A 71,551-nucleotide genomic window follows, 5' to 3' on the forward strand; every position below is an offset into this window, starting at 1 on the left:
AAACCTCATTTAATTCAAATGCAGTGCAGTTCTTGAACAGTCCCACTGGGGAAGCAGGTTCAGCAACAAATCACTGTCCTGGAGGAAATCCCGATGATCCAGTGCCTACTCTTGGCTTGCTTAGTTAGATTTTTAAGCTGGTTTTCTAAATTCATTCTGTGTTTACATCTGAAAGCCCCTGCAGCTGTCTCTGCCAAATTCCCTTTCTGTGAGGTGCAGTGCAATAGACTTGTTCCTGCACTTCAGTACCAAATTCCCATTGATCAGGTCACCAGGAAAGAGCTGGGTGCTTTGAGAGTCCTCAGGATGCCTGGACTGCTCAGCAGCACAGACTTGAGGAGGATCACAGAAGGATGATGCTTATAGTTTGAACAAGAAGTAAAGAGCAGATGCCAAAGAGGGTGGCATGGCCTCACCAACATCTGCATCCCATACACCCAAGGTCCCAAAAAAGGGTCAAGCTGACAGATGTCCTGGTTGGGAGGTGGGAGCAAACACAGCTGTGCTGCTCTCCTTTCCCACTGAAAAAGGCACAGAGGGAAGCACAGCATGTAGTAACACCTGCTGGCAGAGTCAGCCTCCCTCAGTCACCCTGAACCCCAGCTTTGGGGGTTTGGCTCACCTTACATCAGTGGTGATGTATTCCATGGCCAGCCAGGTGTTTCCTGCAGGTGAAGGGTGTGCCAGCTCTTACCTTTGATAGTTTTCCAGCACAAGGCAGATGTCCAGACCAACTTGTGGCATGAAGGGTAGTGGTGAGGTGACAGCAAATTTCCTCAGCCAATCCTTCTCCCTCTGTACCCCATCCCACTCCTCCAGCCCCACATGCCCCTGCTGTGGCTGCTGCTGGCTGCTGGGCTTTCCCCTGGCACTCTGCTCCTGGCTTTGGGAGTGGGTGCCAGGGCTGAAACAAAGCCAGAGTGAGGGCCAGGGAGGGCTGTGCCCAGTGCCAGCCCCATCTCTGCTGGCCATGGGCAGCTGTCTCACCATCCCAGCCACCTCTCACCGCCTCGGCTGCTCTCCCTGGCTGCCAGCAGTGTTTCTGACTGGATGCTGAAGTTGGCAGAGGTGGCATTCAGGAAGCAGCCAGCAGGTTAATCCTCCTAATAATTTGTTGCCTGAAGGAGAGACCAAGAACTGACATAGAAAGTGTTGATGCTGTGGGTTTCTATGGCATTTAAATTTCATCCTGGTCTTGATATTTGCATATCAATTACCCAGGAAAGAAGGGGAGGAGGAAGGGCAGAGGTTATGTGGGAGCTAAGAAAACACTGACAGCAATAGCCCAGCAAGCACAGGTCTTATTGCAAAAAAAATTATGCTGACTGCTTACCAACACTTTTCTTTCTTTAGCAAGTCCTCCCCATCTCTTTCTGTCTTTTACTTTGCTTTTTTCCCTACTGAATCCCCTGTAAATGGAGCGTGGGCAGATTAGCTGGTTCCCCTTCATTCCTGCTTGTCCAAAATGGACAGTAAAAAGAGAGGGAGAGAGAAAGGGGAAAAAAAGCCAAACTCAAAATGCCTGGAGCCATGGCTTGTGGATAAAAAACAGCTGCACATGAAAAACAATTGATGTGGTGTTTGAGCTATTATGGCTTGGAGAATGAAACACCAACTCACCCTTCCAGAAAGATGGCAAAACTTTAAAAAGTATTATTGAAAATAGGGTTTGAGGTTGGGTTTTTATAGCAATGCATGTAGAGAATTTAATGCACTTGCATCTAGCCTTGTGCACTGCCAGGCAACCCCCTGCAGCAGTGGACTTGGGACTGACCTTTCTTCCTAAAACAAATCCCTGTCAGAAGGCATTTTGGTGCTGCTAGTCAGAGAAGTGTAGCAGCTATTGGACCTCCTGGATACCTGAAACAGCCTTAACCCTCTCATCCCTCCCATGAATCCCGAGAGAGGACTGTAAGGGGAAGCAATACCTGCTTTCATGACCAGGTGATGAACACTTACTGGTGCTGATGAGAGCAGTTACTGGTGTGGGGACACCCATTCCCACACTAAAAGGACCAATGCCATACACAGAGTGACAAGGATTCAAATCTTTACCAGACTACATAGTAAGCAGATTTTTCTGTGATTAATGAAGGTGTGCAGAAGTCTACCCAAGATACTCATGGTCTCAGTTTTGCCCTTACACAAAATGTGAAATGAGTAACTCCAGGATTTCTTCTTCCTCTCTTTCTCAGGTTCCTGACTGACCCTTTGTGTTTTTTCCTTGTGGTGGGCAGAAATAGGGTGTTTCCAATCCACATTACAGACTTATGAAGAATAGCACTATCACTGTATAATACTTCTGTCCTTCCAATTACACTGAATTCCATAAATCCCATGAAAGTGCTCCTGTTCTCATATGCACACTGGTCCAGCATGCAAAATACTTGGCTCCAAAAAGTTAAGTAAGTCAGGCACTGGATAAAGGGCAAAGTAAGGGCACTTTGGCTCCCTCATTTTCTCCAGGTGTTTGTAGGGTGTTGTCATGTGTCATAACTCAGCTTCAACAGAAATTTCCGTGTCACAGAGCACTTGAACAGATTGCCCAGAGAGGCTTTGGAGATGCCTTTATTGGAGATACTCAAGAACTATCTGGACTCAATCCTGCGCAATCTGTTGCAGAATGACCCTGCTTGAGGGAGGGTGGACCAGATGACTCACTGTGGTCCCTTCCAATCTTACCCAGTCTGTGATTCTGTGACACTGTGAATATGGAGCTTTAATCTGTAGCATTGTTCTGGGTTTTCCTTTGTTTTATTTTCATACAGAAAACTTAGGAATCAAGTTGTTTCAAAATCTCATGACTCAGTGAAAGGTTTTTGTTGCTCATTGGATGATGGAAGATTTTCAGTCGTTTGCAAAAAAAAAAAAAATGGAGAAGTACAAGAGTTAATAAGGTGTTTTAATAGAAAGGATTAAAGATGTGGTACCAAAACAGAGAGGAGGGAGGTGACTTCAGACCCCATCCAAAACCCTCTTATCAGCTGTCAACTTCCATTGACTTCAGTGAGCCTGGAATCAAAACCATATTTTTTATTGAAACAAATTTCTATTCTCTTCTACAAAGCTCTTCTAACATGTTTAAACGTGTACATGGTACATCAACCTCCATTCATGGTTAGAGGAGCAGATCAGCTCCTGAAAATTCCAACAGCCCCAAGATCTGGATCAGCCAAGTTTTCTCTGGAATCAAAAGGACTGCAAATCCAGTAGATCCTTCATAGAAAGGGTAACATCACCATTTCCTACACAGGAAAGGACCAGAGTGAGAGTATCTCACAGAGTGAGATACATCTAGTCCTGCCCAGAGGACACTTGAAAGGTCCCTCAATAAAAAATTAATTAACAAACTAAAAAAAAAAGCATCTCTAGAGCTAAAGCACATAGGTAACTGTTCATCTGGAATTGCTGTCCTGCAGTTACCCTGCTTGGCAGAGGCTGCTCTGATCCAGCCTCTCCCTGCCAAACTGTGATGCTCTCTTTGGGTAGCACCTCCACTCCTTGCACAGCCCTGAGCAGGCCATGCCCAGTTCCAGTTGGTGGAGGAGCAGTGAATGAACTGGCAGGCTCAAGAGAGCACACGTCACACCACTTAAAATAGCCAGGCATGTCTGAAGGACTGCATCGACCCCAAGGGCCTCCTGTTAAACTGTAACAGGAGTTCTGCATACTTACACAGATGCCAACAGGGAAAATGCTGCTCTTTGAACAAGCCTCTAGTTAAAAATAAGTTTGATCTTTTGAATTTTTGAGATTTTTTTAATGACAAAAGTCTAAACCAGGTGGTTTTAACTGGGTGAGGTATTTCTCTCCCCCCTCCCCCCACCCCGTGGTCTGCTTCTAAATTTAGTTTCATATATTGACTTGAAATTGTTAGTCCCAGCTCATCCTTATCCTTGGCAGGGTGCTTGGGGAGGAGATTCACTGAGGATCATTTGTCCTCACACGATTCAAGGGCCGGGATTTCACACTGACAGAAAAGGCCAGAAGGCTTCTGCTTCCACTCCCTTGGGGACCTCTACCAAAGCAGCTCCTTCCTTCAGGGTACCTCCTCAGCATCTCTGAGAAGGCAGAGGACATGCCCCCAGGCCTGCCATCCCTGACACTTACTGTGACATATCTATTGAGGGAACATCATTACTCTTTAAGGACTTCTTAAGTATAATTGAGAAATGACTTAATGAATACACCAGACAGGTGATAATCACATTTTGAGCCTTTCCATCTACCTGTCTACCTACAGCCACACTGCAGGAATCATGGAATCACAGAATGGGTTGGAGGGGGCCAAATATCATCTAGCATCTACCCTCTGACATGGGCAGGGACACCTACCACAAGCCCAGGTTGTTCAAAGCCCCATCTAACCTGGCCTTGAACCCTTCCAGTGATGGGGCATCCACAGCTTCTCTGAGCCATTCTATTCCAGCACCTTGCCACCCTCACAGTGAAAGGTGATGATGAACCATCAAATGACAGCTGTAAACAACTCTTGCTCTTCTTTAACTACTAGTACAGTATGAACCCAAAATCCTGAAGAATTTTGGTGAGAGATGAACATTAGCCTCCTCACAAATATGTGATTTTTCTTCCTCTGGCAACTCAAGAAGCAGCACTGACAAAGAAAATAAAACTGTGCTGAAACTGTGCTCTTCTAACCTTCAAGCTCTCAAATGAGTGGATACGTAAGATGTCTTTTGGATGTCATCTCTGAGGTTATCTGGAAATTGTCCTTTATTCTCTCCAGTTTTCTATTCCATTCATCTGTTTCAGCAATATCCTGCCTCTGACAATGCTGTGAGTTTGTCTCCCTCTCCTATCCCTACAATTACCCACCCACTGTGTAACCTCTCTCCTCTTTTCCATTCACTGGGCATTGCTCTTCCCTCTTCCAATTGAAGCCTGAGCTAGTTGCACTCTCTCTCTCTAGCCAGTGATAGCACCATCCATCATCTCCTTCAAAATTTTTGTTCTACACTTTTTCAGTCTGGATCATCCCCTTCCCTCCTGCCTCAGGGATTTCTCCAGATCCATTCTCTGCTCCTGCCAGTCTTGTCTTCTGCCCTGTCAAGAAAATTACTCCTGCTGCTTATGACCTCAACCTGCTTGCTCTATGCTCCTGATGCCAAATAGGTTGACACAGTAGTGTGAGCTTTTGTTCAGGTCCACCCAGATTTATCACCCTACAGCAGACTTATCACCTGGCACCACTGACGTAGAAGGAACTATGAGTTATGAGTTGCAATGGAGATAAATTCCCCACCTGTGGCTTGCACTTTTCACTTCCCAGCCCTACAGAATGTGACTGCTGCAACCTGACTGTAACAACACAATCCCCTGTGTGATTCCTTGACAATGTATCACTTTTGAAAGATGCAAGGCATCCTTTTCCTCCTTGGTCACTGATATAAGAAGGCTCAGATGTGTGGTGGCAGCCCACACCATGACAGTCATGCTGCAGGAAAAGCTCCCGAGTAGCTCACAAGTAGCTATGGGGACTCAACAGGTGCCTGGGGACTAGAAGTCCCTGTCCCTGCTCTCATCTGGAGGGCAGAGAAGAAAACAGTGGCAAGACAAGCAAAATGCTTCACTGTGGCATGTAACTCGGCACTTAAAAATTAGAAAGACAGCAAAGATCAACCTTCCTGTACCTTTTAAGGTAAAGACATAGAAATAACACTGTCCAGTCCGATGATTGTAAATACCTTTCAGTGAGCATTTTGGTGATGATATAATCCTAGCGGCTCCAAATGTGCGACCCTTTTGAAATGCATTACAGGAAGCAGCGTGGTAGTCTTGAGACATTGTCGTGCTGCTTTTTAAAACAGAATTGTTCTAAAGTTGTCCAAGTTCAAAGAGCAGAGAATGTGGCTCAAAGTGCAACATTTTGCAGCTCTTGCAATGTGCTCGCCTCCCAGATTAGATTCAGGTAAAAAAAAGACTGCTAAGAAGTGCTCCACCCTTGCTCTCCTAATGGTCTTTTGCTGAGACCTAAAAGAAGGTGATGGTCTGGTGGTGAACAGTGGATGTAAGTGTGACTTTTCGTATTTGCAGAGCCCAAAACTGCTGTTGCGGGAGCTAAGCCATAGATTGCCAATTGCCAGGAAAGAAGGGAAAGCCCCTAATGTTTATGTGGCTTCATTGCTCAGAAGAGCCGATAAAACAAGTAACGTCTTCGAAGTTGAGCGACCCGGGGTTACTTGCGGTAAGTGAAGTCCCTTGTTTGAAACCGAGCCGGGCCGGAGGAGCGCTACCTTTTGCAGCTTCACTTCCACCCTCCGTGCCCCGACAGCGCGCCCGGGCTCGGAAGCCGAGCTTTGGGGAGTTGGCGAGGGGTATCCCCGTGTCCCGGGGGACGGCGGATCTCTGTCTCCGGGCACAGCCCGCCCGCCGCTGCAGTACCGCGCCTGGCCGCGCACCGGCAACAGCCCCCCGCGGCGGGCGGCCCCGGGCGGGCGGGCAGGGCGGCGGCGGGGCGGGGCGCGGGGCGGTGCGCGGGCGCTGCGCGGCGGGCGGCGGCGGCGCGGGGCGGCGGGGGCGCGGCGGGCGCGGTGCCGCGGGGGCGCTGATGCCGCGCGGGGCCGGTCGCGCCGCGGGGCGGCGGGGCGCGCAGGGCGGGCGGCCACGGGGCGCTCGGCCATGGGGCGCGGGATGCGGCTGGCGCTGCTGCTGCTGCTGCTGCTGCTGCTGGGCGCCGCCGCCGCCGCTGCAGGTGGGTCGCGACCGGCCGCGCTCCGCGCTCCGTGCTCCGCGGGCGTGCGAGGTGGATACGAGCCGCGGGTGCGCGCGTGTGGCGGAGCGTCCGCGCCGTGCGGGCGCACTCACGGGGAGCCGCACGGGCTGTGCGCTCTGTGCTCACACGCGTCGCTCCCTGTCCGCACGTGTCCGCGCACACGCGTGTACGTACGCGTGTGTGTGCGCACAGGCCGGGCGCGCTGTGTCCGCACATGCGGTGCGTGCCGGTTCGCGGGGTGCGCTTTGGGCCGGGATGCGCGTCCCCCCCGCGCCGCAGACAAAGAGGGGTCCGGCCGCTCCGCACCGCGCTGCGCTGCGCTGCGCGGGGCCGCCGCTGCCCGCGGAGCCTCGGGTGGGCACGGCCGGGGCTGCGGGGGATGCGCGGGAGCGGGGCCCGGCTGCGGATGGCAGCGGCGGGGCGCTTTGGGCGGCGGTGCCCCGAGCCGTCGGGGTGCGCAGGAGGGCGGGCTGGGTTTTCAAAGCCCCTTCCCGCAGCGTAAACACTTCGCGCTCAGAGCTGCCCGCAGCGGGGTCCCGCAGCTGATACACTCGGGCATAAACAGTTTGCGTAACGCTTCCTCGGCCGGGTGCAAGCCGAGTGCCAAATTTCTTTTTTTAAAAGAAGAAAAAAACTCTGATGGGAAACAAACATTTAATCAGGCACAAGATATAAACGAAACATCACAAGGCATGTGTTGCTAAAATGCTTGAGCAGGAAGCATATGATTTTCCATGGATGTTTTCCCAGGTGAGTCATGGTATTTGCTGCATGCTCTTACTCATTACTGAAGATCCCTGTCCGATGGCATGTACAGTAGATAGAAGGGGATGATTTAGTTGGGCAGATGCATTAAGTGCAATAAGGAAAAGCTTTTTCCAGTGCTGTTGCAGAGCAGTTGTGAACTTGTGACTGCCACAATAGAAATCTCTATGCTCTCAGTTTGTCCTTTTACTGAATTCCTGTGCCAGCCAGTGTTACACTAGAAAGCTGTCACTTTTCATAACATGAAGTGCTCTGCATCGGTCATGCAACTCTTTTCCAATTCAAGTGAAAACAAACACCCTTTCAAAGGGGGTTTCCTCTCCCCCCTGTCTGCCCCTGGGACCCACGTCTATGTGCCAGCAGCATTTCTCAAATCCTGCTGAAGCCAAGGTCCCTGCCCCAGATCTGATCCCGGGTGAGGAAGGGACCCTCAATGCCTGGCCCGAAGACAACTGCAGTCAGTGACCGTGCATGACCAGGGCTGGAGCATACCCGAGCTGGGAGCAGTTAAATACTCTCAGCTCCCGGGGTCTGATTTTGTAGCCAAGCCTTCCCAGCTGGGCTCAGGCAGAGCCTTGTCGCTGCCCTGGGGTCATCTACCACAGCCCTACCACCAACTGCAGTCACAGGGAAACCTCCCATCGACCGGGTCCTCCTCCACTGCATTCCTGGAGGCAGCACTCTGGTGTGCAAAAAACAAAAGGACTTGAACACAAACAGCAATCTCAACCTGTCTGATGGTGCTGACTGAGCCCTGCTCTTCCCATCACATCCCAAATCTGCTTTTCAATCCCTCAACTGAGGGAACCGCAGTAAATGTTCATCTATTTGTGCAGCGGCCAACTGCACTGTGTTAACACGTAGCCAAAGAATCCAGGAAAGCAGCCAAAGACATAAATTAGGCCAACTACTGGCTAGCCTAACTGATAACATGATAATAGCACTTAACTTACCTACCCCTCAGGAGAGCTACGTAGGTTAGTTAATGTTTATACAATGCTTTGAAAAGGATGTTCAGGAGTTGTAAGTGATATTGCATTGACCTTACAGTTCTATTTGTTTACTTTTCTAGAGCAAACGTATTCTGCACAGTTACTATAGGTCATGTCCAACACATGACCAGCACACTGTAGGAAGCTAACTTGACTGAGCATTTCTTGTTCACTAAAAATTTCCCAAGACTGCTTACCCAGTGAAATCCAGAGACTGGATTCAGAAGTACCCTGTACTGGGTGCATAGCAAGCAGTGCTTCTGAGGAAACACTATAGAAAATCCACATAGAGCTTTGGTGGTAAAAATGGGGTGTTTTACTCCAGGCTGCTTGAGGAGCGGGAGAAGTGGAGGATGCTGTCAGGCTTGGAAAGCACTGCTAGTGCATAATATAGCTTAATTGCAGCTATGACACTGTAGGCAAAAGCTGAATAAGCCCCAGATAAAGGATTTATTGGATGCTAAACTGAAATGACCCTCAGACATAACAAAAATGCTAAGAAGACATTAATTGGTGCACAAAGCTGACTGTGTATGACTGGCATGGTGATAAAGAAGACATTATGCACCTCAGATGCTTTGACCTGCACCCATCCAAGTCAACAGAGATTTTTTTATGTTAAACAATTCACCAAATACCGATTTGAGCTAGTCTTACATTTATTAACAAAAAGGTAGAGAGCCCCTAATCAAGCATTCCTGCACCAAGAGTTACATTGATTACATGTGAGAGTTACATGATTTCACAGTAATGCCCAGGGTGATTTTATTTTTCTTTGGCTCTATAACTGGATTTTAAAATTGACAGGACTTCCAGAAAAGCTTGAACAAAAACCACAGAGCCTCAGCTGTGCGGCAGCTTGCCAGCATAATTTCAACCAAAACTTTTTTTTCTTCTTCTTCTTCCCTTTGCACACACCAGCGACAGCCTTTCCAAACTGAAGCGGTGCTACAATTAAACACTTGATGTCAGCAGCAGTTTCTGATAGTGGGAAGATTTGGGGTAGGGATGGAGTGGTGGGAAAGGAGGTGAAGGCTGTAGGTCGTTGCTGGCAGGTGATGTTCCTGTGGGCTCTCGCACCCCTGACACCTGATGTGCTGCACGGCGGGTTGGGTTGCAGCAGTGCTGTCCCCTGTGGCGGCCTCCTGGCAGCATGCTGTCCTGGCGGCAGCTCGCCTTTCTTTGCTTTTCTCCACCTCCTCAGAGCCACCTGTATCCCTTTGGAGGCCTCGGGGCATGGATGGCATGGCCCTGAAGCCTCAGTTCTGCTCTGGTCCCCCGGGGCGGGAGGGCAGGGTGTACTCATCTCTTTCCCGCTCTGTATCTCTTAGCAGTCAGGGATTTTCCCGAATGCAGGGAAACCCCGAAAGGTTTGCGGGTGTGTTTTTTTGCTTCTGTAGACACACTGAGCTCCACAGAAGGGAGCAGTGCCGCACTGTCCCACAGCCCCTCCGGAGCTCGGTGGGTACCCGCCGCGCACGGTTTTTGGGGGAGCAGCATCCCTCCCGCCGCGGGATGCCGGGGTGAGATGCCGCCAGCCCACGGTTTTTGGGAGGGAGCATCCCTCCCGCCGCGGGATGCTGGGGTGAGATGCCGCCAGCGCACGGTTTTTGGGGGAGCAGCATCCCTCCCGCCGCGGGATGCCGGGGTGAGGTGCCGCCAGCGCACGGTTTTTGGGGGAGCAGCATCCTTCCCGCCGCGGGATGCCGGGGTGAGATGCCGCCAGCGCACGGTTTTTGGGGGAGCAGCATCCCTCCCGCCGCGGGATGCCGGGGTGAGGCGCCCCCATCCCAGCAGCCGCCCTGAGCCCCGCTCTGTGCCCGCAGGTGTGCGCGGCGTGGCGGCAGCCAGCAGTCCCTGCGAGAAGGCCTGCAACCCCCGCATGGGCAACCTGGCGCACGGGCGGGCGCTGCGCACCGACACGGCGTGCGGCCGGCGCGGCGCCGAGCGCTTCTGCAGCTACAGCGAGGACGCGCAGCGGCGCTGCCGGAGCCCCCGGTGCGGGCGCTGCAGCGGGGCCCATCCCGGGCTGTCGCACCCCCCCGCCGCCATGGCCGACTCCCCGTTCCGCCTGCCCCGCACCTGGTGGCAGGCGGCGCAGGATGCTCTCCAGGAGACCATTCGCCTGGACCTGGAGACCGCCTTCTACTTCACGCACTTGATCATGGTCTTCAAGTCGCCCCGGCCGGCTGCCATGGTGCTGGAGCGCTCCCAGGACTTTGGCGAGACGTGGAAGCCTTACAAATACTTTGCTGCTAACTGCTCGGCCACCTTCGGGCTGGAGGATGATGTGAGGCAGAGAGGAGCCATTTGCACTTCCAGGTATTCGAGCCCCTTCCCCTGCACTGGAGGAGAGGTAAGTTTGCCTGGGTCGGGATGAGAAAGCCCCTGCTCCAGCCCCCTTTCTCTCTGCAATCTCTGCGCCCGTGTTTGCTCTTCCTATTTCAGCGCACCAGCATTTCTTGCCATCGCACGCGTTTCCCAAGGCGAATTAACGTAATTCATTCTTAAGTGATGCAGGCACCTCCCTGCCGCTTGCTTTGCTGCGTTCCTAGTCCTTCTCTTCCAAAAAATTGCTTCCCTTTCAACTACTGAAACTCGCTACACAACTGCAACCTGGGCACGTGCTGCTAATTCCTTTGGAATGCCAAGGGAACGTCACTCTAGGCAGCTTTCTCCAGATCTCGCAGTCGTGTTTTAAGGTGATGCAAATCAGTCTGACCAAAATGCAACGATCTCAGAATTAACAGTCACCAGATTGACTTTTAATAGTGACTGCCTTCACTGAAAAGTAGGTGTGTACTGCACACTGAAGTACGGTTCCCATAAACCAGGTTAGCCAACTAATTTTAAAATTTATACCTTGCCTTCTTTTTTCCTGTGCACGCTTATGTGAAAAGAACTTGAAAAAAATCGTATTTGCTAAGAAGATAAATACGCGTGAAAGTCTGACAATGTTCAGTATAACAGGTGATGCATTTGGAGGCGCTACCAGTAATACTCTTCCCAAAGTGCAATTCCGTCCCCCAGCGCTGGGGAGCTTCCCCTGGGGGCCACGGCCGCGGGGCCGCCCTCCTGTGTCCCCCCACTCGTGGGGACACATCCCCGGGACCAGCTCTGGGCTTTAAAAGCTGCTCCCTCTAGTGGCCTAATTTAATGAACTTGCCTGAAAGCTTAATGAAATTTAAATTTCCCTCTGGCCTAACACAGAGAAAGGATTTAATCTGGTGAGTGAATCAGGAGATCACTTACATCGTTGTAGTTTCCATTGAGAACTGGTTTTGAGGGGTTTTTTTTATCCTTGGAGACCAGCATTCACGTTGAGAAAAATCACATATTCAGACCCCTTTGCAATTATTTGTGGTCACCTCTAGCCATGCTCTGGCTAGGAAGCCACTCTGCAGAAATACAGAGAGCTGTTTCTTCACAAAATTGCATCTGTTATCTGTGTCAGCCAATGTCTTGCTCTAGGAGAAGCTGTTCCATGCTCTCATCAGCTGAGAAACAAGGATTTCCAGACTGTCATACAGATCCAGGGTGACTATTTCACTACACTTTAAATCAGATGGCTGGTGATAAAAAGTGCTATCTTTCTTTTCCTGCCACCCTTTGCTTGTGCCCCCAAAAAGCTGCCTAAACTTCCTCTCAGAGCACAATATACAAAGAGGTTTATGAGAAAGGTGGGAAAAGACTTTTCAACATGGCCTTTTCTGGACAAGGGGCAACAGTTTTATACTGAAATTGATTTAGATTAGACATAAGACATTTTCTGATTATGAGGTCATAAGGCACTGAAACAGGTTGCCCAGAGAAGCTGTGGATGGCTCATCCCTGGAAGGGTTCAAGGCCAGATTGGATGAGACTTTGAGCAACCTGATCTACTGAAATGTGTCCCTACCCATGGCAGGGATGTTGGACTCGATTATCTTTGAAGATATTTTCCCAGACAAATAAATCTGTGGTTCTTGATCAGGGCTAACTACAAAGTAAGACCTACAAGAGGAAGGATGTTTGTACCCACTGGGAATTTCTCAGGCCCTCAGTACTTGTGCCAGCCTCTGTGTCCCACCACCTGAATCATAAAGTTATGCCAGCCTGTTATGGAGGGCAGGGAGAATTCCACAGCTCTTAGGCCAGCCAGTGGGATTTTTCTTATGTATATGACTTCCATGCTCTTTTTTTTTAGCTTTCCAGGGATTTTTATTTAGGGATGAGAAGTGCAGGGTATCCTACCAGGCAGTATTTGCCTCTCTGGTATTGGGTCCCCTGTTGCTAGCATTCTGGTGCAGTTTTCATTGTGGTCACTGCACACAGGATGGGGCTGTGACTGGAGAGAACCTGCACAAATCCCGACCTCGGGCAAGCTCCTCTCTGGGCTGGTGCAATGTGGGGACAGTAGAATCCAGGTCTTGTGTGTAAAAAGCAATGCCTGTCTCAAGAAAAAAAGTAATTTGGTGGTGTTTGATGCATCTGCAGTAGCATGCTGCAAAGAGAGGTTATGTACCAAGCTTGCTCCTGTGGGACCTCTTCTTTTGGCATCACTTTAATCTGTGTTATTGCAGAGAAGCTGTAAAAGTCAAGAGCATTTATTTGTTCCAAGTTTTAAACAAATATTGCATCCAAGGGGCTGGAGCTTAGAAGATCCTACTCACGTGGTACACTTCAGTTTCCTCCACTTAAACACCACTTTTTACCTGCAGAGTAATAGCAGCAGCTCTCCAGATGGCAAGCCTGTGTGCTTAGCAAATATCACATTTAATTTATTAGTGTGCTGCATTCCAGCAATTACTAGTAGCTGCCAATAGCAACATGTATCTGACCTAAAGAAGCACCAGAGTTTTGTGTTCTGTTTGGAGTTATGTTGTGCTTTACTCCCACATTGGTAGCACCAAATTTCAGACAGATGGAAACAGTAATTTCACTTGAAACAGTGGCTGCAAATATGCAGTCATCCAAAATGTACACCTCTGAAGGGTATTACTTGTTTTCTTTAAAGCACAACTACAAATTCTCTGAGTGCCACTGGATTTCTTTTTCAACTTAGCTTTGTTTTAGATTTTTTAGATTTTAAATTTAGATTTAGATTTTAGATTTTTTTTTAACTGTGACCCATGATCCAAACCATGTGTCACACTGTCTGTATGCTGCTTTCTCACACTTCAGACATTTCCATGCCACATGTGCATTTCTGGGCACAGCATTAAGGGCTTGCAGGATTTTGCAGGATGCTGGGGTCTCTCTGCATGCTGCTGGCAGCTCAGTCCCTGCTGTCTATCCCCTTGGATGACCAGTTTGTCTCAGGTGAGGCCTCAGGTAGTGGTGACTCACCCCAAATATCACTGGAGTTTGGCACAGACCTTGTTGGGCTGGTGGTTTTTGGTTTTGCCCTCTTTATAAAGAACAGGCAGTGATCTACTTGCATTTCTGCTGAATGTTACAGTGCCTGCAAGCCCAAATTCAAGGCAGCAGTGTGCAGAACCCACGGATCTCAGGGGCTTAGGGCCTTTTTGCAATATATCACCTGTCTTAATTTGGGTCAAAGGTGTCTCCTGTTCAGAGTTTATTAAAAAGGATGATCAGATTTCTTGCATTCTGCCCTCATCATGAGTCATTCCTCAGATGCCTACTTCAACTCTCATGACAAGAATCCTCCCTCATTAGAATTTGCCATGATGTTGATCTGGAGGAGATTTATGACAGCATAGAAAACAAGCTGCCAAGCCTCTAGGTTCATTTCAAAGACTCAGAAATGCTGAAATGTGCAAAGGCATCTGGGATGATGCCATCTCTGGGAATGCCTTTCATGCTTCTGCAGCAGTGTGGCTCTGGGCTTGCCTTTGCAGTGGTGGGACTGGGGTGCTGGAGAGCACTGGGAGAGCCATGCTTTTGGAAGGTGTCACCTCAGCTGGGTGCCACCTCAGCAGTGGGAACCAGACAAGGTAATTATGTCACACACCGTGTGTGGCACTTGGATGATCTATTGATGGGTAGGATCACCTCATCAGGGACTTGGCAGGTCCCTGCTCTTCTTTGCTACCTGTCCCTAATGCTGCAAGTCCATCAGACATGGTTATAATGTGGATGTGGCCCCAGCCTGAGGCAGAGGATGGAGATGGAGGACCAACAGCCCAGTGGTGGGATTAGGAAGGAAAGGACAAATCTGGGCAGAACTGCCAAGCCAAGAGGTTGAAGGCTGTAGTGATGTCAGGAACACTGCACTACAATGCTCTGGGTTTGGTCTAAATGGTTTTCTTGGTGGAGGTAAGCCTGAGTTCACAGGCCAAGGGCTCTGCCCATACCAGGGCAGCCTGGCTGCAGTCTGACCTCCTGCTAAGAAGAACCACTGTTTCAACAAGCAGCAAAGTAGTCTGTGATTTCTCTGCAGGTATATGGAAGCCAAACAAACCAACTGAGGCTCTCCTCAGTAGGGAACAGGAAAGGAGGCAGGTGGTGGGTGCCCACCTCCTGCCCTGGCATCCCAACCTTGGTACAGCCAGCCTGAGTTTCCAGCAAGCTTCAAGCATCTGCCTGTTTGAGGAGTTGGGTTTGCACCATTGTGAAGGGGACATATTAATGAAATTCACATTCACATATCAGGGAATCATTTCAGATCTGCTGTGTGCAGAGAGGTCATTATAGACTTGCCCCACAGTTAATATAGTGAATGAATTGTTTCACAACAGCAGTTTGTTTAGCATAGGCAGAAACCTTTAAATGTTAGCCTTGTATCACCAGTGTTTTAAGAGAAAGGCTATGGCCAAGTTTCAGCCTGAATCATACAAAAATGCTCCAAATGCTGAGTATTTTGGTTGTTTTTCAGGGTGTAACCCCTCAGGCACATTATTGCAAGGGAAATCAGAACTGGATTCACCAACCAAACATAATCTGATCTAAGTAAACAAGATGCAGAAATAAACTCTTTCAGCTTCATGCTCAGACAGGAATACTAATTTTACTAGTTTGCATAAAAAGGCTGTCTTCCCTTCCATAGTTCAGGTCTTATTAATATTTCCTTTTCAACACACTAATCTTAAAATTATCCTTGGCTAGGGATCACTGTTGAGGGCTCATCCACAAGGGGCCCTTAGCAGATGTTAATTCTTTAACTGTGAGTGAGAGTGACTGTCCACTCTGCAATGCAATTATCTCATTCACTTTACATTCCCATCTGTGGTCAATTCAGATTAGCTCGCCTGAGTGTCCCCATTTAGACAAGTTCCAGGATAAAAGGGCTTACTGAAGCAGAGTCTCCTTGACAAGATTTTAGTAAATTAGTAACTTATTTTAATGTTCATCTATTCAGAATACTGCTAATAAATCACTTGGAGAGCTCAGCTATTGTTGCTGTTTGCTATTTATAGAAGAGGCATATTTGCAGTTTGACTATATTCCAGCAACAAATTCTAACATGCTTTTAACTTTTGAAACATCACATTACCACTGTTTTGCTGTGGGATGCGTGTCTTACTGAGCATTTTATTGATCTCATGCTTTCCATAGCGGAAAAACCTTCATACTGCATGGAGCCTGCCTCTCTTCCTTGAGGATTTGGACACCAGTCCTACTGGTTTTACCTGAAATTAGCTGCATAGAGCAGAAGTAAATTGTGTATTTCTACTCAGAAGTCTGACCATGACAGACAGTGGGTGGTTGTAGCACTCGCTGCTGGAACAAATAGGAGTTTAAGATGGTCAGTAACTTTTATTTTTAAGTTCTGATTTTGAGTTGTAGAAACTTCTGCCAGCTTGGGTTTTTTTTTTTACCTTTTAGGCCTGCATAAGCTTGGTTTTCAAGCTTATCACTGTTGTCCTTAACTAAAGCTACATTTTAATTGTGCTGAGGTCCTTCAAGGATCTTGTGGGCAATGGGAGATTTGAGTTCAGTCACTTGCAGGACTCCACAAAGAACCTGGGCAAATATGCAAGAATAACCTCCAAACAGCCTGGGATGCCAATCCATTAGAGGGCTGCAAACATATTTTTTAATTGTTCTCTGCCACTGACGTCTGCACAGAGAGAAAACAAAGGCCCAGACTGGTGAGAAGGAAGGAGGGATCCTGGCAGCATTCAGCAGTGCTCAGGACATGTGAGGACATACCTAGGGAAGTATGTTTTCAAGTCCCATCTCTACACTTTGTAGGAAAAAGACCTTTTTAACAGTATCTTCTTGATCATCCTATAATTGGAAAAGCACAAATTGTTTGGCTCTGTTCAGAAATGCCAGAAATGCAAAGGAAATTCTGTTCAGCTGGGGTGGTTGGGGTGATGGCCAAATCCTGTCCAGCTCTTTGCATTATATCACTAAATCTAGCATGACGTGGGGACCTTTGTTTCATAAGCACAGGAATAATGATTTCTAGGGGAATAGTTAATGAGATGAAGTAAATGAGGCTAGGCTGGAGTCAATAAAATTATACAGGAGCCTGGAAATCCCAGGCTGTGGCAGCAGCAGCACACCAGCAGGACACCATCTCACACCACCTTGCTGATGGCTGTGGTGAAGTGCATCCCTTGGTTTGGTCCTCAAGCTTTCCTTCCGGCAGGGAAGCTCATCTTCCCTTCTCTTCATCTGTGGGAGGTTTCCAAGCCAAGTACAAATTTCCAGCACTGGAGGAGAGAGATTTTCCCTTTAAATAATGGGGCAGCAAAAAGTGGATCAGGGGACAGGGGGAAATTTTAGCTTAGTTTTCACCTGTGCTGGGAGGATAAGAGACTATATGGACACATGTGGAGATGATCCTTTGGTCTCTGACAAAATTTACCATGATAGATACTTTAGAGTTCAGTCACAACAGGGCTGAGCAACACAACTGTTGTTTTTAGGGCACCAGCACCTGCCTTTTAGGTTTCCTCTGTGAGGTGTACCAGGCATGATACTGCCAGATCTGTGGGCCAGGCTATGACAAATCCCTCCCCCTCTCCCATGGGCCATCCTAGAGCAGTGACATGTCCCCTTATGGGGCTTCCTGGATGCTCAGCATCTCTGAAGGACAAGAGCAGGTGAAGAGCAAGATGCTTCTCCAGCCTGCCTCATGATCCTCTGCATGATTTCTCCCATTACAACTAGCCCATAGGATTGCCTCCTTTTCTTCCTGGTTTCCCCAGTGCTTTTGGCACTTGGGGGTTGGCCCTCTGCTTGGCCAGCTCTTGAAATGCAGCCACCTCTGGGATGGAGCATAGCCAGTGTTTAACAGTGCATATCAGCAGTCCCCTGTTTGGAACAGCAAGTTTCTAACAACTGCTTCTGGATCGACCTTCAGTGGTGGCTAAAACAAATTATTCTTTGGAGGGAGCTTGACCAGTCTGTGAAAGGGGGGATATTGTAGGCTGCCAACAGCAGGGGGGAATGGGTCCCAGGGCTCCAGGAGACCCTTTCCAAACTTCTTATGTACCCACATGAAACAAGAGGAGTTTGGGTAGGCAGAATTTAATTCTCTAAATTGGCATCTGGCCTTGCTAGCAGGACTATGGCTTTCCTTGAGAAAAGTGCCACGGGATTTTAACAGTGCCTCCAGAGCCTCTCTCCAGGCACTGCACCCCACTGCTCCATTTCACAGCTCATTTTTGGCATGAAGAGGAGGCTAGCTCACTTATTCAGCTCCCAGTTCTCTGGCTGGAAAGTAGGACTGCCATGTTTTCTCTTTGGGATTCCTGGATACAACTTGGTAACATGGGAAGCATGTAACCTAAAGCAATGTATTGACATGTCTCAGAAGTTTTGGGTCAAAGCTCATTTAAGAGTAATTGCCATGCAACAGTGGGTGTCAGTGTGAGATACCCAGTCTAACAACATTCATAATCCTACACAAATGGTGAAATTCTCAAATTCTCTATGGGTAATATTTACAGGAAGAGAAGAAGTTAATGTCCAGACCCAGTTTACTAGATGCATATACTATGAGACTTTTACCACCGGTCTCTCTGCAGCATCCTTCATTCCAGTAATCAAAATCTATAGCTATGAGTTCAAAGAGGAGTGCTGTTTCTTGTGACCTTTTTGACAGTGTGCAGTTACATATAATTCTGACAGGTGTTCTTTATCCTAGAATTAAGTGTAGCTTATAGTAGCTGGGTAGTTTAAGCAGACAGTCCTATAGACACAAAGCCTTTTCATTATAAACAAGAGCAGTTGAAAACTATTCATGGAATTGTGTTACTCTTAGGCTGAAAGAAATCCCCTTGATCCTTAGTACCATTGCAGTTACTGAAACACTAACCTGATGCCTTTCAGGCTTTTGCAGTGGTGTGTTGTGCTCAGAAGCTGTTAAAGAGGTTATTCTGCAGCTCTGGGGAGTGAGCCAGCTTTTCTTACAGCCCTGCCAATGAAGAGGCAAGTCCAGTCCTTTGTCTGGCTCTTGGGATGTAGCTCCAGGTTTTTTTTTGGTCTTCCATATGCACAACAGGTAGTGCTGGCAAGCCAAGACTAAGAACATAAATTTTTTATGGGGATAGGGAAAGGAGGGGGATTGCTGGAGGGAAGAGTGTTTAAATACCATCTTGCTTGCTGATGGGTCAAAGGCCTTCATATCATCAGCTGAGATGTGCTGGTTCATTTTCCTGGCTGGGCTAGCACAGCCTTGGAAACGGTGATTCTAAAGATGAGAAAAAGGCAATGATTGTTTTCCTTGATAGTTCACAGCCAATGATATCATGCATCTGGAGGGTTTTGTGAGCCAAGAAACTGAGTGTTTCTATCTGTTTGACGAGTGAAAGTATTGGTTAAGCAAAATGGAGCCATTGTGGAATAAATTATCAATTATAGGAGAAGCACTATGAACCAGAAATGAAGAAATCCAAGAGGTTTGAGCTGTAGTGAGATTTTTCTGATACAGACATTGCTTTTGTGATCATTGACTGCATGAAGACAGGAATGACCCAACAGTGTTTCATTTTCATCTAATGAAATTGTGTAGTTGAATGTTGAAGAAATACTGAGAAGATGACTCTCAGGTGGCTTATTATTGCCAGAGATTTCAAGGATACTGGAGAAATCCCAAGGGCCTTCCCTAGCTCTCCTTGTGCCTTTTCCAGCCCCTCACTGGTCATGAGAGCTGGAGCTCTTCCTGTACAGCTTCTCACTTTGGAGAATGGCAGAAGAAAGCTTTGAGTTTCTTGAAAGATATAAGTTACCTTTGTATAAATTAATTTGCGAGGGCTGGTTGTTTGAAATAGTTGGATTTTCCTCCTGAAGTCTTTTTAAGATTGCATAACTTTTGGATGGTGAGGCAGGGATTATTTGCCTTGATTTATGTGCTGTAAAAGACTGCAGAAGGGCTGGAGGCATGGGCCAAATGCTGTTTTATGTCAAATTATGTAAAGGAGCCTTGTTAAGGCTGCTGCAGGAGTGCCATTTCTCCAGCATCCCAAGGAGCTCAGGGCCTGGTGGTGGTGGTACACAGTGGGTTTCTGTCATGGTTGCTTGGTGATGTTGATCAAGTGCCAAATACTGTGGCCTGCAAGATTCCAATGCTGACTGTGATCTTAGTGTCTCTGATGATCTCCTCTCTGCAGTGGCAAGGCAGGTTTTCCAATTTCTGTTGCTGTTGATGCTCAAGTGTGCACCATGGGGGTGGTCAGACCTCTCCACAAGAAAAAGAGGCTCTTCTTCCCTGCAGCCCACTTGGTCTGACAGGCAGAAAAACAAAGAAGTGTTTTAGAGGAGCTGGTGGGTGATACCTGCCCAGCTTAGGCTGATGAGCTTTCCACACCATGTGATTTATTTCCAGCATCTGCCAACAGCAGATCTGTCTTTTTTTAGCCTAGAGCCATTGCAATGAACTTAGCACAGAGATGCACATTGGTTTCTCTCCTAAAATCTTGTTGCTTGGTGTGGTAATATATGAATAATTCTGTTTTGCCAGTAGAAGGTACCAGCATTGTGGCTCTATCAGTCTTCTTCACAGAGGGTAGTAGTCCAACAGGACTACTGATTTTGATTTGTTTTTGTGAAGCAATGAGATTGTTTTGTTAAAACTTTCAGGAGCTTAACACCTTTAAGGTGTATCTCCAAAAGGTGGTTGAAGTTAAACAGTGGTTTCAGAGGTTTTTTATAGTGGACTGATGGGCAGGGACATGGATACACATGCAGTGCAATGGCGCGGGGCCCATTTCTGTAGGGAACTAACTTTGCAAGCAAAATATTCCTCTGCAGACACAGATGTCCCCTTCAGGAAGAGCCAAGGAGAGCCTGGCAGATTTTGATTACACTGATGCAGAAAATCCCAGAAACTAAAATACTGACCAGGAGGGTAAATGCTAGCTTAGAGTTGCACCCTCGATACTGGAAGTGAGAGACAAAAGAAGCTGCCTACAGAGCGTGTCTCTCTCAGAAGGCACGAGGGCAGGGAATCTACTGCCTGCTGCCAGCACTAGGTCTGGTGTGCCTGAGCTGCTCCTGCTGAGGGAGCCCTGCTAAACCAGGGAGCTCCTGTGTCTGAGGCTTCCCACTGTAAAAATAACAAGATCCCCAAAGGTGTCAGGGCAAGTAGGACTGTCCCTGTTCTCCAAAGGTAACAAATTGTGTTCATTGCTACAGCTTGAGCCTTGCTGCATAGCTCAGCAGACCTTGAAAGTCAAGCCATCTTCATATGAACAGTAAGACAGTGTCACCTCTGTCTTCCCTGCACGTGTTATGGTGTGAGAAGTTTAATTACTCTTTCCTGGGAAGGCATAGAGGGACAAGCACAGAGCTGTCTTAGCTCCAAGGCTCCTCTGCAGTGCCGAAGGTGACAAAGCAGGGGTGTGGGAAAGAGGTTTGAGAGCCCTCTCTTTGAAGGGGGAGCACCTGACTGGCATTGCATTTCTGCAATTTAAATTTAAATTTCTGCAATTTTAAATTGACATCCAGCTCCATCAATCAGGCTTTTGTGGTGATGATGAGCTTATTGCTCCTAGTACATTCCTTGGGTGGAAGTTGAAAGCAGACAGTGTGGCAGGTTGGCAGTTGGCACACATATTGCATCATTATTAATATTTTCAGTTACACATTTCTACAAACCACTCTTATTGCGCTCTGGGAGCTTTCATAATGTTTACCAAGAGAATTGACTACTTATAACTTTTACCTATTGAGCAGGAACGCTTAATTGCCATAAAAAAATTTCCCTCCTAAGCTTCTCTGAACAAGACCAGCCAAGGCTGAAAGCCACCTTTGGGTAGTGCCTGCAGGAGAGTTCCTGGGCTGTGGATGGGATGGGCTGGCTGTGGAGGGAGGCTCAGGGGACAGGGTGCAGGCAGGCAGTGGCTGGGGATGGCAGAGCTGTGCCATGCAGCAGGTGCAGCATGGACCATCTCAGCTTGTGCCATCGTTTGGAGTGACAGCCAAGGCCTGTGAGCACGAGCAGATGTGAGCAATGCTGGGCACACAGCTGGGAATCCCAGGGCCAGGGTGTCAGAGACAAGGGCTTACTTTCACCTCAGCTCCAGCACCAGGCAAGTAGTGCCTAACCTCAGCTGCTTGTTGTGCTTAAGGGAAATTTTTCAGGAGGCAAAGGGCTGAGGTCCTGGACATGCTGGCAGAGCTCCACCACTGCATTTACTGCCTGCCTTTTCAGAGCCTTGTCCAGGCACTAAATAAATCAGATCACTTCCAGTGACGTGGAGATTCCACAGGGCCCCAGAATACAGGCACATTAAGCACATTTCTTTAGTGCCTACATACCAAGAGTCACAGCAGACTCCTAATGCAAACTTTAACTTTTCTGTTAAACACTTACTTAGACATCATACAACCTTTTGTGAAGTGGTGCACTTCCCTCATTGCTTTTGCTGTCTATCTGGATAAGACAACGAACTTTGTATTCTTTTTCTTAATACTATGTTTTCATTGTTCCTGTAAAATGCATTGAAAGGGCTAAATCTACCAACAAAAATCAATAAATCAGTACTGAATTTATCTAATGCCCCTGAGCTAATTACATGAATCACTAATAAGGATATGTCATTATTGTAGAATACTTACAGATACATTTTCATGCATCCAGGTCAGACAATACAGGGTAGAGTTCATCAGTCTCTTTTGGAAAGAAATCACATGTCACATTATGCAACATTATTACCACCATGGTTTTCATTTAGAACTAAGTAAAAACGTGGTTATGTTTTTAATATTTGTTTATTGCTTTTTTTCCTGCCATATTCCTGCTTGTTGGCTTGTTCCCATGTGTATATGCTTCTTGAGTCTTCTATCCATTTGTTCTCTCTAATTTAGTGATGTTGCCTTTTCATGAACCATCTGCTGTTGCCTTCCTGGCTGAGGCCGGGCTCTGAGTTGTTGGAGTGTGGCACCTCTGGCCAGGTGCAGAGACCCAGAGCACAGGCACAGCAGCTGCAAGACCCTGTGCAAAACCTCTCTAATTGTGCCTGCTTCTGAAAGTCTGTGAGGAAACTTTTTGTGGATCACCTATGCCTCTACAGTGTCACAGGCATTTGTATCCCAAAGGGATACTACAAATATAAAGATGTCCTCTCATTGCCTCTCCCATGTAAACATATTAGGGTACTTCTTGCAAAGGGACTTCATGTATTTATATATCAAGGTCATTGTAGTGCAAGTGGTTACTTGAGTGCACCACATCCATGGCTGCTGCTTTATTTATATACAGGGCTACATTACTGCATCTGCAGAATGGTGAGGAGCTCAGGCTTCTTCTGCCACTAGAACTTGTGAAATAACAGAGCAAGAGTTGCTCATGACAGCCCATAAGGAAATCGAAACCCTGTGGAAATTTATTAGAGGCTGTCTGTGTAATGAAGTGACCAAACTGCAGACAGCTGCAGTGCTCTGGCTCAAGAGCAGAGTATTTTTACTCCATGGCTCATGCAGGGTACTGTGGGATGGCTTATCCACTCCTGCTCCCTTGGAGTGGAATGGGCTTCCCCTGGGAGTGGAGTGGGCTCCCTCCTGCCACCAACATGCATCATACTAGAGGATGAGGTGAACCCACCCCTCTTGAGGCATAGCAGTGACATTCCTCACTCAGAGACTGCAGACTACAGCTCCTGTTTGGCTGTGTAGAGAGACCACCACCACGCCAAAAAGAATCTCTGTGCAACTTTTCAATCACTCCTCAATTGATGTTGCTTCATGCAAAGGTTGCTTTTATAGCACACGGGATCCAACAGCATCATTCCACATATTGCAGAAGGAATATTACCCCAAGGACTAGGTATTTTGTCTCTTAGCTGTTCTATTTGCCTCCTGGTTTGTGACATGAGTTGTTGCTAGATACTTAATTTTAAATGGAAGCTGAGATAAAGATTCAGTTCCTGGGACTGTATTTTACAAGAATCCCAAATATCATAAGATTTTTTGTGAGCTAGCAACACTGGGAATGAAAACATCTTTCTGGTAGGATATAATATGAATATAAAGCACATAAAGGCTGGGATGCTTCAATGTATTACTTCTGACTTGTTTTAAAAAATATAATATTTTAATTAGTGCATACATTTCAGAGCTGCTGATGTAAAGATCAGGGCTTCCCACACTTTGCTATCATCCATGGGGCTGACTATTGAAGAAGTCACATTTTCTGCCTAATGCTGGGTCTTGATGTTTTGTTAGAAGGCCTCATACACAGAGATGGACTTGAGTGGGAAAGACACAAGTCTGGTCACCCTGGGGTGCTTATAGGTGAGGCTTGGTGCCTGCAGAGTGGCTGGGGACCCACTGGCTGAATAGTGGCACCAGGAAGACAATGGGCTTGTAAAATCACATCATCAGATGCACACACTTGTTGACAAAGTGTTCTTTTCCAATTTTTCCTGTGCCCTGACCCTACACTGCTAAAACTAAACAATATTTTGGTTGAGGAGACCTCTGACTGCAGTAGCTGGGAGTTGCTAGCAGAAACAGAGGTGTGAAAGTCCAGTCAGATCTGCTGTGCAAACCATGGTTCATTAGTACAGAGGATGCTGAAGCCCTGTGCCCGTCCTATTGGTGGGACAATTGCATGGAAAAGCCCAAAAAGAGGTAAAAGCAGGAAATCTGGCACTGCCTATGTGTGTGTGTGGCTGGGCTGCTGGAAAGCACAGGGGTGCAAACCCATGACAGCTGTGTAAGACCAGTGACGTGCAGAATCCTGAGACCGGCTGGGACAAATGAGTGATGTTAACAACTAAACAGGGAAATCTTGCTGGGATACACATCCTTATCCTTATTATGCAGGCTTGAAGGCTTGTAGAATCCCAGCTGAATCTGCTGTGTCAGAGCAGAAAATTGCTATTTGTATGATGCTCTACATGTTATAATGACCAGTTAGTATTCTGTTAAAGCAGGGCTGCTGGGGTCTGGGATGGAGGGATGGAGATGTTTACTGTCCTGGCAGCACTGAGACCAGGCTCACTCTGTTACATGGCTGCAGGGCACAGTGTAGCTCCCCAGGCCAGGGCTGCTGGGCACAGCCAAGCAACACAGGACAGCCAGGGGGGAGCAGCTGAGAGCCTGCAGCCCCTGGGAATTACAGACAGAGCTCATGTTTAGCATCACTGTTTTCATGCAGCCATAAAAAGAAATGTTTGTAGCATTTTAGGGTCTGAGCAGGAATACTGGCTCCATTGAAATCAGCAGCATAACTCCCCCTGAATTCCACACAGACAAGATTTAACTCTGTCAGTGCAGAGGCACTGGGGGTTATTGATTTCCTTGCTGAGATTGTCTTTACCAGAACCACAAACATCAGTCACATGCAGTAAACAGGGATAGATAAACAAAGAAAGCTGAAAACATGAAAGTCTTTAGCTCCATCTAGCATAAATTGTTCCCATTATATAGTTTCTTCCCTGCTGTCATCTGAATTAGGACAGAGAATTCTCAGATACAATTTATTTAATATCAAGAAATTCAAAATGCTGGTTTTTGACCCAGTATTTTCTATTAGATCCACTAAAAGAAAATCAATGTTTCCAGTTTGAATTTTTCCCAAGAAATTTTCTTTCCATATCTGGAAGTGTCTCATGTTTACAAAACCACTAGCAAGCAAAATGTGATCAGAATGGCATTGATCTGAATTTAGGTAAATAACAAGCCTTAGGTAGAGGTGCAGGACTTGATAGCTGGGGTTCGCTTGGGTTTCTATTGATATCTGGTTGATATTTTTATTTTAGGAAAGAAGAAAAAACTCTGTATACCCCTGAAAGAGAGGGGAGGAAAGACCTCTTTTGAAGTGTATTATTCTTTATTAATACCCCTCATTGGACTCAACACTTCTGCACAAGGAGCATGCTCACCATCATTGTCCTCAGACCACCTCTGCCATTAACCTTCTCCCCTATTGGTGTCTTTCTGGCAGAAGATGCCCAGATACCTTTGGGAGGGAGTGTTTGCAGGAGGGCAGGGCAGAACTGCAGCCATGATGTGTTTGCTAGCATGCAGTGCCCAGCTCCAGCACACTGGTGACAACTGCTCTTGGCAGGCTGGCGGGGCAGGCAAAAGCATGCTGCCACCATTCAGCTCCAAAACAAGGGCTGAATCTCCTTCCAGGCTGACACAAAGCTTCCTCTGGCTGGATCCTGGCAGCTCTGGAGAAAAGCCAGGGCCCAGCCAGGAGCAGTGCCAGCAGTGGTGGGGCTGATGGAGGCAGCAGCTGGTAGGCAAAGCCTGTGGGCAGGCCAGCTGGCAGCACTGTGGTCATTATTTCCAGGATCTGTGGATCCTGGTCGAATAAAAGAGAAGCCTTCATCAGCTGAAGCATATCAGCCGCTTTCTTTGGAAGGAGTGGATTTATGGGTAGGAGGCTGTGATCTCTGATAGTGGCAGCAACAAGGTAGTGCCCTGCCTCTCACCAGACAGGAAACAATGGTTACCTTCTTGCTGCCATCAAGAGGCTGGCTGGCATTTCAGGTGGCATGAATGGTTTCAGTGGGACAGCAGTGTAGTTTGAGGAGATTTTAAGTCACTGCTGGGAATGGTGAATTGAGTCATTAGGCTGCATCACACCCTAAAGCACTCAAATGATTTGATCAAATGTTGTTTATAATTATTGTAGTTCATCGAGCCATTGGGAATTGCCCAGTTAAAAACTACTAAATTATTCAGAAAGTGTCACTGCAAGTTGAATATACCAGTAACTAATATGTGTCATAGATGTGTTGTTTTATGTCACTGGTAGTCATATAAAGTATATATTGTTTCTGATTTCTGATTGTAGGCAGATAGACCAAAAACTTTAAAATAAGCCTTTTCAAGAATATTGGTTATTTTTATCTAGTGCTCTCAATATTCAGCTTGAGCCAATATTTGCCTATTCAATCAGACTGAAGTTAAAATAAAGAATGAATGATAAGTATTTGTTTAAACTTTGGAAGCCCCCCTCTTTGCTTTCTTTCTTATCTCAGTTTTCTTGATTATCAGCTTGCTGTCACTAATTGCCACACCTAATCACTTTGCCACTAGGAAACAGCCTGGAACTGATAGGAACCAAATATTTGGAAGTACGAACTATATTTGTTAAAAAATACACCCATTCTGGGAGAGGGAATGTTGATGAAGAGTCCACCAAATGCGCATCATGTGCCACACCACATAGCAGTGGCACCCACCTCTGATTTGTGTCAAAATGTCACTTGACACCCATCAGGTCCTTATGGTGTCTTGTCAAGTTCTTGTGGAGAGGAATGTGTGGGATCATGGGGGGGTCACCCCGTGCGCACTGATTTGGAGGTGGATTTGCTGCTCCCACCCCTTTAGAGTGTGAAGAGCATCCTGAGAGCCTGGTGCAGGCTCCCAGAGGATGCTGCCATTCCCATTCCACCCCGTGGCCCACGCTGGGGCTGGCTGACCCCCCCGTCTGCATCACCCACTGTGTTTCTCTGCCCAGGTGATCTTCCGAGCGCTGTCGCCGCCGTACTCCGCGGAGGACCCGTACAGCGCCGAGGCCCAGGCGCAGCTGAGGATCACCAACCTGCGGGTGCGGCTGCTGCAGCGGCAGGGCTGCCCCTGCCTGCCCCCCAGCCCGGCCCCACAGCCCCCAGCAGCCCTGCACTACGCCATCTACGACTTCATCGTCAAGGGCAGCTGCTTCTGCAACGGCCACGCCGACCACTGCGCGCCCGTCGCCGGCTTCAGGCCCCTCAAGGCGGCCGGCGTGTTCCAAGTGGTACGTACGAGAACCCAACAGCGTCTGCCCTGCGGCAAAGCAGGGCTTTAAAAACAGTGAGGGATGGCACAGAGCATGGTAGGTGCAAGTGTGTGATATTTGGTGTGTGATGCTCTGGATTCCAAGCACGGTGAGCAGAAATGGTCTTTGCAAAGGAGGTGGTCTCCATGTGGGGCTGAACTGTGCCCCACCATAATTTGTGTATTTCAGGTAAATCTTTAAAAATACTTAAATTGCTGACACCCATATTTCCCTGAATGCTAACTTGCAATAACACAAAAAGGATAAAAAAATGAAGGGCACTTTGGTAACAAAGAAGGAGGAGAGCTTCTCTGAAGATATGAGGTGTCATGTGACTACCATTGCTTCTGGATGATCCAAGGATATTGGGTTGAGTCTTGAACCAAGGGGATAGAGATGGTTTTTGACTCTCCCTTATGGGCTTTCTATTGCACTTTGCAATACCTTTCTCTGGATAAAATCCCTGTGCTCTGGTTTCAAGGGGATTCCCTTCACAAGTGCTCTGATCTCAAATTCTTAAGGACCCACCAAGACTGAAACTCCAGGGAAGCATAAGGGCAGGTGATGGGCAGAGCAGTGGCCAACACACTGAATGCCTGAGGCATGGCATGCCTGCACCCATGCCTGGCTCTCAAAGCTCTGGCTTTGTTGGCAGAGGAGAAGTAGGGAAAGACAGAGCAGCCAAACATACTGCACTGAATAATGTTAGAAAGAGAAAGATCATAAAAAAAAAAAAAAAGGCAGTTAATCAAGGTAAGGAGTCCAGCTCTTTGGGGAGCTCTCATTTCACTTAAATTACAGTCTCAGACGTGAAGCAGACAGGATGTTTCCCTTCTAATAGAGCTAGCCTTGCAACATCTTGAAAATATACCACTTTGAAAGCATGCAGCCCTGTGATTGATAAGACTGTTTCAAGTAGCACTGCTCTGCTTTCTGCAGATGTCCCCTGAGTGAAAGTCTTTGAAAGGAGCTGTTTGCTCAGGATTATTTTGGTGGGATACAATTGCATGGGAGCGTGCCCTGGAGCACCACTGAGAGCTGTAACAGAGCCTGCAGCCAAATAGGCTTTCTGTACAGCTACAGCCTATGGCAGCCCTAGTGTGCAGGTAACAGGCAGTGCTGTGGGAAGGAAGCAAGTGCCAAAATCACACTGAAAACAGAGCAAGAAATAGCAACAAACCCCTGCGCTGGCCCCGAGGGGGAAATTCAACTCCGGTTATAAATGTTTACGTGGCAGGAGTCCCAAAGGTGACGTTCCTACAGTGAGGCTGACTCATTTTGCTGCCTCGTGCTGTGTTTGTTTTGCTTACACCTCATCCTGCATGTCCCGTGGGGGATGTGCCAGTGTAGGGCTGACAGAGCCCCGCGGTTTGCAGGGAGGGTCAGGGCGTGGTGAGAGCTTTCCTCTCCCAATACCACTCTTTCCATCATAGAGCTGGGGCAGTTTTGGCTGAGTCTAGTCTGTGCCAGGCTCCTGTGGCGTGAGGCTACTGCTATTGGGGGACTTCAGTGGCACCTGCCTCATGCAACCCAGCCTGGGGTTTGCCAGTGCATTGCATCAGGATTGGAAGCGACAATTATTTCCAAGGTGACAGGAAGAATTCATCACACATGTGAATTAACAGAAAAGGGAGGAAAAGTTGTGATGTCTTTGGCTGTTTAGAAAACTTCTGAAAAGAGAGTAGGATTTCAGAGAGAGAGCATTTTTATACATTATAGCTGAAAAACTCACAGAAAATATAATTCTGAAGAATTATGACCAGTCATTCAAGAGGAAGATGGAGACTTCAGTATAGTCTTTATGTAACTCTATCTGCCAAGGATTTTATCAGAACCATCAGTGTAAAACTGAGGACAACAAAAGCAGGGAAGCACAGTATCATTTCACAATACATTATACAATCTGGCTCTGGTTTTATGCTTGTTTGGACAAGAGCACTCCTGAAGAATATGCTCTAAGTTAGAGTGCTAACATCAAAATTTAAGCATGTTTAAGATAATTTAATAAAAAAACCAAACAACTTTTCAAAAAAATCTATGTGCAAGTTTTCTTAACTCCCATTTGTTCTCATTTGTTTGCCTACAGGCAAAATCCTAACTGCAGCCTTAGTTTCAGCCCCTGCTTGGCCAGCAGAAGACCCAGATGTGATATATTTATTTTTCCCTTGGGTTGCTCTGGGCAGTAAGCTGGGCTATCCCAGCAGCACTGGGCACAGCTGCCAGGTCTCAGCCAAATCTCTCTCACAAAGTGAGCAGAAGCATTCCAGCCACCTCACCCAGAGACAATCTGCAAAAACAGGGTGGGAATGTGAGAATGCTGGGGTGAGTTCTGGCAGGTTTGGTGCAGGATCCTGACCCAAGGGGCCAGGACAGTCAGCTTTGGACATGGGCTCTGCTTGCTGCCACAGGATTCCTTCCACTGGATGTATTTTTTTTTCTTGAAATCTTGGCAATTGTGTGTTGAGAAGGTGACAGTTTTAAAAGTAAATATTGTGAATGGCTGAAGTGAGGTTATGAGTCTGCTTGGCCATGAGATAATACTTACCTGGGACGCCCTTGGGATGTGGGGTTGGGATGAAAAGAGAGTGGCTTCATGAACAAAGAGGGGCTCCTTCTGCCTTAGCAGAAGCAGCTCTAGCTTCATTTTCTGGGATGGGGAAATCTCTGTCTGCAATCTGTCTGGGTCAAAGTTCAACTTCACAGAATCTGATAAGAGATTTTTTTCTGTGCCCCCATCACCATCGAGCTGCAAAACTCTCAATGATGCTCCTCTCCTCCTGGAAATTCCCCCACCTACCCCTTCTCCTAAAAGAGAATAGTGTTTGTGTAGGAAAACTCTGGTTTTGTTTGAATGTCAGAAATGCCATGTCTGCCTTTAGGTGAATTCTGAATATACAGGTGGAATTTCTGCTCTAGTGGAAAGTATATTTCCAGGAAGACTACAGAGAAGACCTGGCTGCCTTCCTAGGATGGCAAGGGCTGCTCCTCATGGGAACTGTATGACCCTGACTGTTCCTTGTACATTTGTGTGCAACAGACAACTGTCAAGGTGACACAGATACTTTCTCTCTTTCCTACTTCTCCCAAATTTATTCAAAGGGTCACTACCCAAATCTCATCAGCAACAGCCCAATGCATACACAGGAAAAGATATGCATGGACAAACAGACCTCCTACCGTACCATGCTAAGCAGTTGATCACTTTGTGAGCTGTATTACACAGCAAACCACAAATGAGAGCAAACAAATGAATTCACATATATAGGACATCACTCCTGATTTTCAGTGGCCATGAGAAAACTGTTTTCTCCTCTGATCTGTGGCACAGGAGCTTCTCACCCTTTACCATTGCACTGCATTCTTGGCCTCTTAGCAGCTAAAGCATCCCCTTGGCCTGCTTGCAGCTATGGCAAGTGGCTTGTAAGAAGAGAGACAAGTGTTGTGCAAGCCTGGAGATAAGGAGGATCTTGCAATTTAGGACTACAAAGTGATAGCTCACCTGGGCTGTGCAGCTCTGTCTCAAGGTGAGAGCTGGAGTTCATCCATCTCAGAGACTCCTTGGCCCTCCCTGAATGTGAATTTCTGCGGGTTAGCCAACCGATCTCTCCAAACTTCTTCCATAATTATGGAGGTTGGGATCCTGGGTGGACTAAGATACTCGGCTAAAGCACTTCTGTGTAGTTAGGCAGGGTGAATATTCCCTCCTGCTTCCCATGTGGCCAACCCAGTGGCTGTTATAAATTGTTATCATGCTACTGACATCAAAAGATGCTCAAGGTCTTCCAAAGCAGTGCTGACAGAAGCCTATTGTACAAGGAATTAAAAAAACCTCACCACAGAGCTCCCACACCCTGGACAACAAGCTTTGTATTCTTTCACAAGAACAAGATAGGATATGAGAATTTTCTCATGCATAAATTTTGTTGTCTGGTGCTTTGGTAAAAGAATACCTCCCCATGTGCTGACAGCCCCCAGTAGGCATTGATTCTAACACTGGCACAGCAGTTTGAGCACAACACAGTTTAAAAGCTATGGTTAGAGACTCAGTGTGAATGCTGCCATTTTCCCTTAGGCTAGTATCATGCCCATTTTCCCCGAAAGTTAAAGAAAAAAAAAAAAAAAAAAAAAAAGAGCAAGAGAGAGAAAAAATACAGTTTTAGAAGTTCCAAAAAGGAAATTCTATTAAAAGCAGTTGCCCCTCCCAGCTATTTAGACTGTTTATGCTATCAGGTCTTTGGGACATTGATTTTCTTTTAGTGTGCATTTGTGTTGGACTCCATATAGTGGGTGAGTTCTTACAATATAAATCAAGTCATAACAGGTGACTGAAAGGATTTTCCCCCCATTGCAGCAGTCTTTGTCAACATGATAAATATGGGGGAAAGGATTTTATAGGATTCAACTAAAGAAAAAGCCCTATGTATTTGCAATCTGAAAGGAAGCACTGGAAGGTTATAATTTGGCAACAAAAGGCTCTGGAAGGAAGCATGCCCTAGCAACTGTCTTTGTATAGAGAAATCAGCCCCTCGTTTATCTTACAGAAGGCAACTTTTGTAACAGTGTTTGCATTGTGCCCTCTAATGACTGACATTGCGACAGGGCTGTCAAGCTAAGAAGGGGAGCAGTGTGAAAGTGAACTGGGATATAAAGAACCCATGACAAAATGAAAAATGTTATAAGAAGGCCTTGCTGCTTAAATGAGTCAGGAGCCGTGTGAATGCTTAAAGGAGTGAGTGAGACATACTGGGAAATGTGTTTGTGTACTTAGTGATGCTCCATAATGACCCTAGTGGGCGCGCCTTACAGCTAACTGTAAGGTGAGGTGAATGAAAAGGGAAGAAAATATGTGCTCTTTCCCCTGTCAGTGCACAGGGATCACATTCTGCCTTCAGAAAGGTGCTGAGATGCTGGAGAAGTCCTGAAGGCCAGGTACATCATTTCCCCAGACTACCCTGCGTCCCAGCAGAGCTGCTGGGCTGCTTTCTCCCCGTCTCCCAGCTGCTTCGTGGCATGACAGGGTATTTGTATGGCAGACCAGTCTTGCAAGTGGCCCTCCTACAGCTCTTACAGGCATTAATTTTGCCCAGTGTAGACAGTCTGTTGGCTGTTTTTCACCTGCTGCCACTTCTCCTTGTATTACCCCTTCATGTTCTATCTTTCTTGTATTTCTAGCTTCGTAGTATTTCTTCATAACTAAAAAAAAATGCATGTCTACCTATGGACTGCAAGAAAGGGCTTGTTAGTATTGCTTGTATTGTTGTTTCCAATACATAAAAATGTTTGCTGTCATGTTGGAATTATGTAAAAGAAAGAAGATATTTTCTACAGAGGCATAAAGCTGGGTTGGAGAGACATTTTAAAGCAGAGCTGTTTTGGATGGTAGTCATTGTAATGATATTCTAAGAAAACAAATACATCAGCCTGAGTTTTTTAATCACTTAGGTCTGACTTTTCATTAAACTTAAGTGAAAAAGGAATATGGAAAAGAAAGTACTAACTAAATGGTTGCACTGAGAAGCAAGCTGTTAAAGACTCTGTTTCCCTCTGCTCTCTGTCCATTCTGCTCTTTGGCTTCTTCCTTAGAGGGTCTGCACCCCACACTCTGCCTGGCTGAGTGGGGTTGAGACTTGAGCAGTGTCAGATTTAGGAAACCTGCTGCCTTTTCCAAAGCTTACTCCCAAAAATTGGAGACTGGGTAGCTGCTTCTGATACAGAAGCAGGGTCAGCCAGGCCATTGCATCCCATGGCCATGCAGGTGACATGATCCCACTGAGTCCCCAGCCCTGCAGAAGCAGGGGCACACAGTTTGCAAAGTGTGCATTGCAGGCTGGGCTACTGAACAGCGTGCTGGGTGAGCAGAGGGCATGTGGGATCCACAGAGGGATCTGTGTTTGGGAGGGAGCAGCTGATGGAGCCTGGTTGTGATAAACCCTGAGGAAAGGAAACTACAAAGCAGTTTGATAAGTTAAGAATCCCTTATGATGGGGAATATGTTCCTCCTGGCCCATCTGGACAGCACTCACTGAGTCAGGCTGGAGCCCAAGCCTAAAGACCTCTGTGCTGGTCCTGCACTTGCCTTCACATAGACATCAGAATTGTGCTATTCTGTTATTTTTTAAGCTTTTCAGCCAGACCATTTGTTTCCTTTTGCCCAGGTGCATGGCACCTTTACAAGCAATCAATACCAGGAGTGTCACGCCATACTCTGCCTCTATCCAGATAAACACCAGCTGGCTTGATTTGCATCATCTCCAACTTGGCTCTTTTGCAGCTCTCCTTGCCATAGCATGAGAGATCACAAGCCTTCATTGCTGCAACAGTTTTTTAATTATATACAACCTCTTTCCTTAGAGTTCACATGCAGATTAATATTAATATGTTGGTGCACAGCTGTTCAGTGGTTTGCTTACTAGCTCTGCATGCCAAATTAATGGTGGCACAGTAGATTCTTGGGGTACCCATCCTATTCTATTTTCACCCACCTTCCCTTATTCCAGCAATGCAGCATAATCTATTATACAGTACTTGGGCTTTCAGGAAATCCAAGCTGTTGCTCTTTGGAACCATGAATGCTCCTTGGTGGGGCATTTTGCCTTGCTCTCAGCTGGAGTATTGGGATGCTTAATCCTTTGAGGGTTTCTGAGGTGCTGCTGAGTTTCAGATGAGATTTTGGATTTTTAATGCTGAGCAGCCTCTGGATGATTGATTGGGTCCCCGCTGATTCTTTGTCTGGTTTTGGCAAGGAGCAAACTGAATTTGGAGGGTGAGGCTACAGGCTCTGGGCACAGAAAAGGGGTGCACACATCCCCACAGTAATCCCAAGTATCCCCATGTCTGAGACAATTTCTGTTTGCAATTCTTCTCCCATGTCCTTCTCACTTTGGCATCATGATGGCAAAAGTACCAAAGAACCCCTGGTGTAGCCCATGGCACTCTCTGACTCATTCTGGTCACCTTCCCTTCCTGATCATGTATGTCCTGGGTCTGGTGCTGCCTCTACCCTTACAGCTGGGACAGTCCTGTGAGGAAGGATTTCTGGAGGATGTCTCTGGCCACAGATGTGATTCAGGCTAGTGCAACATGTCTAGCCCTAACCACTCAATGGACAAAGGGCTTGCAAGAAACTCTACCAGAAGTGGCATCAAAGAGTTAAGACACCAATAAAACCACCAGAAGAAGACCAGTACAGGTTTAGTCATCTTCTGTTTCCATGCAGATGTGTATGCTTTTAAATGTGTGTGAAGAGATTCTGTAACATTGGTTTGTGTTTGGACCTTGCCTAAAAAGATACGAGAAATTTATTGATGAATGGTAATTTAGGAAAGGGAGGTATCTGAGAGTTTGAAGAACATTTTGTTGGTGGCAGCAAAAATGAAAATATGAAAACACAAGACACATTTTGAGAACTAAATACACCCTCTGCAAATTTGTTGTTTCTTTTCTATATTTACTTCTCATTCTTTTCAAACATTAGCTTACATTTAAACTTACATCAATATGGTAAGCCAGACAGTATCTGCAGTGAGACCAGCTAATACCTGTGATGAGGCCAGATAGCACAGAAAACAAAGTTAGCTTAGTATTTCACTTTAGCTTAGATGCTTGTGCATTCTGACTCCATCTGTATCTATCCATTGCTTACAAAGCCCAGTTGCTATTGTGTATTTTTTGATGATCTGACATTTTAATAGGAATGAATTCAATAAGTTTTTAAATTATCTTGATATTTTAATTTCCGCTTAAATGTCTTTGAAGGACTTTCCAGGTCAGTTTTGAAATTTTATCTATACTGGTTAGATTTGACTCATGTGAGATAGCAGCTGCAATCTATCCATTACAAAAAAATAAATCAGAAAGTCATCCTTAGCCAGGAGTGTGTGGTGTATGTGTGCACCTATGTAACAAGCAGGAGCTGTTTACAATATGTTCAAGGTCCTCTTCTGTTTTGTTTACTGTTCAGCCTTTTCACAGGAACCTTTTTGTGGCAGTCTCAGCAGCAGGGCATGCAGTTAGGAACAGCACACTCATAAAACCACAAGTTAAACTGGGTGGAAGGCACCATTTTCTAGTAGGAGTTAAAGCCATGCCCCAGCTCCAGGCTGGATCACCAGGCACCCCAACCACCCCATGTTCTCACTGATGCCAAAAGCAGCTGGCAGCTGGTGCAGCTCCATTGTTTCATGGCCAAGCTGTGGCATGAGCACAGGACCATGCTGGCAGGGCACACTGAGACCCCCAGCTCGACCATGAGCAGCAGGAGAAGCCAAACTGTGCATTTAAAAGCAAAGTGTGGAGCAAAGTAGAGCTGCAAGCACAGGCACATATCAAAATAGCTACAGCAGGTAGCTCCTGCCATTCTCCATGGGAAAAGGCAGGGCCCTCAGCCTTGCCAGCAGAGCCATGCTGCTGCAGAGCTTGATCTTGTTGCACCCAGGCACTGCCAGGCTGCTCGTGCCCTCTGGCTACATCCTGTTTGCTTTGCATTTGCCAACAGGGTGAGTAATGCCAGCGACTGACAGGGCAGCTGGCACCAAGTGTGCTGTGCTGGCTTTTCATCTCTAATTACCCCCTTACACTGGGCTGTCTAGCTGCTAAATTATCTGCCATGAGCATGTCCGAGTATAGTCAGTCACAGGCCTTGTGCTATCCTTCATTCTCCCTTTGTGGGGCAAAAAATCTGCCTAGGATGAGTAGATATTTATGTTTCAGGGGGTTGATTTTCTTTTTTCTCATACTTATTTGTGCTGGAGACAGCTGGGCACACACGGAGCTGGGTGCTGAGATTGTAGGTGCTATTCCTGCAAAGGTGTATTCATGTTTATGGGAGAGAAAAAGAGAAAGGTTTTACAGTGTTTCCCAAGGATGCTTTGAATCCTGGCATTTTTTCAATCTCTCCTGGAAATTCAAGCTGCATCTGGAAACTGCTAAAGACCCTTTTAGATATATTAAAAAAAAAAAAAAAGGGTACAATTATATAATACCATGACATACACATCCTAACCTAATAGAAAGTGTAACTACAGAATATTTGCCCTTGGCTGAACTGGCCATCATGCTATATCCCTCCTTCTAGTCAATGCAATAGCTGGCATGCTATTTCCTGTGTGTGGGCACTGCTTGTGCCCTTGAGCCTCTGGCCTTTGCTGTGAGTGACCCTTGCTCTCTTTCCCCTGCTAGGTCCATGGGAAATGCATGTGCAAGCACAACACTGCAGGGCCCCACTGCCAGCACTGCGCCCCGCTCTACAACGATCAGCCTTGGCAGGCTGCCGATGGCAAAACCGGAGCCCCCAAGGAGTGCCAGTGTAAGTAGCCAGTCAAGAACAGTGTCTCCAGATCCTCTGCCAGAGTGAAATGCTTCCTCCATGTGTGCCTTTCTCCCGTGTGTCCCAGAGGCAGCACATGCTGGGGTGGCAGGGAGATGCTTTCCCAGCATCTCAGTGAGTGAAGAGCCACTCCACGGCCCTGCCCGGCATCAGAGGTCATGGGGCCATCTGCTTCAGTAGGAGCAGAAGTCTAGCCAAAAGGGCACTGAGGACTAGCCACACACCCCAGGCAGGTTTGCAGCCCTGCTGAGTTCCATCCTGCCCTGGCTACCATGCTATCCATACCTAAACTCCATCAACTTGCCTTTGTGGGCTGTGGTCATGCTCACTGCAGCATGGATGATCCCTGAGGGAATGACAGTGAATTCCTGCTTACACCAGCAGCATGTGATGAGCATTGGAATAGATCTCATTTGACCCCTGACTTTGGTTGTGTGGGCATGCAGACTTCCTCTACTGCCAGCACAGGGTAAGGAGGATGCTTGTCCTCTCTCACACACCTTTCCTCCACCTGCCTTTTTCCTCCATCAGCTGCAGGGAACATCCTGACAGCACCCTCATGGCAGATGTTGTATAGGGCAGTGCTGATTTCTAAAGCTGGGAGGGAAGGATTACCTTCCTTAGCAGGACCAGTGAACATGAGTCTCTCTGTTCTGGCCTGACCACTTGTGGCTGTCCTTGTACTGGAAAACCTGTATTGGAAACAAAAGAGTTAAAGAAAATACTTTTCCTTAAATGTTATCTCCAAAGGTTGGGAAGTGTAGATGAAAATGTAGTGATAGTCCATGCATTCAGATGAATAACAGGTTCATAGGTCAAGTCCCCATTCCAAAACGTGGTTTGGCTTTTGTGTCTCTTTTCTCTAAATCAGTATCTCTCCCGCCTTAATGAGTCTCTCTGTTCCCTTTGGCCTGGCCTCAGCGTGCAAGTGCAACGGGCACGCGGACACGTGTCACTTTGACATGGATGCGTGGCTGGCGTCGGGCAACCGCAGTGGCGGCGTCTGTGACAACTGCCAGCACAACACGGAGGGGCAGCACTGCCAGCGCTGCAAGCTGGGCTTCTACCGCGACCTGCGGCGGCCCTTCTCTGCCCCAGACGCCTGCAAACGTGAGTCAGGGACCTGGGGCAAGGGGGAAAGGGCCAAACCAAAGGTGAGACCTTCCTGCCCCTCCTTGGAGCAATCTTCTTGCTTCAGTGGAGGACAGGGAATCCTCTTCGTGATGCTACTCACAAAAAGCAGTGGTGATATTTGCAGGGTGAAAGTCTGCAGATGCTATTGACAAATCTGTCCCAAGGATCCCTGTAGCCTGAGGGCAGGGGAAGAGAGATGATTAATTTACTTTCTCCTATTGCTATTTTTGGAGAGGAAAAGCTGTATCTTGTTTTTCATGTTCTCCTTTTTTGGTGATTGTTGCAACCTCAGAATCAGGTTCCTCAGCCAGCAGGCGCGCAGCTGATAAATAGCATCACCCACCAGTGTGTTAGCAGCAGCAGCAGCAGGTGGGTATGGAAGGACAGACAGGGACACAAGTTAAGTGATATTCCAGAAGGTGGGACACTGAGGAGGCAACACTAAAAGCCATGATTCAGGCATATGTGAAATTAAGTCTTTCCCAAGCAAAGAAGCAATCCAAAAGCCACACTCCCCAGAGACCACTGTGAGGATGGTGACTCACCATGGGGAACTCCAGATCCCCAAATTATGCTGAGACATTTATACTGGTCAGCTAAATATGGGGTGCAGGCATGCCCTCTTCTCTGAGCCTGAGCCACCCACTGGCTTCACCACATTTCTCCTCACTGACTCACTTACTATGAGGGGTACCTTCACAAGTGACAGAAAGAAATCCAGCTGACACCCTGTCTGTGTCTTTTGAGGAGACACTGAGACATCTCTCTCCTCTCAAGGAGAAGTACCTGCCTGTACAGCAAGAGAAAACCCCCTTGCAGTGGGAAGCTGCACCCCAGGAGGGTGTGTGAGTTTTCAGTTTGTTCATTGACATCTGGTGGGGAACAGCTGCTTTTGTCCTGCCCCCTTGCTGCATGTTATCCTCAAGGAGATTCCCAGCAGCCCCACCAGTCTGTTGCAGAGCTCCTCCTCCTCTCCACCTTTCACTCATTGCAAGGAGGGGCAGCAACAGCTGAACTGCCTGTTTTACAGCCCTAGTTCTCTTTATGGAAATGGAATTGACCACAGTTCATTGCTTGTGTAATTAATTACTTCAGTTCTGTAGTATGTACACAATAATTTACTTTTTAAGCAGTGAATTTAATGGCTTTAAAAAGTTTCATTACCTACTTGTATACATCAAAGTTCTAAGTCTCATCTGTAACATCAGATCTTTTCCCTCCTTAATTTCTGCCAGGACTTTGGCAATGAACTTTTGTTTTGAAGTCTCATTAGGGAAAAAAAGCATGTTTAAGTCTTGCATTTAGACACAGAGCAGAGGATATATGGTTTTTTCTAACACATGGTTTCATCCTTGTTGATTAAAAAAAGAATGAATAGTATTAATTGACTGCTGGTAGATAATGCAGGATGGAAGACTGAAATAAGTGCTGCATGGGACCCTCAAGCTCTGAAAGATCATTGTACTGTGGTTTTGGTACCTCTGCTAGGGTTGCAATTCCTGTTATTTACATGCCAGCTCCCGTCAGGGAAGACTATGTACTTTTCTGAGGCCATTGAAGACAAGTGAAGCTTTGGCACTGAATTGAGTGTGGTTTTCTGGACACCTAGAAACACCAGCCTTCACCTTGGAAGCAGTAAAAGTGGCCTCTATCTCCTTTGTCACCTCATTCAGTCCACTGAGGGGGTGGGGTTTCATAAAGGGCTCATTGTAGGCTTGTGCTTGTGCCAGAATGCCCAGTCCATAATCTGTGGCTGTTTGCAGGGTCCAAGAGGAAGCCAAATGGCACCTCCTGGGCTGGCCAGCACAGAGCCTCCTTCCTTGCAAAGCTGGATGGGAGCAGGAGGTCTCAGGACACACAGCTGCAAAGCAGCCCCAGCTCCAGGGGAAGGCTGCCAGCCCTGTGCACGTTCCTGTGTGCAAGTTAGGCCATTGCTAATGAAGTCAGGCAGTACATCACATCATTAACTGTGTGTTAGCCAAATTCCAGGCTGCCTGATTAAAAACTTTCTCCCTGCCTTTATGAGCTCCAGGAAGCTGTGGATATTAGATGATTAATGGGTATTTTTGTTGACATATGCCAGCGCTTGGTTCTCTTGGCTTTCTGCATTCATCTCTGAATTACTGGCCCATGGCATTCCACTTTACACATTTTTAAAAGAAAGAAGTGTGCCTCCATTACTCTTTAATGCAACAATCCAGCTTTATGAACCACTAGAAATCCATGAACTCTGGTATTGAAAAGCCAAAGATAACATATATTTAACAAGAACTGTAAGATACTCTTGAGTGTAATGAGAAAAAGTTTACGTTTATTTACCTTCTGCGTTAAGTACATCTACTTCATCACCCTTTCTTTTTTTTCTGCATTTATTAATTGCAGAGCATGATACTCCCTCAAGAATCTGAGAAAGACAGCTTTTCCTAGCAGAAACTGAATTCCACAAATATAGGGATTATCTGAATGCTTTCTTTTCAGAGACCCTGTTACTACAAACTCCCAGATGATTTCTGTCTGGGCTTTTCAAACCCTCACAAATGCACTCCTCCCTAAGCCCCCTTCACCTCTTCACTCCTGGTCTCCTGCTGCCAGGAATGCTCCTGCACCCAGGGACCCAGCATCTCATGGGGGAGGTGGCAGCTGCAGGGCCGTAGAAAATGACTAATGACTGTTAAATTAAATTATATAAGATCAATTACAGCCTATGCCTGGAACATTTCCAAGGACCATGCCACGGTCTGCAATAACAAGGGACGTGTGTGGAGCCCTATTATTCTTTCTTGGGAAGGCCATGGCATTGCCTGTTTGTTTCTGGCTCAAGACACCATTATTATTCAACCACTGAAAATTTAAAAATACCTGGGTCAAAGTAAACAAAGGAGTTGTTAAGCCATAATCTTTAAGGATACTTTAAAGATTCTTGTAGGCAAAGAGTGTATATAATGTTTGCTCAGGAGTAGGAATGTACCTGATAAAATGAAACATTCTGATGTTTAAAACACCAATCTGATGACTCTTTCCCCCCATCATACCTATGAGTCCTTTTCTTTCCATCCTCATGAGCTTTTAAGCCTCAGCTACAGTATGATTGCAGACAATAAAATTGAGTTCTATAATTGCCAAGTTTATTTTTCTTTTCAGCTGTAGGGTTTTGAGAGAAAATATTTGCCATTTCCAAACGTTAGCTGACAGCGAAGGAAACCACAGTAGTATCACCAATCCAGAGCAGGGAAATCCAATTCTCCTGGCACCCCACTCACTGATTTTCCATCCTAGTCAGCACATGCAATGCCAGGACCAGCAGCTGTTAGTTCATATGTGCATGAAAAGTCACATGCAGAATACTGCTATGTAGTATGGCTGCTAAATTGGCATTTTTAGCAAAACAGCTTACAAATCAAAAGGAAAGCAAAAGGATCAAGCTTGTCAGAGATTTCTCTTGATCTTGGGGCCCAGCCATTCCTTCTCTCACAGGAGATCCCTTGGCTGTGGAGACTTCCAGCCTCTCTGGGGAAGTGGCTACAATGCATGAGACAGGCACTGTGCAGAAGCCTCACACTGAGAGTCTTACACTCTGCACCTGTGTATCCACAATGAAATCCCATCCAACACTGTCTGTAGCTACTTTTTCTGCTGCTCAGCTGCTCCTCTCACCTCCCTGGATGTGGGTCTCCTACTACCTGTGCTACAGCGAGGTGCAGATTGTGTGGAAGGAGGAAAATGTGGTCTTAAACCAGCACAGCACAGCTGCCCATGAGGGCCCTATAGCTCCAGCTTTCAAACATTGTATAATCAGTCCTGCAATCCTTTCCTTCCTGCCCTTGCCATAGTATGGAAGCACTCCATCCTTTTTCCATGCATTTCTTTCAGGTTTGGTATAAGATGCTCACGTTTGAGCTCAAAAGCCTTATTTCTGTTCTTGGTGAATAGCAATGGGCTTCACTTTATGTTTGCATTGCTCAGCAAGTTCCCACTGCAGCCCATCACAAACATTTACTGTGTTGAAAATTTGTCACCCAAACCATTCAGATTAATGCCTTTCAGTGTTGTCTTGGGCCTTCACCCAAGATCCAAGAGCAAAAACCTTCAATTTCCTAGCCACCATTGGAAAGCAGATTGACACCTTGGTGTCTCATTGAGGAGCAGCCAGGAATGATGGGATCCATGGAAGTGGATATGCAGACCTCTCAGAAATTACCAGCCTTTAGAACACATCTCTTGTGGCTTTTATTAAAAAGTATAGCAAACTCATTCTCATTTTTAGTCTTTTTAATTGCCTATGAGATTGCTGCTCTTTTTCATAACAGCTTTTTTATATTTAATATTCTTGCTTCACTGTAGTGTTGCCACTGATGTTAAATTTTATATTAGAAAAAAAAAAAAAGTAAAATAATTGTAAAAGAAATGTCTAAAACTTAAAAGCTCCAACCTCAATGGGGTTGTATGTAAAATTCAGCTGAAACCTGACCAAAACAGGGCCAAATCTCTGGCTGAGCAGTCGGTTTATCTCATTAACTGAAGGAGAATAGAAGAGCCTTAAGTGCCTGATATTTCCCCTGAAGGGCCTGAGGAATGCCAGAAATACCCTCCTCATCTAGTAGGAAAAGAGAGCATTTGGCTATATGTATCAGGTGTAAAACACTTCACAGACTTCAGGAGAAAGGTATGCAAGTCTCAGTGTGTGCTGTTGAAAACTATGCTATTAAAGGTACCAGAGTTCACTGCCTGCAGCTACTTACGCAGTTTGTGGAGAGGCTTTCTAATCTTTTAATTTTATATAATTATATTTGTTTGCAAGTGGCAAGGGTGGGGAAAATTTGGGGATTACTTTGGCAAAGATGTTGGAATCATAGTCGCCTCCAAGTTAACTGCCAATATTAATCTATCCTTTAATATTTTGAAACTATACTCCAGGTATGTCAGATTCCTAAAACCACAAAAATGTTGTCAGAGCAAAATTAAATGTATATGTGCAGCAATATGTGTTTTAAGAGAAAGAAATATGTTGCCTGTAGTGGCTTTCCGGCTCTGTTGAGTTCACAGTTGCAAAATAGAAAGATTGGCATTAGAATTTAGTGAAAATATCCCCTACAGGTATAATTTTCTCAGGTAACTCAGTTTTTATGTAAATGAAGCTTTGGGCAAAGGTCTTTCAGCAGGGAATTTTTTGCCATAATGTGTAAGGCTGACTGTACCATGTCCTGGTCAGAGAACCAAACCCTGAGGTGAGACGAGCACAAGTCACCCAGTTACTGGTCCTGCTGGCCATGGCATCACCTGCTGACCTGGCCACATGATCAGAGATTTGGCTCATGCTTTTGATAACTGTATTTCTGTTCTTTGAAAACATTAACATCTTTGGGGGAAAGTAGTTTTGTAAGATAAATATGTTACATATATAGACATAAATTATGTTTAAAAAACCATAAGGAGTAGGTAAGGAGAACTTCACACCACCTATTTTAAGGCATCCTTTCTGAGAACCCAGCACACTTCAAGTGCATTGTTCTGATGCAAAGGGCTGTGAGGGAGAAAAGAGAGCAGCTGGCATTTCTGAAGTGCTGTCTGCAAACCCACGTCCCGGAGAATATGCAAAAGCCTATCTCTGAGCTGTCAGTTTCCTCATTCTTTTTTTCTTAATGTTATTAATTGATGGTTTTAAAAATCAGAAAGAGACAGAGGGATACTTTTTGCTCAGCCTTCACTTGAATTAAAATGGCTGTTTTGAGGGGTTTTTTAACCTCCTGGATGCAGGACAGTTGTTATTACTTTAAAAAGCAATTATCTCTGGTTCATTTTTGCAGTGAAGCACCCACAGCTGCTTAAACACCACAGTGAGGCAAGCACATCCCTGGGTACTTGGCCAGATTAGAATCCAGATGCTGCAAGGAAAGTTATAAAGGCCTGTTTGGCAAAACATAACATGACACCAGGGTGGGATGGCTAATTACAAACTAGCCCACAAAAGTTAAAATTCTACAGATTCCAAAGGGAGACTCTGCTCAGATTTGTATGGGTGAGGGATAAAAAAGCCCAGAAAGCGCAGAAGTGTCCCTAGGCAGAGAGGTGGTTTTGCAGGCATTTTGTGGCTGTGCACTCACAGATGCTCTGACCCTGTCTCTCGGTGTCCCTGCCCTGCAGCCTGCTCCTGCCACCCCGTGGGATCGGCCGTGCTCCCGCTGGGGCCCCGCCCCTTCTGTGACCCCAGCACGGGTGACTGTCCCTGCAAGCCCGGCGTGGCAGGGCCCCGCTGTGACCACTGCCTGCCCGGCTACTGGGGCTTCGGGGCCTACGGCTGCCGGCCCTGCCACTGCGCCCGCAGCTGCGACCCGCTCACCGGAGACTGCCTCAGCAGCAGGTCAGTGGGCCCCTCGCCACACCTCACCAAATCTCTGTTTACACATGGCCAGCAGGCTGAAAGTATCCACTGTGTAAAGTACTTGGGGTCTGGAATGGCCAGGAAGTGGGGATAGATTGGGAGCTGAGGCTGTGGTTCCCTTGGGCTCCTGGCACACCATGGCAGGACACCAGCGATGCTGGAATTTTTGCTCTCAGTGCTGGTGTTAATGGATTGGGTGTTTTCCAAACCTTCACTGTTGTTTCCTCTCCACAAGCAAAATGTGGGCCTCAGGGACGTCTGAGTGAGAGGAGACTGAGGGCTTAATTTTGCAGTTGTAACTCAGCGTAGGTTGTCTGTGGCTTGGAGTCAAGCTCTGACTTCTAGAAAACAACGCATTTTAATAATACCCCACTCTCCAAATCTGACGTTGCTTTTTTTTACCAGACTGAAGATATTTGTAGTATATAAATCCCTATGACATATTTTAAACCCAGAATGGATCCATGATTCTCTCTGACAGCACTCAACTAGTTCACCTTCCAAAGCTGCCTCTTGCACTTACCATCATCAAGACACGCGGTGACACTGTGTGTGGAGGATGGGCTGGTGGTGGCCCTGCTTTCCACTGGCTCCCAGAAGAAGGCTGATCATCTCCTTTTGTCCCCAACAGCTCAGATGTGACCTGGCACAATGAAGCCCCTCCTTTCCAGGCAGTGCTCAACGAGAGTGAGCCCACCTGGGGCTGGGAGGATGAGCAGGGCTTCTCGGCGCTCCGGCACTCTGGTAGGACTGCAGCTTTGCACATGTTCCATCCCAATCCCTCCCACCAGCAGCCACTGCAGACCTAGTCTTCTGCACTGACCTGTAGTTAGCACCCTGGGAGTTGCAGAGAGGAATGGACATTGGGAATGGACGGGGGAATGGACGTCTTCCCCTCCAAGAGCCAGAGGAGCCTTATGGCTCATCCCATCAATGCAAGCATGTGCACACCCATTAGGCAGATGCTCCATGCCAACAGCATTTAGCTGTTCCAAGGCAAGAATTTGCAGTCCCAGCTCTGAATTTCAAGGCTGAATGCTCTCATGTTTTACTTGACCATCATGTTTTAAAGGTATCCTTATATTCCTTAAAACTCAACATACCCGCAACTTTACTTAAAGGGTGGGGTTTGCCATTTCACCAGCTGGCAGTTAGGGGATTTCTAACTTAGAAATTATTTCCCCGATGCCCACAACAATTTTGGCATCACTTGCAGCTTATGATGCAATTTGGGATGGTCTAGCATGCAGCTGGAGCAGTTATTTCCCTCCTGTGTCTCAGCCTGGGGGAGGTGGGTGCTACATGCAGGCTGGTGCAAGGCAGGCTGGCCCAGGGGAGCAGCACCAAGCTGTCCTCCCTTGCAGCTGCTGCATGCAAGCAGGCAAGCGTCATTTCCTCCAGTTTCAGAGAGCAGCTCGATAACATCTCGAAGATACAATAATTGAGTTAATTGAGGGGAAAGCTCCATCATTTGTCTAGGCGACTTCATTTTAAACATAAATAAGTCTATCATGTTGTTCTTTGTTCTGAGATCACGGAAGTCATTAATCTGCCTTAACCTCTGCAACATTTCCTTTTAAAATTTTGTCTGGTACATTACGGTGTGGAAAATACCACAGGGAAAGATACGCATGTTATTTGCATCCCAAGGCAAAATAATAAGGCCTTTGTTTTCCTTCTCTTCTAATTGTAAACAAGGAGTAATTGCCCTTGGACTAAGAGTCTGTGTTCACTCTCCATCTGAAAACAGTTGCAAATTTCTTTTTTTTTGCATGAGGCCTGTGAACCACTTGAAAAACCTCTGGTAGTTCCTGGGCTCTGCCTGCAAATGCTCCTGTCTTTTAAGCACAATTCACAGCCATTTATTTCTTTCTTTTTCCCCAGGTAAATGCGAGTGTAAAGAGCAAGTTCTAGGGAATCCCAAGGTCTTCTGCGGGATGAAGTACACCTATGGTGAGTTGTGGGTGAGGGGGTGTTAAAGGGAGGTGCTGCAAGGCCGTGCAAAAGTGTATATAAAGCATGAGAGGTCCTGTGTGTGCTCCATCCTGGAAAACCCACAGGATACTTAGTCTAAAGGCAGACCTTCAACCAAAATTTATAGGTATAATGATTCCAAGTCAAGGTGGGTGAAGTATCCTGTTTTGTTACTCATCTCTCTTGCTATCAAAACACCCTTGTACTGCACCATGTAAAAATCACGGAGGACAAGAGCTGGAGGTGTCCCTGGGAGGTTGTCTAGGTCCAACACAGACTACAAACCACTGTTACCAAAAATGGGTCACTGAAACGTTGTCTGTAGATGAGGTGCCCTAATCAGAGTCTAGAAATTACTGTATCTGAATTATACTGGATGTAAGGAGGGACTGTGATCACCACTCCATGGATAAAACAATTCCAGCAGCTACTGGGAACTTTCCCCTGTCAACAAAGCTCAGCTGTTGCAATGGGATGATGTATATTGTCTATGTGTCTCTTGGATTTAAATGAATGAGAAGAGACACTTTGTTTCCCAAACCTCCCTGGTGTGTGCCCGTGAACTGCCTCCTTCACACTGTGGCAGAGCAAGGAATGCTCTGTGCAGCACTCCCTTCCTTCACAAGGAATCTCTTGCAGGGGTCTCTTGCACCTGTTTCATTTCACACTGGAGTTGAAAATGCACAGAGAGATAGCCCATACCTCTGCAGGCTGCAGAGCAGCCCACAAAGTGGAGTTCAAGGGGCTGCCAGTTGTTGAAATGTAGCCTCGGCTTAGTGATATTAGGAAAAAATTTGATTCTGCTCTGTTTTGCTTCCCAGCCACGATAGTAACTGTGTTTAATCTTGCAAAAGATAAGAAACTGAAAAAAAAAAAGGGTCATAAAACCTCCAAGTTCATAAATCTTATCTAAAGTGCACTCTGGTTTTCCCCCCACCTTTTCATCAGTCAATATGGGAAGGTGTCAGCCGAACTAGAGAGACAGATGAATTATGGGGCTCATCATGAGCTCCAGGAGGCCACACTGTGAGAGGCTGCCCTGAGCATCCAAACATGAGTGCTGGATAAAGTATCACCATATGGGGATACCCACCAGTACAGGTAGGGTGGAGGAACTGAGCCCTGAGCCTCCACCACACAGGGGCTCAGCAGTGGAATGCCAGATGGTGAAAATGTGCCTGTGGGTATGAGTGAGCTCAAAATACTCCCTGGCATGCCCCAGTCCCCACCAATGTCTCACTCTCCTCCGCTGAATTTGGATTTGGCAAAGTAGCAGGACTGGCACCAGGGTGGGATGAGGCTGAGGCCAGCAAAGCCTTAGGTCCATCCCTAAATCCAACTGATTTCCAAAAGTGCTAAGGAACACAAACGGTTTGCTGAGCTCTGGAGGAAATGGGACCTCATACCCTCATGGCAGTTACAGGGGCCATGGCCAAAACAGCAAAAAGAGAGCCCTGTAGATAGTTTGTATATTCCTGGTTTTGAATTCCTGTGTTCCCAGTGATCAAGACTAAGATCTTGTCAGCTCATGACAAAGGCTCCCATGCAGAAGTCAGTGTGAAGATCAAGAAAGTCTTGAAATCTACAAAGCTGAAGATCCTCAGGGGGAAGAGGACACTGTATCCTGAATCCTGGACTAACAGAGGCTGCACTTGTCCCATCCTCAATCCTGGTAAGTTTGACTCCCTGAACATTACATCCCCACCACGTACACACAGATTTCATTCCCACCCCTCTATCCCCTCATACCAAAGAGCTGAGACTGCAGCCTAGTGCTGATTAAAAATAATTGGTTGTTACATCACTTGGATTCCAACAGCAATCTCAATCAAATTGAAATTTCATAGAGAAAACCTTGGTTTGTCCTATAGACTTTGAAACAGACAGTTCTCTTTATGTAGCACAGTAACAGCTTTTGGTTTTGCCAGCCTCTGTTCCCAGAGGGAGGGAGGTGCACATCACACCACAACTGCATGATATATCTTTCAGAGCTAAAACTAATTTGAATCCATAAAAACACATTTAAATCTAATTTGAGTCATGACACTGCACTGAAGTTCTAATCTAAACTCAAAGGAAGATTTCTTTTTGAAGGGAACACAAATTTACATCTACAAGATTTGGAAGAAATATTCTTATGCAGTGAGGGGAGAACCCACAGTTTTTTCCCATCTTCTTTCACTGGAATGTAGTTTAACCAGTGGTGGCTAAACAGTGCATGCAGTCTCCAGTATGGATAAGGACATGCAGGTTCAGGGGTTTCATCTACAGAGCAAAACTAAGCTCCAGCTGACACACCTCTCTTTACAGCTCCAAGATAAATGGGCAGTTACCAACTAATTCAGATGAAGGGCTTTCTTTCCATGAGGTGTATACACCACTGGGAAATTGGCAATGGAAACATGGATGGAGGTGCTGAGACGTCCCTTTCATGTGCAGCACTAGGAGCTTGGGGGTACAGGGCTGTCTGTGAGGCTGTGCAGGAAGGTTATTCACTGATGAGGTGTTTGCAGTCTTCTTTCATGTCCACAGGAGTGACTGTCTGGGTTTGAAGGCTACAGCTGTAGCTAGGAAGTCATGTCAGGTGCAAAGGTCAGATGAATCAGCAGCATTAGGTAGGGCTCTACTGTTTAAGTAAGACTTGGATATTGCTGGAACACCATAAATCACAAATCAAATAGCTATAGCTGCTGTATTTTTCCATGTGCAATGAAAACTCAAGCAGAAAAGCTCAGATGCAGCTGCCTTAATATGAACCTGAAGGAATGCAATGGAAGCTGTCCAAAACTGAGCCTGCAGGGCAGCCCCACACCTGACACCCAGCTTTGCCACTCGACTAACTTCAGAGGAGCTTCACTGATCTTCCCCAAGAGATGAAAAGACAGCATTAATCACAGACTCAGTGGAGGTCTCTTAGACAACAGCAGGAAGGTGGAGATGCAACTGTCTTTAGTGACAGTCCAGGTGTCTGACACATCAGGTGTTACTCCCCTGTTACTGCCTTGCCAGCTCTCATGATTTATGCTGCAAAGCTTGGTATTGTTTTGAATGCAGCTGCTGGTCCCATAAGTATAAATTAGTCTCAGCCTTCATGCTGAAAAAAGTCACTAATGGTAAATTTGAAAACATCCTCTGAGTGAATCTTTAAGATTCAATAATGTCAAAGAGGGTAAAAAGGAACCCAGATATTTTTTTTCTAATTCATTATTTTCTTTAGATACTACATTAATTTCTGAGTGGTTTGCAATACAGTATTATCAGATTCAACCCTCTATCACAGTAAGAGCTTATGGCCTACAGGTGAATAAACCCAAACCAGCTGGATGAAAAGTCAAGCTGACATAAAACAATTTTCTGACATACAGCTATAATGGAAATCACATCTTCAAAAACATAGAGGAGATCAAAGATAAACACAAAAGTAAGACAGATGTGTTTTTTACTATTTAACAGAAGTAAAGGGATACCAAATGGAGAGTAGGCTCTTAAAGGCTCTGACAAGGAAAAAAAGCTCTAAGCATTTTTCAAATCTCTGTGGGCTATTTTGAGATGAAAAACGTGTTTAAGTTTCTACAAGGGGAACCCTTTCACCACCCTTGCACACCTTCTGCTCTACACACACATACAGAGGCAGATGCTGCTTCTAGGGGGACACTGAGCTGAAAGATTTAAAAGTCTCCCTGTTTGCAAGGTAACCAGAGCCCATCCTTTCCATGGCTCTGCCAAGAACAGTCACAGACAGGGAGAGAGCCAGGGCAAACTGCACACCCCCAAGTCCTGGCTTGTGGCATCTCAGTCATTTGACTCATTTTAATTTTACAGTTCTGCAGCATCAGTTCTGTAGCATCAGGTTGAAAATTTAGAAAGCCCTAGACAGTCAGCAACCATGGCACTATTTGCTTGCTCTCTGAATGTGTGTACCACATTTCTCTCTCAAAGGAAATAAATCTAGGAAACTTTGAAAAGTGATGTTTATAACAGCAAGATTGGCTTGGCCAAAATTAATGTCTTATGAAGGGTGATGCTGCCACACACACATCCTATGTTTACTTGGCAGAAGAGAGGATGTGTGTGCCCAAAAACTCAGATAAAATAGAAAGCAAATTGTATTACTTGACCTTTAACTTCTTTATTCTGAAATGAAAACTCAAGACAATACAAGCTGCAGCCAGGATGGAGCAGGATGACTGAGAACACCAGGCAAGACACGTCTCCTGTGCCTGGTTTGCACCAGTGTGTTGTGCTGGCCAGACTGCTGCAAAAAGTCATAGGTACAGGAGGGGTTTAATGCTGGCTGTACCCTAAAAGTGCTGCAGTGGGATGCTGACCTTGGCAGAGAGCTCCTCCTGCCATGAAAGGGATTATTCTCCTTATTATCTCAGTGTTTCTTTAGTTAATTCAAGCCAAAGGCTTTGCTCTATCCCTCTGTTTAACAGTTGTTACCTGGTTTCAAGCACTCTTGAGTCATGTCCTGAAAGTCAAGCGCAGTCCTGGATGCCTGAGGAAAGACCTGCAGCAGGGCACCACAGGGACACACTCCAGCCCTTTCTGTTTCTGGACAACCAGCTGAGGTTTTGTCAGACCCTGCAGCCATGTCTCTGAAACATCTGGCAGAGGCAGAAATTAGCAGGTTTTTTCAGTGTGACAGCCACTCCTTTAGGCTCTTCTAGGGTACTGGTGCCAGTACATTTAGTGCTGCCTCTCATTGGGGTCTGGCATGCCTTTGCTTCCAAGGGACCACTGGCCACTCTGAGCAAGATAGCAAGTACTGGACCATCCTGCACTGTTCCATTCCTTGAATTTGATTAACTGATTTCCAGGCCCAGATTTTTTTTCAGGGAGACATGAGGCAGATGGCTGCCAAATGAAGGTAACAGCAGTTCCCAGAAGATATGTAAAAACTTGCAGTGCCACCCCCAGAATTCAGCTTTCATTTATATTTAGAGGCTAACAAAATCACGTTTTGTGTACTGCATCTCACTGACAGGTAGCCACAGGGGTCATTTTGCCACAGATACAGATAGAGCTATAGATATGCAGACATACATGAGAGTCAAGATATATAAATATTTCTTTGTGTAAGTGCTTTTTTATATTAGACTGGGTATCCAGGCTGACTTTGCAGCTCAATAGGCCTCTCAAGCATGGTACTGTGCAGTCCCTGACTGCTTTGTTGGTTTGCAGGCTTGGAGTACCTTGTGGCAGGACACGAGGACGTCCGTACGGGCAGACTCATTGTCAACATGAAAAGTTTTGTCCATCAGTGGAAGTCGGCTCTTGGAAGAAAGGTCTTGGAGATTTTGAAAAGAGACTGCAACTAGAGGTGTGCAACTGCCTAGGGCATTTCTTTATGCACAAAATGCAGCAGCCTCCACAGAGAGAAGACCTCTAGCATGAAAACTGGAATGTAAGAAACTAGTGCCAAAACATGTAGTGAGGCATTCAGAGTTGTAGGCGCTGTCTAATTTAACTCTTTCTGGCCAATGTTCTTTCACTTGCCTGTAGCTTCCTTGTCAGGGCCTCACCCTGAGCCCTGCTCATCATTATGTTGAGGGAAACAAAAGGAAGGGTGGTGGATGCTTGTCTCCTTCCAATGCAGTGTTGGAGCAACTCCCATGAAGCCACTGATCACCCAAGACTAAATTGCCACCCTAGAAGAGCTACTGCTAAAAGGCAAAACAGTGCCAGTGCCACTAGTGTGGATACTGAGTGCACACAGGGGCTCCCATAGGATGCTGTGGGGAAGGCAATGGCCACAGCAGTGGGTATGTGCTGGCACCAGAGTGGCAATGAGAACCACCCTTTAGAAACACCCCCTTACAGGTTAGGACATGGCACCCGTCAGAGAATGGGGTGCCACTGGCTTTTAACCTGTTTGCCCTGCTGAAGGTTTCAGGGGCTAGATTCTCTGCTGATGCTGCTGAGGAGAGACCTGCTGGAGTAAATTGAATCCCTCTGCCTTGGCACAGGTGTGATGCAGGGCAGAGCCCAGCTCTCCACCCACTGCATGGCTGCAAAGAAGAGCCAGCTGCAGAGGGTGCAGCGTCTCTGAGCTTTTGTCCTTGAAGTGTTAAAAATGAACCTAGCCCTAGTGTAAATATTTCATTGTATAAAGCACTTTACTGCCTGCCACTTCACGGTGCGGGAAGTCTAATTGTGTTGGGGAAAGAGGAATTTGAAGGTGGCACATGAAAGAAAACTCCCTGAAGCAGAAGCACTCCTGAAGACCCCCCAGCTGGACAGCGTTAACAGTATAAAGGGAATGGCCAGCCTGGCACTGGCCACTCAGAATATCTGAGGATGCAATCTGAAAGAAAAAGTATTTGCACTGAAGTCCCAGCTTCAGACCAGCACTTGGACCCCGTGGGCAGGACTCCAGCAAAACTTTGCAGAGTGAGGAGAAGAGACTTTGAGATAAAAATGCAATTGCCGGAGGAGAAAAACTCCGACTGCAGGAAAAGGAGTGGATGCAGAGAATGGATAGGACTTGCATTCACATATCACAACCCAGTGATTCATGGTGGGCCTGCAGTTTATTTTATTTTTATGTTAGTATTTAAAACTGAACATTTTATTTGTTTTCTTCTGTGTTATTGTTTGCAATATATACAGCCATTATACTTCCTCATTAACACCAGTATGAAATATAGCACAGTTTACTGCAGTTTTCAGCACTAAAATATATCTTTTCTGTAAAGCATCTTTAAACCACATTGCATAGTGTATTTTGTTCATGAGTGTGAGGGGAAAGAAGACATACAACACCAGAAAAGTCACTAGTCTACCAATCCACTTTATGTATGTATTTTTCTTTCAAGGTCCCGTGGATTCACAAAAAAGAAAAAAAGGATACTATTTTGGTAATTTGTTTTTGTATCTCATGTATGTAATAAATACATATGATTTCAACATCTTCTCCTATTTCTGTTTATGCCAATGGCAGCAGGGTCTTCATGCCTGTACTGAAGAGCACAAGCAAAGATTGCACCGAGTGAGGAGAAGCTGCCATGGAGGATATTTTCCTCTCTAGTTGGGGGGTAAAATGCAACATGTGGTAGAAAGCAAAGTAGTATGGATGGCTCACAAAAGTTCCATTTCACCTCTTGTTTTGGGAGGTTTATAACCTCATAAGAAGGGGAATTGTGCCTAAATATTTTCAGAGCTGGCCAGATCCTTGCCTCCTTGCCAATACAGGCTTGAAGGCTGAGCTGCAGAGCAGAGACTTGTAAGAAGCAAGTCAGGGATAGCAGAAATAAGGTTTGTTACCTACATTTGAAACTACTAAGGGGAAACAAAAGGCTGTGGGAAACAAACGCTGCAGCAAAAGATCTACAAAAACACTGCAGAGTGAAGTCAAGCATCAGAAATTAGTGGCCAGGGGGTCAAGACATAATCCTCAGTGTGGGCAGCAGCTCCCTGGGTGGGGGTTAATCAGTGACTACTGATGGGCAGCACCCATCTCCCTGGTGGAGGAGAGAGCAGGGACAGGCTTCCCTGTGGAGGCACTCAGGGACCAAGAGCCTCCAATAGCTCTTCTTTGATTTAAAACTGTGTGCTTACCTGCTTGATGTATTTTTAGCTTCGTCTATTTTAATGCCACTAAAAATACATTGGCAATGGCTGCTTGATTCATGTGCCCTTGTGAAAGCTGGAGGGTGTGATCCCACCGTCCCAGCCAGCTCCAGCACTGTAGGAAACCAGGATGGCTTTGTCAGCATGCTTATGGCATCTCGTCTGACTCCTGTCCTGGCCTTGGAGTTGGCACTGATGATTTTATGGAAGAAAGGGGTTAGCTTCTGGGGAGGCAAATCTATCCATGAGAAATTTCTATCAGGGGATTTTGGCTGGAAGAAGTGTCCCATTGGAGCGGGTGAGTTGGACATCAAAGAATCACAGAATCAATTAGGTTGGAAAAGATCTCTGATATCATTGAATTCAAACTTTGACCAATCACCACCTGTTCAGCTAGACCATGGCATTAAGTGCCATATCCAGGTGTTTCTTGAACACCTCCAGGGATGGTGACTCCAGCAGCTGCCTGGTCACTGCCATTAGAGTGTTTAACATCCTTCCTGTGAAGGAACTCTTCCTGATGTCCAACCTGAACTTCTCCTGGCACAGCTTGAGGCTATGTCCTCTTGTCTTGTTTTGTCTCCTTTCAAGTGGTTAGAAAGAGATAAGCTCTCCCCTGAGCTTCCTTCTCCCCAGGCTGAACAACCCGAGCTCCCTCAGCCACTCCTCACAGGACTTACCCCTGGATTTTTGTCTATCCCTCTATTCATATGGTAATTCAGGCCCTCCTTAGCAAGAGAAGCTTCCTTGGACAGTAAGTCTTTGCAGCTCAGTGAGTTACTGGAAGCAGCCTGCCTGATTTATCTGTTTACTCTCCTCTGTTATGTGTATGAGAAGAGGATGTCTGCCCTCCTGAAGAGTAGATGTATTGCTTGATGATTCCAGGAGTAGCAATGCCGTGACCAGTCCTTCTGTGTGACAAAAATCAGTGGCAGGAAAAGCACCTAGCAGTAATCAAAGTTGGCAACAACATCCACAGAAGGGTCTTTTCTTCCAGAATTTCCCCACTGATGCAGGCAAAGCTGGCAGCTGAGGCCAGGCTGCCCTTTCTGGCCCCTACTGCTCCTGTCAAGAGGTGAGTGCTGGATTTTCAGGAATCAAAGATGGGAATTGCCACAGTTCTCCCTAGAGGATGCTGTCCTTATGCCTCACCTGCACCTAAAGAACAAATACCTCCCTGCTGCTGAAGGAAGCATGGTGGTGGAGTCTTCCTTTTTCCAGGGCTGGAGGTGAGATGTAAGCAGTGGCCAGGGGTCAGTGACAGGGGCTGGGGCTGCCTGCCAGAGCCCCTGTGCTCCTGGTGGCCTGTCAGACTGCAGGAGTGAGTCAGCGGGGTGACCTGTGCTTGGCTGGAGGAGGTAAGGCAGTGCTGGAACCAGCTGCCACCACAACACTGACCCTGGCTACACACAGCAGTGCAGCACAGCCACATATGATCCAAACCTGTATTCCTCCAAGGCACTCACAGGACACCTCTTTCACTCTTTCTGGTGGACATGAGCACTCAGCAGATGCTTTGGCACAGAGCAGGGAACACCTGGCTCTGACTAGTTTTCAATGCCTCCTTGCACTCTCCAAGGCAAATCCTGTGCCATAAGTATTGTCAGGAGCAGTCACTAAGCCACTGTGGCTCTCTCCACTGTCCTCTGCCACCACTGCTACCCGTGGAAAAAGCAGGATAAGCCACACAGATCTGTCCATTAGTTTTCACTAATCTGAAGCTGGGTTCTTGGAGGAGGCTGTACTCATCAGAGACATCCCACATCCTCTGGCCTTACACCAGTGCCTGGAAGCAGGGTGAGTCTCCCCAGCTGTGCAAGGCCTTTGTGATGGGTACCTCTGCCCAGCATATTCATCAGCAGGCAGGAGGTGATAAGGCATCTGCTTTTATTCAGTTACAGACCATTTTTCTCTTTGGATCACCTCAACAGACACTAACCATGCCTACAGGCTGAGTGCAAGGAGGGCTGGCAGAGAAGCCACCTGCAGACCCAGCCACATCCATCTCTGCAGCAACAGCTGCCCATGGATCCCCAGCAGCATGGTCCCCTCTCCTGAAAAATGCTGCTGATGGGAGCCTCCTCATCCCAGAACAAGCCCTGCTGGGCTACAGAAGTGCTGTGCCCTCCTGCTGTGGTGAGAAGCTGGAGAGGACTCAGGGCTGTGCTGCCTGCATGTGCACAGGGCCTGTCCAGTCAGTGACTGCTTGCCCCTGAGGAATGCAATCTTCCAGTTACAGTGGAAAATTACAGGCATGTTTAATACAGTTGCTCCAGCAGGCTTAGTCTTCTGGGATATGACCATGTTGCTGAAAATGACTGAACATCTGGGACTACAGGCCTGCCTAAATGGAAATCTGGGCTGGTATGGGTAAACATAGCAATTCAGGAACAAATAGCTGCAGTGTATTTTTTTGGTAATCTTTATTTTTAGTTATCGTATTGACTTCAATATCAACACAGGATAGAATAAACATCTCAAAAATGTCCAGTGGCTGCTGCCTCAGCATCCACAGGAGCTGTCTCTCTGATAAGACTGGAGGAGATCAGCTGTCTGTGGGCCTTCTGGCTGATGTGTTGATTTTTTGATGACAGTATTTCCAAAGCATGCGCTTACCCAGGGGTCACAGCTTCTTGCCGCTCTTTTCCCACAGTTCTGCACAGAAACTTCATGAATGCCTTGTGCTGCTTCAAGGGAAGGCAATGATGCCTCATCAAGGCTCAAAGGCTGGGAAATACACTATATATGGGAAACTTGTAGGCATATTGAAAATGTTAGCATGGCCAAGAGGCCAGTGTTCTGCAGCAAGCATTAGGAGAGCAACTCTGTGTCCAGCTCATCTCCTCACTTCTCCATCACTCTTAGGGGTCCTCTGGAGCAAAAATAAGGCTAGATTGCTTGAACATGTGATGTATCACTGGTGTGATGCACTCATGGGTACAGTGAAGCCCAACCAAGTCCTGTAGCCCAGAAAAATATCATCATGCCCAAGCTTTGTTGCAATGCTATATGCAGTTCTAAGTATCTTCAAGTACTACCTGGACACTTTCTCAGTTGCAGAGGATATATAAAAGAAGGTTTCCAGGCTGCTGAAAGGTCTAGGGGGATTGTGGGCATGGATGAAGGTGTGTGTATGTGCATCCCCATGCTCACTGCTTCATTTCCCAGCTGGTGCTTTCTCTGCTCATGTCTCTGAGCTCCCCCTGACCAGGCAGGGTGCTTATACTGAATGCATTTCTTTCTTTGACCTTTTGTCTCAGACTTATACATAGAAATGAAATACAGTTATTTAGCACAGGACACGGCTTTTAAGCCATCTGGTGAGGGCTAGTGAAAGGCCCTCAGATCCACATGAAAATTGCTGAGAAGAAAAAAGTTGCTTCCTAAAGCAAACATTACAGAAAACTTCCCCAGACTGACTTGCTGTGGACATGGATATGCACCCCGTCTAGCAGGTGCAAAATGCAGCCCATCTCCAGGCTCAGGACACATGCCAAAGTACACAAACAGGTGAAAAAAAGATCAAAACCAAACAACCATCCATTAGGCTGCATTAACCTGGAGGAAAGGGCATTCCTCACTGCATCTCCTGCATTCACACACAATCTCTACCTGGATCAATATGAGATATTTCTTACACTATTACCTCAAGATATATATGTTTTAAAAATATGTTTGCTCTCTGTCTCTGCTGTTCATTGGAGCTTTCCTTGATTTGCATCAGGCACAACTCAAATCCGGGCCTCAAGCATTTGTGTGGTCAAATCTGCTGCATAATCTCTGCTTGGGCTTTATCTGAGTAACACCTGTAGGAGATCAGAAAACATTATTTCAGATACACAAACAAGGAGAGATAACGTGAGGTGCTGGTGGCAGATGGTGGTCAGGAGAGGATCCCTCAGTCCCCCCAGGGTTACCCAAGAGACCCAGGAGTACCTTGAGGGGTCATCACAGCTGCCCCACAGGGGCAGGGGAGGGGGCAGGAGGATGCACAGGTGCTTGTGTAGCTTGAGGGTCATCAGCAAGATGCTCTTGGCATCTTGAAGGGAAGTTAAACAGAGCAGAGGTCCAAGCAGGGATACTGTCACCTGTGCAACTGTGAGCACATACAGTGACAAGGGACCCCAGCCACAGGAGACAAGGAAGCCTCAGCACTTGCCCCTTGCTAGGCATGGCTGCCTGGATCTGATCAGCCTCTTTCCCTAGAGATCAACAAGAAGAGGCCATTGCTTGACCTGCAAAGCAGGTCCTTGAAAAGGCCCCCAGAGCTGCAGATGTGAACAGGGAGACAAATTTAAGGGAGTCTGGTCATGGCAACTTATGCAGCCTCCAGTTTGTTAAGGGGGTTGAAAATGCTCATGTGGAGCTGTGTGTGCAAAATAAAGGTATCCAGAGCCACTCTGCAATACAAGCAACCCCCGTCTGTGCCATCAAACACTTTTGACACATTTTGGAAGGGATACTGTCCCTGGCAGCCCCCAGGCCAGGGGGTCAGGAGGGGATGGAGTGATGCAGGGCTGTGCCAGGAGCCAAGCTGACACCCCTGCGGTACCGATTCTCACCTTCCAGTGCCCGGGGAAGTTCCAGAAAAATGTCATTTATTCACATGCCTGTACCTCCGCAGAAGCAGCACATCCTGCCCCGTGACTTGGCCCCGGCCGCAGCCAACATCTACAAAGGCAGGAGGGAAAAAACAACAACAAGAAAACAGAAGCCAAGTTATGCAGCAGAGGGGGAATACAAATATTTCCCTGCTGGCGGCGGGTGACCTGCAGAAACCCCGAAAGCACTGTGAATACAACGTGCCGAGCCCGGGCTCCGGGACCGGGACGGACCGGTGCCGTGGGACGGGCCAGCACTCCCAGTCCTGCTCGGGGACATAAACAGGACACTCCACCTCGGGCTGATACCGATCAGCTGGACAAGGCAGGGAGGGAAGGGGCCGGGCTGTGCCCCGGTCACCTCTGCAATGACAAAGCAGGATTGAAAACGACAAAATGAAGGCGATGTTGCAAAAAGCTCCTCCGACGGAGGAGCCGATCCGTGGGATTTCCTTGCCCCTGCTCCGTGCTGGTCACTATTTAACACATTAAAAGCGGTAACGACTGAATTCTTCTGAGCAAAAAGCATTTATAACTGGATCATGGCCGCTGAGCATCAGTAGGTGGGTTGCCTAAAGCCTGAAGGAACCCATGAGAATTTTTTTTCCACCCACAGCAGTATTATGAAGCTGACAAGGTCCTGCTCTCTGCAATTCCCATTAATTTTACTGCCTGACCTTCAAGATTTATGACAGCTTTGTCTGACATTCACGGGGCAGACAGGTATTGTTACATGCCGACGTAACCCAGGTAGCAGCCACGGGTTGTTCTCCACAAATGACTGCACTCCAGTCAGCTTTGGAAAACTCCCTGCTTTTGTACAGGGGAATACTAAATAAATGAGAATCACTTTAAATTCCAGTCTCCCTTTCCACCCTCAGGGAAACACAGCACATGCCAGAGAACAGAAATCACTGCTTATCCTGTATTCAAACAATAGGAAGCTTAAATCCTTAGAAATCCTTGAATACCCAGCAGATGATGACATATGCTGAGGCCATAGCATACCTGTCATTTAAACCCTCTGTGACTTGAAAAAATCACATGCACTGCAGTTATACTAGCCAGGGGCAAAGGAGGAGTGACCAGCTGGCATCCTCATTCTTTTCCTTCCAGGACTCTGCTCTGGCAGAGTCTTTTTTTATCCTCTATGTAACATCCAAAATAGAGAGAAATCAAAAAGAACTAAAATAGCAACAGTACAAGAAAAAACACCATCAGGAGTTCCTGTTCACAAGGCTATCCTGGCATTCATCTGGGGCTGTTGACATATTTAATAGTCATCCAGTCTCTGCCAGCTGGATGCCAGCTCCAAACTCGAACCCACAACTGTGATAACTTCTTGCTTCATGTTACAATTCACGCAGTGTTATTTTTCCTGCGGTGTGTTAGCAGCTCAGCTTATTCTGAGGAACAGCTTATCTGAAGGCATCCTGAAATGTAGACCTACATGGGTAATCTCCAAGTTTCCCTTACCTGGGGAAGCAAGGATTTTGCTTCCATGTTATGTTAAGCAAGGTTTTTTCTGAGTGAATTGTAGCAAAGAAAGCCTCTTGCTTGGCTGGCGAAGGAATATGAGTGTTACCATCATTTTAGTAGAACTTCTGTCATGTTATGAATGTTTCTTAATTAAATTGATGAAACATTTTAATTTTAATTATCTGTAGTCCATGGAGATACATGTCTTCCAAGTTCCCCCTCTCAAGCTGGTGCAGAATTGCACTCTGTGGGTGGATGCTGGTGCTGGGTTATACTAAATGCTGTCCAAAGAAATTATCTCCCAAAAGAAAGCAGTGTCTGTGAGCAACCTGGTGTAGTGGAAAGTGTCTCTGCTTGTAGCAACCAAATTATCTTTAAGGTTCCTTCTTACCCCAAACCATTGTGTGATTCTGTTTTGCAGCACACATGAAAGCTGTCACAAAATGCAAAGTGTGGCTTTGGAACCCACCAAAGACCACTTCTTGTAGGCTTGGGGCAGGGTGGATCCCCACTGAGCGTGCAGACATCTGAGAGCCCGTAAGGGTCACATTTTGCAAAACAGAGGCTCCACAGACCTCACTCACTGCAACCAAGTGGGTTTATCCTAATGACTCACAAGCTGCTAAGTACCACTTCCACTGCAATTTTCTCCCTGCCACTCACTGAATAAACACTATTTAATAACAAGACAAGAAGATTACTGACTCATCCTTTCTCTTACCGTTAAGGAAATGGTCAATTTGTCAATTATATTAAGCATCACAAAGCTCAAAAAAAAACCGAGATTCCTGTTAAGTGATCCACTGTTTTGCCCTTTATAAACTGAGAAACAGCCCTCAGGTATCAGTTCCCAAACAACACAACATTTGCAACACAACAATTAGATATTGGTTTTGTTGCTGCTCAAGGCTGCAGTTTTGGTGCTTTCCACTGCAAACCCACTTGAGCTGTGGGACTTGGCCAATGAATCTGACCTTTTCTCGTCAATTAAATACAAGTTATTTTTGAGAGAGCTGGTGCCTCCACATGCTTTTTTCCCCCTTGATGCAGACATACATTCGTGATAACTTTATTAAGCAGAGAGGGAAATAATAACAGTGACCTATTGTAGCATACACTGGGAAGGATATTTTTTTTTTATGGAAATGGTACACAATAAAATCCATTTTGACTTTGTATTACAATGTGTGACAGGAGAATGAACAAACAGAGATAACTACTGTTCTGAGCAAACAGATACAAAATAACACTGTTAATAAAACTTTTCCTTGACGTTGCCTCCCTCGCATTCACAGCCTTGGAGCCCTCCAGTATCTTTAGATGCTGATACACTGCCTGCTGTGCTCGGTGTGACAGTGAATCCCAGATCCCTGTGCCCTGCCTGTCCCTCCAACCCTTGCTGCCCTGGGAAGGTCCTTCCTGGCACTGCCTGCTCTCACATCCTTCACACAGGAGCAGCTTTTTAGGGCTGCTTTTCTCTCACATTCACACATTTCGGGGCACCCTTGCACAGGCAGCAGCTGTGCTGGGGGAACATCCCTGCAGGCAGCAGGGGCTGCTGGCTGCCATGGTTCTTGGGGGCTGAGGGTGAGCACAGGGAACTTCTCCAAACAAGTGGCTGCACAAAACAGAGACAGGAAATTAGAAGGATTGACAATAATGTCCAAATGCAACTGAGATGGTTGCTGCAGGCAGAAATGTTCCTGCTATTCATGGGCACTCTGAGCTTCTCAGAAAAGAGCATCTAAAAATATCCTTTTACAAAGAGAAATGACAAACATTAGTTGGTGGCAAGGAAGAATCTGTACAAAGACATCAAATATGGCAAAAAAACTGGAAGTGGGCAAAAAAGACAAGCACTCAAAATAATAATAACCACCTCAAATAACCTAGCAGGAGCTGGTAGTCAAGGGCTTGAAAGAGCTGAATTTCTGTAAGTCTTGTTTTCTTTTCCAATACAAATCACCCAGGCACATTACAAAACACTGAAATCTTGCAGTTCCTATTTAGTAAGCACTTTCATTGGCAGGTATGGGACGCATGTTGGGGAATCTCTGAGCAGCAGTCTCAGAAACTTGCCTCTTGGTTCAGCAAAAAGTGTCACTCCTCGATGAGAACCTTCTTTCACCTCTTCCCTCAGACCATCACGGACACAAAGCTGACCTGATAGCGCTTCAAACTTCATCTCCCCAAAGGCAGAGATGTTTTTGCCCCATCACCTGAGCCCCCTGGGGCCAGGGGCTGGCTCCTGGCACAGCCAGGCGGGCGCCAGCTGGAGCAATGTCCGCGTTGGGAATGGCTCCTGGCTGGCACCTGGCCGGCTCTGCTCCGGGCAGCCCAGGGCACAGCCCAGCTCCTCGCCTTGATTGCTGCACCCAAGGTCTGCAGGGCAAATTGCACCACACTGCCTGGCACTCTGCGGGAGGCGTGGATGTGCAGCCATGGGCCTGCAATTTACATTTAAAGAATTAATAAAAATTCCAGGCTAGAGAGCTTCTGTGGAGTTTATAACCTTGACATTTTTTTATCACCCCCTGCCTTGTTTCTTTTCCTCTTTTTACCCATACAAATTAGTATTTGAAAGTATGCAATTAGCAAGCTGCTCCTGCAGCTATGCAGTTCTCCTGCCACCCAGTTTCCCAATGGGGGGAAATCAACAATAAAGAACAAAGAAAAGAATTTGCTGCCTCATATTAATGACTGCTGTTTGAGGACAGCATTTGTATTTTAAATGAATAGCTCGCTGAGGACAAAAAGGTCAGAACTGCATTTTATGGTGGCGATAGAATAGCAGGAGGACAGAAGAAAGGGGAAAGCTGCGGGCAGACAGGCGGAACAGCACGCTCTGCTTGCTGGAGAGGCTGGGATCAGCGCCCGGCCACGCCGAGCCACGCGCTCAGGAGGCAGAGCATGGGCACGGTCCTGCGGGGTGGGGAGGACAGAGGGGAGAGCACACATCCCCAGCCAGCTCAGTGAGGTCTGAGGGACACAGCACGGCTCAGGCATACAGCTCAGCCCAGGGATCCCCCCCAAAATCCTTCCCTTCTGCAAAGCCATACGGAGAAAATAAAATTTTTTTCATCAACTCTGAGGCCTTGATGATGCGTTGTACCTCTAGACACTGCCAACATCCAGCAAGAAAACCTGTGCCTTTGTTTGAGTGTTACCTGGAAATGTGCCCTTTGATACCTTAATATCTTCAAACTGCCTGAAGTTAAATCTAAACTGAGAAACCCAAATGAAGCCTGATGTTGATTCAAGTACACTGCAGAACTCCAGCCCTTATCCGTAGGTATTGGTCAGCACCTCTTTAAGAACTGAGCCTGCTGGCTCTGTGAGGCTTCAGGAAAAAGTGAGCCAGTATAGGACTATTTTAATTAATAATATGCAATCAGAATTAAATAGTCACAACACAACTGATGACAAAGCCAGCCAGAAAGGGAGCAGAGTCACCCAGGGAGCCCTGAGGTGGACACTCCACTGGGGTATTAGCTGAGCAGCCAACTTACAGCCAACTTCTGCACAGTTGTTGAGAGCAATAAGAAAATTCTCCAAGCACAAGGGCTTGTGCCACAAACCTTTCTTGGTGTGAAGCAGCCCACGGTCCCACTGGGCCACAGGGACTGACTGGATCCCTGCAGGCTGTGTCTGGGATGTCTGGCTCCCTGCCAGAGCCCTGGGTGAGAGGTGCCACACTTGGCACCCACAGGACACCTGTTCTTCCTTTGCCCAGGAACATCCCCAGCCTCCTGGCAGCCTCCCTGCTGCTTTGAGCTGTGGCACTGTGACTGTGCAGCTCTAGCAAGGAGCTAACAGTGAAATCATATCAGAGAGAAGGCAAAATCTGGTGCCTTGCCCTCACTATCCCTTACTTCCAGAGGTTTTATTCCTGCTGCTCTACAGTGCCCTCTTCTCCTCCTTGGGGTCATTCCTGTTGCTGCCATCACCTCCTGCTCACTGCACATCCTCTGGCTGCTTTAGCAGGAGCCCACAGTGACCAGGCTGGTCTAGGAGAGCTTGCATCCATTAGGGCCTTCCTCAAAGGAGAGATGGACCTCTTGCCTCAGCCTCATGGCAGCTCTGATTCCAGAGCAAAGCTTTTGAGGAAAAAGTAGAGTTTGTTAAAGCTGAGTGACTGCTGAGCTCTCCTATTGACTACAATAGGACAGTGAATAACTTTTCATTAAGTGCATGTTTCTGGCAGTGTAACAAGCCCTTACCTGCAATCGTGTGTGAAGCACAAATGGCCTAAAGGCATCACACCTGAAGGAAAAATTCCAAGCCCTTCAACAATGCATTAACATTTTTAGCATACATTCAAAATATTTAGTGCAGTAGGAAAAACATGTATTCTGGTCTCTGGTGCCTTGGTAGGCCTTGAGAGACAAGAAGGAAGGCTGCAGCTTTCCAGCAGTGACTTCCTGGCATGCATCCTTCTTTTAAATACTTTAAATATATCTGACAGAAATCAGAAAATGAGTTGGAAAGCAATGATGGCAAACAAATGCACTTTTTGAACCAGAGTAGTTAGGAATGTGTTCCTGGAAAGAGTGACTGTAAATCTGTGAGCCAGATAAAACTGATCCTCTGCCACCCTGGCTCCTCTACCCATGATTCTCCTACAGCAGCTCAGAGATGCCTGAGAATCACTCTTGGCCTTTCTCTGGGCACTTTGGCTATGAAAAGAAAGAGCTAAAAAACAATCTCTTTAAATAGGTGTTCCCATGGTGCAGGTTAGCCCATGTGTTGATTAGACCTCACAAAAAAGCCCACTCCAGGCAAGGAGGGGTGGGAAAAGGTGTTATTTCGGGAATCATCACCCAGTAGGGTTGACAGGCTGTTAATTGAGTATTTTTTGTCTGTTCTGGAGCTGGAGAGAAAAAGGTACTGGTGTTGGACAGGATGCAGAAGCAGCAAAGGCTTCACTGATTTATCCTCCCACAATGGCACCCAAGGCACTGCACGGAGTCCTGGCTCAAGAATCCATAGGGACAGTGGCCAAGCATGACTGGGGCACTGGGCTCTGCATGGCACCAAATGCACCTGCAAGAGCAGCTAAGGGGTTGTCACAGCTCCAGCAGGATTTGCTGAAGGATCCCAGGTGCTGGGAGGGGTTGGTGAGAGCTGGCTGTGACCCTAGGGCAGGGGTCCCACAGCACTTCCAGCTGCTCAGCACCCCAAGAGTAGGTGGCACCCTGACATCACTCCTCCCCCAGTTCTGCCACAGGCTTCTGGAGACAAAGAAGCTATTTTGGCCTTGACTTCTAATTCTTCTTTTCTTTAAGACCCAGTTTGTTTCAGGCTTACAGATATCAATAGGAGAAAGGTGCATGGATACAGGAAAACAACTTCAGAGATGCACCTTGCAAAGATGATTTATGTTCTTGCCATTTTTCAGTGCTTGTACCAACCAACAGCCCAATAGTCTGCCTGGAAATATTCTGCATAAACTGTGCCAAAGTTCAGCAAAACAAATTTGCCTGGCATGAGCAAGAGACGGGGAGCAGGAATTCTTGAAAAATGCTAATAATGTCTCAACTATTTTCTCTTAGCTGGGAAATCATTCTGCTTGAAATAGAACAGGCAGGAAGATGAAGGGAATTTTTATAGCAGTCCCTGAGCCACAGAACATGAGCAAATTTTGTTCTCTTCGGGATGGCTTAGAAAACTCTTTCAGCCCTTTTGTGCAGGTGAGTTTTCCATTTAAGGGAAAATAGCAATATCACCGGTATCTGTCTGCTCTGCCAGCCTCTGTACTTCCACAGAGATGGAGACACAGGATTTGCATCCATTTTCCTTTACATTGCATTAATGTGAATGAAACACATTTGCAGTAAGCAAATAGAGGACTTAGCACACCAACCCTGTTTGCATGAATAAGTCTTTTAAGCTCCTCTGCCCTTTCTGCCCTACAGCTGCATAGATAAATAAAGAAAAGGCCTTATTATATTTGTGGTGGCTAAATTTAAAGGTCTATGCTAAACAAAGTAGACTAAGCCTTCACACTTGCTCCCTATCGCTTGCTGCTCTTTAAATCCCTTTGCTTAGGTTTTGTTAACTTGGTGGGAGAACACTATTCTGGGAGAGTGTTAAAGCTGGAGGTGCAGTTGTGTGCTGACAATGGTGGAGTCTTTGCCAGATATGAAGCCCAAAGGCACACAGCTGATGTGCTGCATCCCCTGTGTTCATATAAATAGAGAGTGCTTTAGCCACATTCTTTTTGTACTCACTGAGATGCTGTTAACAGGGAGAGAGAATCTGTGACAAATTTTTAGACTTGAAAGCCCATCTGATCTGAATATGGTCAGCTGGGATATAACTGTCTGGGGGTAATCTGGAAGGGGATGAACCAGCCACCCCTTGCTAATTATGCATCCATTCATACAAGCATGCATCCATCCAGGTGACAGCTGATATGTTTTTTGGAAACAAAAAAAGAAAGGAGAGGGTGAGGAAAGACTAGTCCACCCCAACACTGCATCCCACATACTGCAAAGCACAATTTTGTCCCTCACATGTGCCTCCATTCCTCTCCAGGTATCATCCCAGTCTTGTTCACAGCCAACCGGAACGCTGTACTGTGTACCCCCACTTTTCCCAGAGCCCTCCCAAGCTCCTGCAGCCACACCAGAACTTTCCTTCTCTCTAGATGTGCCCACTTCTCTTCCTTCAGGTGCTGTCCATCACTCACTCTTCCCTCTTTAGTCCCCCTGGCCTCTCTCCCAGTCCTGCTCCCCAGGTGTTTGGGGAACACGGCTGCTGTCCCAACTCCCTTGTCCCATAACACTGTTCCTGTCACATCTGGTGGAGTCACCTGGTCCCTCCCTTGGTGGTCTCACAGATCCTGTGTGAGTGGGTGAAATCCCAGGGTATGGCACCATGCATCTTCCAGGCAGCTCCACAGTACCATGGTCCCACCTAGGTGGAGTCAAAGTTTCTAAGGGATGCAGAACTAGAGCTGGGATGCTGAAAGTCCCAAATTGCTAACACTTACAGACATGAGAGACCTTTCCTATCACCTGTCCTGACCTCTCCACCACAGCCCTACTCCTTTGTGCTATGATACTCCTCTCCTCAGGAAAGCATGCTGCTTTCTTTTAAGGAGTGGGACAAACCGCAGGGTCTGTACCTCCAACCTTGTGCCTTCAGTCATCTGTTAAAGGAGTAAAAATTAGAGGCTGAAGATCACAACATAAAAGGTGATGGGAATGGGTGGGATGAAAATCTTCAGCATCCCTCAGAAGACCTTTCTGAGGAACATGCAGTTTCCATGGGATGCTTCAAATGTTACTCTTCAAAGAGAGAAACCCAACAACTAAAACAAGTTCTTGGTGTGTTCTGCAGAAGGTAGGTGGCACCCCTGGGTAGAAATCAACATCCTTCTCTCTTTACTCCTTGTGCCTTTCAGCTTACTGCCTGCTCCCAGCAAATCCTCCCACCTGGCAAACCTTTGGGTTCACACACTCAGAGCAACTACCATTTACTGCTCACACCTGGCTTGTATCACACTCCTCCTCACAGAAATAGCCCTGTAGCCACAAGCTTTGCTGTGTCTTCAAGGTGCTCAGTGTGTGTGCAGCACAAAAGAAAATTCAGTCCATTTTTTATCATTCCAGTAATTCCTCAGGGAAAGAGAGCCATCTCAGTGTGTGGGCAGCCAAAGAGCCAGCACCAGGACTGGCTGAAAGGACTTCATCCTTTCCACACTTGCTGTCCTCACAGCAGAAATATTCCTGCTGTGCTAATGGGATTAAAAAGATGGGTACCCAAGCACTAAGAATTAAGAGAATTTGAGTTCAAAACACTGTTGAGTTTTATTTTGGAATGGCTGTGTAAACTCACAAATGATTAGCATATGGAGATCAAAACTTCCACATTAGTAAACACAGAAATGAACTTGGCACTTTTTCTTAAACTAAAATCTTATGAATGTAGTGGAGTTTATTTGTAGGCCAAGGCATTATGGAAACAGAACATAAACTTTTAGGGCAGACAGTTATCTGGCATAATAATTCTGTCTTTACTCATTAACAAACATCAGTAAATATGTGCTGTAGACACCAATATTGGGAAGAGTCGGGTACAGTGGAGTCTTTGTGAATGAATCTTCTTTCTCTGAGAACTAGACCGCCAATAATTAATTATCTCAATGTCTTTGATCTATTTACTTTGCACATATTTCATCTGTTTTGGTTTGTTACTTGCATTTCAATGACCTCTCACATTACAGAGTGATTCCTTCTGTTGGGAAAATTGCCTTTGCCTTTCCCATGGGAGCACAGCAGTGGACTAACCCCTTCTCAGAGATGACAGGTCCATTTTTTTCTTCTCTGAGGATGACTGCACTGATTTAAGAAATCTGCCCATATACAGCTGAGGACTTCACTTTGCTCCTATGAATCCTATGTGTGCATTTACAGCAAACTGCAAACTCTCTTTGGACTGTGAAGCTGTTTGCCTGTTCCCTCAGTTTTAATGCAAAGAAAAACAGAATGGCAAGGGATCATTTTCATTAAAGATCTGTCTCCTACTCATAAAAAGCAAGATCATATCTATTTCTAACTACTAGTTGAGCGCTTAATGGTATTTAACATAGTAATTACAGTGAGATGAATGTGTATTGATTTACTGTAGATTTTCCCAGGAGCAGTTTTATTAACTATTACATGTTGGGAACTTGAGTTAAAAAAGAAAGCTTTCTTTCTTTCTTTCTTTCTTTCTTTCTTTCTTTGCACACCCATGAAATCCATGTGGGACTTTTTTTCAGATTATTGGGATTGGAACATCTTGGGGAGTTTCCAGTTCCTTCCTCCCATAGGCTGTTATTTCTAACTACCTGATGTTTTAACAGTTTATGCTGTGCATTATGTGATATAGTGAAAGCAGATGTGAGGAGAGACTAGCAAATATTTTATAGACTTTTGGTTTCCACTCTTGAAAGACAACATTGAAAAATGCACAGCAAACAACTTTAACTGGAATTACTGAAATCAAATCAGAGTTAATTTTGCATCCCAAAGCTATGGCTGAGTCCAATTGTAGTTTTCTATAACCTTGCCCATTCCAGTACAAACCAGTACTTAATTTCAGACAAAATTAGTTCTAGGTTGATCTATACTAGACAGATTGAGATCAAAACAAGAACGGTGTATTACCAGAAGACAAGTCATGTCACCTCATCACTGCAGGAGAGGGACAGCAGGGGTCTGCCAAGGACACTGGAAGTGCAATTCACACCCTGTGTCTGAAGGCCAGGGATTCAATTTCCAACCCTTGAATGCTGCTGTGGTTTGAATGTAGCCTGCTTCTGTGCTCCAGCATCACACTGTCACCAGCCCTCTCTGGTGTTTGCCTCCCTTCACAGTTCTTCTTGCAGGCAGGGCCAAATCTGATTGGTTTTGCTTTGCATGGTGATACTGGCCATAAACAACATTTGCTCTCTTATAATTTTTTTTTTTTGACTGAACAGCTGCCCTTGAGCTGCACCACGAAGCAAATTAATTTGCCTGAGCTAATAAAGTGCAAAATGTATCAGACAAAGAGCACAGCAAGAGGATGTTTTAACAAAGGATGTTTTGCACTTACTTTGAGCCACCGTGATGCCCTGGCAGAGGAAGGACAAAGAGGTGGCACCCCATTAGCTGTCCCAGCCCTGGACCTGAGGTTCTTGCAGCCAGACTTGGGGCTGTCCTATCTGCCATTGCCCCACTAGTCCCTCAGCAGTACCTTGAGAGGCAGCAACCACTGCAGTTCTAATCCTCTTTTCTTCCACTTTTTATGCCAGGGAGTGGCCAACAACAGCAACCAAGGTCTGGAATGCCAGTGCATTATACATCTGACATGGAAGAGCAGTGCTGGCAGCATTTTAAGGCACTCTGCAAGAGGCAGTCTTTGAACAACTCTGTGGGAAGTATCCTGCCTCCATTCATCAGGGGCTTATGCTTAGGGGACACAAGCGCCTTGCCCAGAACCACAGAAAGATAAGTTGGGGCTTAAAGAGGATGAGATTTTGTCTTCCAGACCCGAGCAATCAGACTAGCAGCAGGCAACCTTTCAAAGTCCTGTACCATGCTGGCATTTTCAACATTAGAGATTATGTGCACTGGGAGAAACTCAGCAGGAGCTAGGAGGGTCATGGCTGCCAGTCCCCTTTTGGCAGGACCTATCCTTCTCAACAGCAAGACCTCAGAGCCCCTTACAAACACTTCTCTAAAGATGCCACAGTGCCCCATCCCTGTCTTGCAGTTACTCTGCTCTTTCACCATGAGGATGTGCTGCCATGATTTACTTCCCACATTAGACCACATAGTTTTTCCATTAAAGGAAAATTCAAAACTTGTGGTCCTAGTAGGTGAATAGAGCTGTGCAAAGAGGAAATCTCATCCCCTTGACTCCTGAGTTCAGGACTCAGGCAATATTTTATGTCTCTTCCAGGAAAACAGAAATTTGTGTTTACTGCAAATGCTTCCTTTTACACTCATTCTATGTCACCATTTGGAAAAAATCCCTTCTAAGGCTTAATATAAGACTTCAGCTTGAGACAAGGAGACAAGTCATTAATTCCTATCAGTCTTCCTTTTTTTTTTTTTTTTTTTTTTTTTTTTTTTGGTAGGAATAAAAACTAAAAACCTTGCAAGGTAACTTGCTTATGTGGTTATCTCAGACTGCCCTCTTATGGCAGAATTTTAAACTGTTCGTTTTCTTAGGCTTTTTCAAATGTTTTGCAAGTTCAGTTACTGAAATGTCTAGTCTTAAAAATTACTGAACAATGTGAGGGAAGAAGCCACGGTTGCCTGATTGATTTCTGTCCCACACAGGTCCTGTCACCAAGTCATCCTGCCAGTCCCAAGCACTGCCAATCCCCTGATCAGCAGCTTGGCCAGCACCTGGGATCTTTGTGTTTGCCCATCCCTCCTCCTCTAGCAGAAGTGTGCAAAGCTGGTGTGTGTGTTCAGGAAGTTTTCTAAAACTCTTGTGCTTTACACACACATAGACACTGCTCTTCATATACACTAGAGGAGGCTTCACTTCTTGGAAGTGTGTTTTTCATGCAGGATGAAGGCTCTCAGTGGTCTTCAAATCCCACAAACTGGAGCATTTTCTCAAGCTCAGGGCCAGCTGTGACAAGATTTTGCTGAAGCCATAGGTGAGCTCTGCCATGCAGACAGCTCCAGAAAACCAGGACAGCAGAATTACCATGTTCAGCAGTGATCCTTACCCCCTGTTCCCAGCAGGGCTGGGGTGCTGCAGCGTGTCTGAGCTCTGCCACATCCACCCACTAGAGGACAGCAGGAGGGTGTCCCATGTCACAGCCTGCAGGCACATCTGGGTATAAACACATCAGAGTTAGCAGAAAGCAGTCTGTACACATGAGAACAAGGAACGGATAGCTCAGGTGACATTTTGGTAGCAAGGTTTGGCTCAGGAAGGAAGCCAAAAACCCTGCTCTGCTCCCAAGTATTGTCAGTTCAAGCCACTAC

The 71,551-nt window shown here is 46.4% G+C and overlaps 1 protein-coding gene across 2 annotated transcripts; it reads left to right on the plus strand.

Annotated features, from left to right (window-relative positions):
* The first annotated feature begins 6,581 nt into the window (after positions 1-6,581).
* NTN4 (netrin 4) lies at positions 6,582-53,328 on the plus strand. 2 transcript variants are annotated; one of them, XM_056512632.1, is made up of 10 exons: positions 6,582-6,712; positions 10,317-10,846; positions 27,308-27,586; positions 36,785-36,911; positions 37,854-38,042; positions 44,208-44,424; positions 45,077-45,189; positions 46,330-46,398; positions 47,921-48,091; positions 51,604-53,328. In XM_056512632.1, exons 1-10 carry the CDS (start codon positions 6,640-6,642, stop codon positions 51,738-51,740), a joined length of 1,905 nt encoding a protein of 634 aa, XP_056368607.1. In that variant the 5' UTR covers positions 6,582-6,639; the 3' UTR covers positions 51,741-53,328. The 2 variants fall into 2 exon arrangements, with proteins under 2 accessions (XP_056368607.1, XP_056368616.1); XM_056512641.1 differs by lacking the exon at positions 6,582-6,712 and adding an exon at positions 7,173-7,483.
* The last annotated feature ends 18,223 nt before the right edge of the window (positions 53,329-71,551 follow it).

Source organism: Oenanthe melanoleuca, chromosome 1A (genome assembly GCF_029582105.1).
Source record: "Oenanthe melanoleuca isolate GR-GAL-2019-014 chromosome 1A, OMel1.0, whole genome shotgun sequence".
In the NCBI taxonomy this organism is placed as follows: Eukaryota; Metazoa; Chordata; class Aves; order Passeriformes; family Muscicapidae; genus Oenanthe; species Oenanthe melanoleuca.

Bases quoted from the DNA above. Each gene is read 5' to 3' on its own strand.
- NTN4 (XM_056512632.1), top strand. From the start codon at position 6,640: ATGGGGCGCGGGATGCGGCTGGCGCTGCTGCTGCTGCTGCTGCTGCTG. The intron at 38,043-44,207 runs GTGAGTCAGGGA...CCTGCCCTGCAG, and splicing joins TGCCCCAGACGCCTGCAAAC to CCTGCTCCTGCCACCCCGTG. The intron at 45,190-46,329 runs GTAGGACTGCAG...CTTTTTCCCCAG, and splicing joins CTCGGCGCTCCGGCACTCTG to GTAAATGCGAGTGTAAAGAG.